General features: G+C 33.5%; 4 protein-coding genes across 5 annotated transcripts; 2 read left to right on the top strand and 2 right to left on the bottom strand.

The window, feature by feature from the left end:
- Positions 1-12,410: 12,410 nt before the first annotated feature.
- LOC131633174 (putative chloride channel-like protein CLC-g) lies at positions 12,411-16,493 on the top strand. The gene is made up of 7 exons (XM_058903891.1): positions 12,411-13,063; positions 13,168-13,368; positions 13,530-13,707; positions 14,171-14,433; positions 14,532-14,801; positions 14,893-16,021; positions 16,249-16,493. Exons 1-7 carry the CDS (start codon positions 12,906-12,908, stop codon positions 16,390-16,392), a joined length of 2,343 nt encoding a protein of 780 aa, XP_058759874.1. The 5' UTR covers positions 12,411-12,905; the 3' UTR covers positions 16,393-16,493.
- Positions 16,494-21,102: 4,609 nt separating this feature from the next.
- Positions 21,103-25,545, bottom strand: LOC131633181 (calmodulin-binding receptor-like cytoplasmic kinase 3). Of its 2 annotated transcripts, XM_058903898.1 has the most exons (8): positions 24,707-25,545; positions 24,411-24,626; positions 24,291-24,320; positions 23,606-23,865; positions 23,238-23,403; positions 23,065-23,154; positions 22,403-22,701; positions 21,103-21,375 (listed from the first exon to the last, which is right to left on the bottom strand). In XM_058903898.1, the coding sequence occupies exons 1-8, from the start codon at positions 24,990-24,992 to the stop codon at positions 21,154-21,156; spliced, it is 1,569 nt and encodes a 522-aa protein (XP_058759881.1). In that variant the 5' UTR covers positions 24,993-25,545; the 3' UTR covers positions 21,103-21,153. The 2 variants fall into 2 exon arrangements, with proteins under 2 accessions (XP_058759881.1, XP_058759888.1); XM_058903905.1 differs by lacking the exon at positions 24,291-24,320.
- Positions 25,546-52,581: 27,036 nt separating this feature from the next.
- On the top strand, positions 52,582-61,208 carry LOC131633156 (synaptotagmin-5-like). The gene is made up of 12 exons (XM_058903878.1): positions 52,582-53,069; positions 53,155-53,203; positions 53,279-53,399; positions 54,210-54,331; positions 54,858-54,959; positions 55,133-55,207; positions 56,120-56,199; positions 57,719-57,869; positions 57,979-58,209; positions 60,047-60,343; positions 60,573-60,686; positions 60,894-61,208. The coding sequence occupies exons 1-12, from the start codon at positions 52,858-52,860 to the stop codon at positions 61,038-61,040; spliced, it is 1,701 nt and encodes a 566-aa protein (XP_058759861.1). The 5' UTR covers positions 52,582-52,857; the 3' UTR covers positions 61,041-61,208.
- Positions 61,209-61,863: 655 nt separating this feature from the next.
- Positions 61,864-66,650, bottom strand: LOC131633167 (bifunctional purple acid phosphatase 26). The gene is made up of 10 exons (XM_058903885.1): positions 66,436-66,650; positions 66,127-66,354; positions 65,853-66,053; positions 65,535-65,646; positions 65,130-65,356; positions 64,395-64,533; positions 63,573-63,793; positions 63,294-63,415; positions 62,906-63,067; positions 61,864-62,192 (listed from the first exon to the last, which is right to left on the bottom strand). Exons 2-10 carry the CDS (start codon positions 66,292-66,294, stop codon positions 62,120-62,122), a joined length of 1,425 nt encoding a protein of 474 aa, XP_058759868.1. The 5' UTR covers positions 66,295-66,354; positions 66,436-66,650; the 3' UTR covers positions 61,864-62,119.
- Between the last annotated feature and the right edge of the window lie 5,439 nt (positions 66,651-72,089).

Raw genomic sequence — 72,089 nt, 5'->3', positions numbered from 1 at the left:
ATACCATACCGGTACCCGTACAAACACACGGATATTTCACTAGAATACTATATTCTAATGCCAATTAATTTTCTATACTTTATTAATCAATAACTTCAACTATTGATCAAGACAAGTTTTTTGGCAAATGACTTATAATTTGAGACGGAGGGAGAAGTTAAAAAAACTTATGAAACAAGATCAATGATACTATTGATCTAAATATTAAATAATGAAAATTTATCAACTATTTTTTTCAAATATGTAAAAAAGATTAAAGAATTTTATTAAATAATATTGAGTAGAAATTTTAAAATTGTATTAGGTCTTATAAAACAATTGCTTTAAAGTTGTTTTATTTAATTTTTATATTCTCTCAACATTAACGTCTAAGAATGGGTACCCATGCGAACGCTTATAATTTTGCTACTACAAGATATATATATATATATATATATATATATATATATATATATATATATATATATATATATATATATATATATATATATATATATATATATATATATATATATATATATATATATATATATATATATATATATATATATATATATATATATATATATATATTATTCTTTATCAATTTCATTTTTAATTTTATTATGTATCTTTACTGAACGAAATGCATCATAATAATAATATAATAAATTTCTTTTTTCAATAAAAAAAGTACAAAATTAAACAAAATAAATGTGCCTGAACGGGTACCCGTATGAATGCACGGGTATCACGCTGGTTTCTTAGTATAAAAACATGTTCCAATCTCATATTTTACACGTTTGCACCACTTAAAATTCAATACATTTAAAACATATAAGTAATCACATTTTATTGAGCAAATATCATATATTAGCATTTAGGGACATATTTACTTCATAAGTAATCACATAATAAGACATATGGGTAATACTTATTTAGTTATTAACAACATAAATGCACACCATAATGCAGATATGCTCAGACACCCGTGTTCTAAGAATAAGTCATAAGACATTCGGACACTTCACAAAATATGGTAAACATATAATGCAATTTTAAGCTCTTTCATAAAACATTTTTTCACACTTGTTACTATATATCTCTAAGCAACAAGAGGGGTTAGTGGGTGAGATTGATCTATGGGAGGATAGTGTTATAGTTTGAGATTTGAGGTGTATGAGATTTTTTTAGAATGAACTGGAGTGTTTGTAGCCGGTGATAACTTGTAACGCTTCGAGAATAATAAGAAGTACTTTGTAATGCATGTTTTCATCGAAAGAGTTGAGTTATTGGGAGTCATTAAAGCTAGACGAATACCTCCGATGTTCATGTGCTTGATAGTGTCGTCATTATCATCGGGTTTCTCGACAGCCAAAACATGCTCGAATGTGGCATTTAGCCAAAGTTGGAACAACCAGAAAGGTCCAACAAGTAGATAATTAGACCTGGGCTTCAATTTGTCGATACTCAACACTTCTTCTCCTAGGGATTCATAGAGAGAACCTAGAATTAACTGACTCAAGCAGATATCTCCATCCTCATGTAGTTGATTGGCTAGGGTAATGAACCTTTTGGCTACTTTCAAGGATCTACAGTAGAAAATGTATTTCAACAACTAAAATGCCAGGAAAGCAACATGCTCCGAGTCAGATACTTTGGTAGTGGTTTTTTCGTGGTAACGTTTCATGTATTCCGTAAATCCGGCATAGTCTTTATATAAATTAATTGTGTTCTCATCATTGTTCGTTGGGTCAAAAACTTTGCCTGTTGGAAAAAGGCCAGTAATGGCCACTATGTCAAAAATGGTGGGGTGAACATTCCATAAGGGAATTGGAAGGTATTAGTCGAACCCTCATAGAAATAAAGGGAAGTGACCAACATGTTTTGGAAATATGGAGGGCCAACCCTAGACAACTGAATCAGATAAAAGATTCCTCTGTCTTTTCAAGTTTGACCCATTTTCTTTTCGACCTTGTCTAAACATGCAACATAATCTGCATTAACCAAATGAGCAGAACGAAAGACCCTAGAAGTGTGAAACATACATGCTAAGTCTATGGGTTCTTTTTCACTAACCTTAGGTTTAGTATGATGGTACGCATGAAAGAATTCTTTAATCCTATCAAGGTCTCTAGAAGGATCGAGGATTGGATCCATGAAAGCATGGACATTTTTAGCAATAGTAAATGGAGGAAGTACCTAGGTGTCATACCCCAATTTTGACCCTAAGATCCCACTTCATCTGCATTGGATTCAAAAGAGTTTTTTTGAGATACTTGTCCCTTGAAAGATTAATGTATTATCATCATCATTCATCATCTCATTAAGACATCCTCATGCATCATTTCATATCACTAACCTCAAGATACAAAATATATGTGTTTGTTTGTTTGCTCCTTGTTTGGATCAAGGAGCTCAAGTGATTAATTTAATCAGGGTGTTGTGGATTTCAGAATGATTCAAGCTTCTAATATGATTAAGTGATTCCTCTCGTCAATATTCAACTTCAAGTGTGCATCAATTTAAGATCATCAACCTCCAATTCATCTGGTGCACCAAATTTGGGTTATGACCAAGATCATTGGAGTGTTGACTTTTTGACCAAAGCATGATATAATGGTTTGAAACATGATTCAAAGTTCTTATATGCTTCCTCATAGCCTACTCATATGTCTCAATTGGCTAAAGAAGCTTGATCCATTGATATTGGAAGGTTTATAATTCATCTAATGAAAAGTCAACTGCTCAAAGTCAAGCTTTGACTTTTGAGATTTTTGGTCAACCATGGACTTCTCAAGTCAAGAATCATGAAAATATGGTTGATATATTCTTTTGATAAAGCTAAATAAAGAAAATAAAGAAAAATAATCAAAGGATGAAAATTAGGGGTTTGAAATTTTTTCTAAGTTATGAAATCTCATGTTCAAGTATCCAACTTTGCAAGCTTGTAACTTCTTCCTCAAGCAATCATTTTTCATGCCCAAAGGATATACTTATATATGGAATTTCATACTTCAATATTATGGAAACAATGAATCAAAAATCTCACAAGAATTTGAAGTTATGTGTGATCTAGTTGGTGTCTCAAAGTTGTTAAAATGTCATAAACTTATAAATTTTTCTAAGTGTCAAACAACTTTTCCATTCTTGATGGCTAGTTTACTCTAAGATGCAAGTTGTAGTATGTGATATCATATTTCCAAAGACAGCTCCAAGTTTTAAAGGAATAAAGATGGCACCTTAGAGCTGATCTTGAGGTTCATTGTCCTGTCACAAACCATGCCATAACCTATGCAATATGAAAAATATTAGATTATAGGTCCTTGATTGCTTTTAAACTCGGCAAAATGAGAGTTTTAAACAAGAATTTGATGCATTACACAAATGGTTTGAGCATTGTCCAAAGTTTCATGCCATATTTGGAAGATAGGTGTCATTGCCACTTTGAAAAGGTTTACTTTAATCACCAGTTGAACTTAAGCATTACTTGGAAACTTGTAAAAGGGATTTGCATCTGCAAACACTCACCTTAAGCTTGATTACACTCCCCATATCCCTCTTCAACCATCCTAAAAAGCTTGAAGTTATGCCATAGAAGCATAATGCACCATGCACTTCCATTTGAAATCCAACCAAACCAAACTCAACCAAACCTTGATCAAACTTCTTGCTTCTGATCACACACTCATCCAAGATCTTCTATAAATAGAGGGCCCTCTCAGAAGTCAAACATACTAGAATTCACCCATAAATTCTCTAAAAAGATCCATTGTTGCTCCCAAAATCAATTTTTTGAATCTTGCTTCCCTTTTAATTTTTTGTTGAAATAACCATTCAAACATCATCACCACACCACAAATGAACTTATGTATGCATTAGATTGCATATGTAGCCACTAAATCACTCCATCCAAATATCCCATTTTGACCATTGCAAGTTGAGTTGGTTTGAGCAATTCAGATAGTTTCAGACCAAAGTGAGGATTACAACACATTCTTGGAGGTTCAAGGAAGCTAAAGGTATCACTTTGCACCTCCGAAATTGCTTGAATCACCATATCTATCTCCAAAAACAAGGTACGGTTTGCTCAACTTGGAACTCCATATTTTGAGCATCATTTTAATAATTTATTAATACCATTATGTTTTCTTTGACATGGTGAATGAAAGCCATAAGCTATTTGGTATTGATTGATCATGTATATAATTTAATTTCATTTTTAAATGTTAGGGTTCATACGGATTTCACATGATTTTGAATTATTCTTTGAATTTTAATTAAATAAAGGCCATATTTGAATTCGTTGTGAAATTTTGCTTCAGATGATATACTCATATGTCATGTTTGTTTGAGAAATGTTGAAGCTCCATTGATGAATTTTTGAAGTTCTTCGTGAAGAAGATGATCAGAGCTTCGCACAAAATTTGAATTTAAAATGCATTTTGTACTATATATTTGTGGTTGTATTTTAATAAATAGATGTAATAGTCAACCCAGTGGTAAGCACACATGTTTGTGAGTGTACAACATGGGGTTCGAATTCCCCTCGCCTCAGACCTTTTGTTTGTTTTATTTTTCAAAATCATTTGGCACTTTGTTTCTCTTTTAAATTTGTGAAGGCATTCCACTATCACTATGCAACGCATGACCAAGTGGTTATTGTTTTGGGATGTGACCTTAAGGTCAGGAATTCAACACCCCCTTGACCCCATTCTATTTTTTTATCACTTATTTGTTTCCTTTTTCTTGCTATCTTTTAATTTTCTTTAATTTTTCTTTTCTCATTTATTTTTTATTAAAATTTCTTTTATCTTGATTTTATTCTTCTCCTAAGAATACCTTTTGACCTAAAAATATTTTGTATTTTATTTTGACTTTATCATATGTGTTTATTTATACCTTAAAAAAAATCAAAATACTTAATTTAATTTAGTTTAAATTTAGGGTTCTTTAAATTAAAATTAATAAAAACATTAGAATTTATTTTTCTTATCATACAAAAATGCCCCAAAAAATATTTTGATATTTCTTTAATACCTTTATTTAATTATCTTATTACTTAAAAATACATTTGTCTTTGACCATTTCCTTTTGGTTATTTGTACCAATTTTCTTGATGGATACTTGAGCCATGTTGTACCATACTCTTGATGCCTTGATCCTTGTACGCATACCATGAGTTGTTTGAAACCTGAAGTTATTGAAACATGATTTGAATATAAACTTCATTTTGAAACCCTAATTTCACCAAAACCCTAATCCATGTAAACCTTAATACTTTGTTGATTTGAACTGGATACCATGCTTTGATGCTTGTACTTGTTGATCTTTGTGTTTATGCATGATGATCCTTTTAGGTTTTCTCCTTTGATTTTGCCACATTTATGTGATTTCTCTTGTATGCTTAAGGTGTGGTCTTGAGTTTACCATGTTCATATGATTCACCTTGTCTTGTTGTATGGTCTTATGACATGTTATTTGATCTTGATACTTATGCTTGATATACTTTGATGTTGATCATGATCTCATATGACATATCCCTTTGTATGATCCTAATGATGCTTGATATTGTTTGAGATAATTTATCATGATATTTCTTGAGATATTCACTTGCTTGATTCCTCATTGATATTGCTTGTGCCTCTAATCCAAAGGAATGAGATGGTATTGACTAAAATTGTCAAGGTACTCACCTCTTTCTTGTATTTACTTATGCTTTGTATTTCTAAAACTTAGAACCCAAAACTTTTCTTTGCATTTCTAAAGCTTAGCCTTTTAAAACTTGCATTGCATTTCTAAAGCTTAGCCCTTCAAACCTTGCTTTGCATTTCTAAAGCTTAGCCCTTTTAAAACTTTGCTTTGCATTTATAAAGCTCAGCAAATCAAAACCATGCTTTGTACTTCTAAAACTTAGCATCCAAAAACATTATTGCAACTTTGGATTTTATCTTTTAAAAAAACTTTTTAAGGGAACTACAAATGCTCTGACTACCCTATTGCATAAAAAAGGTATGTAGGCACAAGATGCAATGTCTTGCCGAACATACAAAATAAAAACAATTCTTTTTTCACCTCCCCACTCTTTTTACAAACAAAACAACAACAATAAACTTTAAACCAAATACACATATAAACAAGAGGTTCATATAGAGTACTATAAATACATGGGGTGCTAATATCTTCCCTTTGTATAATCAACCCCTGAACCTAGAACTCTGTTTTGTTTTATTAATTTTGTTTTAAAAACTTCTTTGGGTTTTATTTCGCTCTTTTTCCCATTTCTTTTGGAAACAATAAAGTGCGGTGGCGACTTTCACTAAAATACGAGTTAAGTCGATCAATGGGTTAGTCTCAATTTTTCACCTCTACACTGGGATTTGAAGATTCAGAGTTTTTCTTCCTTCAATGGTGGTTCAAGAACATATTCTTGATTTCCAAACACCATGGGAGCACTGAACTTGGCAACGAGAGGCATAACATCTTTAGATTTCTTTTGATTTTTTGTTTTTCAAAGATGAAGTTAATGAGCTCGAGGGTGTAAAGTTTTCAAAGAAAAAGGTTTGAGCTTGCAAGTGATAAAAACCGGGAAGAAGAAGAATAAAAATGGGAAAAGGTTATTTATAATGATGAGAAAAACCTTCAGTTTTGTAATTTAGACAATTGACGCCAAATTTTAGGGCATGTGGCGAGTGCTGGGTGGGTGGAGGTAAACAACTTGATTTTGTGGACCACGTTATCCTAGGAAGGTGGAGCTAGTAAGTAGGGTAGTGGTGGCTGTACGTCTTCAAAATGACAGTTGATGGGAATGCCATGATGTTACTGACGTTAGCGCACTACATCAAATAGTGTGAAAGAAAAGTAGAAAACGCTTCCATCTCCCTCTAGTCGAAAGAGATATTTTAAGGGGAAATTTGTTAGCTAGAATTTTTTCGACAAGCCTCAAATTCTAGCTTAGCTAAGGGGAAGATGAGGAAACTTCAAACAAATGTTTTGGTGATGTTCAAGAGCGTGGTCGACATGCATACTAGCGACATGTCGATGTGAAAGTGGTGAATTAAGGTTTCGAAGTCTAGCCTAGAGAAAGGGTTATGGACTTAGAATTTTTCAAGTAAACCAGTATAGACATTTCGGCCAATGCAATTGATTTGATCAAAATAGTTAAAGGGTACAAACATGGTTGAATAACCATGTATTGGCCTTATCTACATTAAAAGGACGCGTGGAAGCGATTTATTAAAGCAAGAGATATGCGTTGGAGAACGTGACGCTCAGTAGAGAAAAGCCCGCCCATAACATTTATTTGTATTTTAGTATAAATAGTAGTTCCAATAAGAGAATTGGGATGTCAAATTTACTACCAAACTCACAAAACTCAGAGTACCAAGCAAAGAGAGAAATGAGTTCCAAGAGTGAAATGTATGTTTGATCACCAATTTCCATTTATGTAAAGCTTTACTTTCAAATTTACTTTACGTTTATGTGTTTTTCATGGCCGAACCCTTTAATTTTTTTATCAAAATTTCACTTTAACTTGCTTCTATTTTTATAACGTAATTTCGATCATTGTCGAAACCACTCACATTTTTACTATTTTCACATTATTTGGAAAATTTCACGCACATTATTTTGAGAATCCCTAGTCGGTCTCGCTGGTAACTTTTAACAAGAGACCAGGAGTGTTTACTAGTTTTTAGGGTAAACATGTGATTAGTCGACATGTCTCGTTGAAGTGCCCATGACGAGATAAATGTGTCTCTCAATAGCGATACAAGCATGTGGATGAAAAAGTTTCCACTTGAGGGGGAGCATAGTGGATGGACTCACACTTGAGGGTGAGATTATTGAGAAACAAGTGTAAGTTGTGTTGAGAAACAAGTGTGAGTTCTAAATCCCACATTGCTTAGAAAAAAAGGAGGTTGAACACTTTATGAGTGAGAGAGTCCATACACCTATCACCTTAAGGTTTTGGGTGAATATGTGTTGTCTCTCTAATTTGTTTGGGTGAGTCTTTGACCTTTAGGTGAGTCTTTGACCCAATGTGAATGCTTCCTCTTCATGATGACCCAACATATAGTTGACCCATAAGAGGTTTCATGTCTTGTCTGAATGGGGTTTGTTGAATTAATATCTCATCTTTTCGATACTGGTGAGGTGACTTCATTTGTATGGTATAAATTTTCCAAGTGGTTGAGCTGGTTAATGATTCTCTAAGTAATCCTTGGTCTATTTTTCATCTTTTTATCTCTATTGGAGGTAGGAAGGGAGCTAGTAATGGTTTTGCTATGATATGCCATTTGTTGTTCGGTTGATCTGGATTTTCCAAAATAATATACTTTTCTAATTCATCAACAAATGTGGAAGAAAATAGCATTTTTTAGTTTAGAAATGATATCTTGATAGGTTTATGCCTAACTCTTGTATTTTTTAACTAGAGAACCCTATCGTATGTTTGGACTAAAAACGGGTTGAGAGTCTTTAATCTTGTTCTTGTTCACATGGTATATTGTTCTTGTGATTTTTGGAGCATTTTGTTTCAGTTAATTGATGGTTTAGCTGGATTGAGATCTAACCCATATCTCCTTGTAGGTATTCGGCCTTTTGGTGGTTATGTGTTTTTTTGTTGTTGTTAATCACTAAAGTGGTCAAATTCATTGAAGTTTATAATTTTAAATTGTGCAAATTGAACTTTGATTTGGATTTTATGTGAATTATTTATGCTTGGTGAAATTTATTATTATAAGACATATAAAGATCAATTGGAAATGAATCACGACTTATGACTTTTGAACTCTAAGTCTAATGTAGTTATTGAATGTTGTGAAATTCATTGAAAAAAATATCATGAAAGATAAGAAATTCGAGATTCCCACAAATGAAGAACCTCGTGAGGAAGGTTGTCAACAAATTATTTAAACACAAACCGAAAGTTCGTCAATGATTGTTAAAAAATAACTCGAACTTAGAATAAGCAGAAAGTCTGAAAGGCTAAGGATTTATGACCGAATACAATTGATTGTTGACATATTTCTTTTATCTAGTAGAAGAAAATAGTGAGAATTTTGTTCTTCATATTCCTATTATTCTTCAAGTGGAAGATGATCCTAAGAATTACAATGAAGAAGTAACTTCAAGGGACTTCTATTGAAATAATGTTATCCAAGACGAAATGGATTCAATAATGTCAAACCATACTTGGTAACTTATTGATCTACCTAAAGGATCAAGATCCATTGGATGGAAGTGAGTGTTTAGAAGGAAATATCATAGTGATGGTATACTACACACCTACAAGGGTAGATTAATGACCAATGGTTTGGACAAAAGGAAGGTGTTAATAATTTTGACCCATGTACTCTAGTAGCAAACACAACAAAAATTAGAGTTTCATTTGCATTAATTTCTTTGCATGACCTTATTGTTCATCAAAAGGATGTCAAAATGACATTCCTAAATGGATATCTCAATGAGGAGATTTACATGGAGAAATCAGAAAGTTATGTGCTTCATGGTAATGGACAAAAGGTGTGGAAGCTTGTCAAAGCTTTGTATGGATTAAAACAAGCACCGAAACAATGACATCAAAATTTTGACTTTGTCATTGCAAATTCACAAATTCGAGGGAGACACACAACTTGGAGGGAGACCTTTCAATCTTATCAAAACCAAAAATCAAGAGTTTGTTATCATAAAAAATGGGGAGATTGTGAAGAATAGATTTTATATCTAGTTTTGATGAAGACAAAGATTATCAAAGAAGAAAAGGATCAAAAGTGTCATGCACATCAATGATGAAGTTGATCAAGAAGTTTTAGCATAAAAATTCAAGTGAAAAATTTGAGAGAAGTGAACATAACTAAGGTACTCATTGCAATTTATTCTACTATTTTAAATTGCTCATAATTTCATCTTTCACTTAATCTAAAAACCTTCTTGTATCATCATGCATGATTATCTAAAAATTGTTCTTTATCTAATTCTTATGACAAGTGTTTGTACACAAAGTCGTGTGAGAATATTGTGATATTCCTTTGTCTCCATGTTGATTATATGATTGATCACTGGCAACAAAATGAATGGAATTTTAGAAACAAAGAGGTTTCTAACTTCCACATTCAAGATGAAAGATATTGGATTACTTGACACAATTTTAGAGATCAAGCTAAAGCAAAATAGTGGGGGTTATTAACTTAGTCAAACACGGTATATTGAGAAAATGTTTGATAAGTTCAAACACTTACGCTTTAAGGAAGTAAATACTCCATTTGATCCTAGTGTCGAATATCGAAGAATGATGGAAGAGTTGTAACTCAATTGAAATATACAATTATATTTGGTTTTCTAAAGCAATTGATGCAATGTACTAGACCCGACATAACATTTGCAGTTAGTAAATGAGTAGATTTACTAGCAATCAAAATGGTGAGCATTGGAAGGCCATCACAAGGCTTTTCAATTATGTTTTAAAAACTAAAATCTTGACCTCCATTATGGTAGGTGTCATATTAGAAGGATATGCCAATGCGAGTTGGATATCAAGTGTCAGAGATCATACATTTACAATTAAGTGGATAATTACACTAGATGGAAGTGTAATATCTTGAAAGAGCAAGAAACAAACACGTATGAATGTTTTGACCATGGGACCATATTTTGTGTCTCTCATTTTCGTGGGTCAAGAAGCTGAATGATTGAGGGACTTTCCGTTAAAAGTTCCATTAGCTAAAGAAAATGTTTCAAGGGTGCTGATACATTGTGGTAGTTTAGCCACTTTAGCTAGAGCATGCAAAAAGGTGTATAATAGAAAGTATATGCAAGTTAGGACTTAGACATTCTTTCGTGTGAAAATGGATTGATAATGAAATTATTTCATTCACATATATACGGTCGATCTATAATTTGAATGATTCATTTACTAAACTATTGGCCAAAGATTTAGTAAAGACAACCTCGAGAGGTGTGAGGTTGAAACTCCTTGAATAAGTGTTCCGACAATGATAGCAGCTTAATCTAAAGTTAATACATCTTAACCTAAGATTCAATGGGTAACAACAAATCATTGATTTGGAAGTTGGTTCAACATTTTGTGGCAATGTTGACTATTACATAATTGAGGGTTGGGTTTTTAAAAAAAACTCTTAATGAAGTTCTATATCGAGGAGGATATGTATCTCAAGAAATAGATATAAATTGAACTTCACCTATATGAATTTCAAGATGGTGTCGTCTTAATGTGAGAGTTGGAGTTTCTCTCATAAAAAAATCATGAAAACAGTAAAAGCACATGGCCATAAATAGTGCTAGGCGAGATATGTAGGCTAAGAACCGTTAAAGGGTGTGTGTATAGTAACGCCAGTCTGATCACATGGGATAACGGTTCTAAGCATAGCTACATAACGTTCCGATTAGGCTTTGCGTTCTCTTTACTAAGTGACTTATATAAACCTCATTCTAGATTCAAAATTTCATAACAAAAATGTACATCCTCTTCACCAAAATTTCCAAACACTCTTCGCTACATTCGAGTTTTCGTTGGTCTTGAGCAAACTCGACATAGGCTGAATTATCCTGGGTATTCCCGCGTAGAAACTCTAAGACAATTTGAGAGTGCTTGAAATACTATAAGGAAAGTGATTCGCTCACGATTCTAGCCTTGATCCATTTTGATTTAAATTGATTTTCTAACACTCTCTCATAATTCATATGGAACAAAGAAAAATCAAAACGAAATTAAGTAAGGAGAAGTGTAACACGTACCGTGGGTGATGCGACGACGAGGATGATAGAGGGCAGTGTTGGTGGCTTTCGTGAGTGGCAAAGGGAGGCTCTCGACCGATTTTGGCGGTTGAGTATGGTGTAACAACATCGATCGAACAAATTTAGTATCTTATCACCACATATCCAAATGACCCACAACTTTGGGTGTTTGATTTTTTTGAGTAGTTATTGAAGTTCATTGACATCTTCACAAAATCGTTTGCGTGGAGAATGAGGAAGGACAAGAATGATGAAGGAGATAAATGACGAAAGAGAAGAAAAACCTTGCACTACAACGTGAAAATGGAGTATGAGAATAATAAAATCATAAAACTTTAATATAATGCAATATGCTTAGTCACAAATGCTAAAAAAAAACTTTATTGTCATGTCAGATTATCCAATTTATCGCTTTTACACTCAAATTAACAGAATGAATCAACCTGAATAACAAAAATTTTGTTAAAGAACTTGGTTGTAACGTTTATTAATAAAATTAAGTTATTGAAGTTAAGGCTAAATAAAACCAAAAAAAACATGTTGCGGTTATACATCATATCTTCATTCATTATTTGGTAACCAATGTGACACTGAATAGTTCTTTGTTAAAATTGAGATTAAAAGATATCATTAAGACAAAAGCTTACTATCTTTTCTTCAAAGAGAAGATTTAAATTCATCTTAAACTTTACTCTTACTTAAATGCAATCTATGTTTGGAGTCTTTGGATCCTTTCAATCTCTGTCTCTTCATTTTTATCTATGTGTTTAAGGCCAACATCTTTGTGTCTCTTCAATTTTATCTAATTTCATTCTACAAGCATCTTCTCTCTTCACCTATCATTATTTATCTAATTGAAGGGAATAGATCCATTTAGATTTCAATATACGCATGTGTAAACTGTCGAACAAAAGTTGCTTCAACCATGTTTCACGCCACAAACAACGTTGTTGTTGGAAATTTCCTCTTTTAACCTTATTCACTAACACAACAACACTTTAACTCTTTTTCGTTTCTTGTCTTCTCTCGCTGACTGGTTGGTTATATCATATCTATCTACCATGTTTTTTCTGTAACCGTCAATCTCTCACGTGCCTGAAACTCTGAAACCACACAGACACAAACACACTCACATCTGTTACTGTTACTACTCTCTCTGTCATGTAACTATGTCGAATAATCATAATCATAATCATCTTCCTAATGGAGAATCCGAACCCCTCATTCGTCAACCCTTGTTATCTTCTCAAAGATCCATTATCAACTCTACTTCTCAAGTTGCCATCGTTGGGGCCAATGTCTGCCCTATTGAAAGCCTTGATTACGAGTCTGTTTTCTTTTTTCTTTTCATCTGGGTGTTCTTGTTTTGTTCAAAGATTGAATCTTTTCGCTGACCCTTTTCTCAATTGTTTCCTTTTGTGTATCATGCAGGATTTTTGAAAACGAATTCTTCAAACAGGATTGGAGGAGTAGAGGGGTTGTTCAGATTTTTCAGTACATATGTATGAAGTGGCTGCTGTGTTTAATGATTGGTATTATTGTTGGTTTTATTGGGTTTTGCAACAATCTTGCTGTTGAAAATCTTGCTGGGATCAAGTTTGTTATCACATCAAATATGATGTTGGAAAGGAGGTACTATGGATTTATTTTATGTTTTTCCTTTTATGTCATTGTTACTTTCTTGATTTTGTAGGGTCAATTGATTTCATAAATTTCCTAGTTTGGAAATTTGGTGATCTGTAATGAGTTGAATTATTTTATGTTGCTGATAACGCTTACATAATTTATTGCAGGTTTCCGTTGGCCTTTGTTATATTTTTTGCTTCAAATTTGATTCTCACTCTTTTTGCATGTATAATTACGGCTTTTATAGCGCCTACTGCCGCCGGTTCAGGTATATCAGAGGTGAAGGCTTACTTAAATGGTGTTGATGCACCTGGAATCTTTACTGTACCAACTCTGTTTGTTAAGGTATGCATCATACAATGCTTCTTTAAATGTTGAGGTTTTTCCTTGATAGGGTGACATAGGTAACCATTGGATCTTGTTAATGTTAGATGGAAATGTTACACAGACATTGATTTATTCTGACATTCTGTAATACTATGATTCACATTTCCAAAGTTCTTATGTAGTTCTTGAGCCAGATAAGTAAACTAGATTATATAATGCTAAAATTGTTAGGTATTGTGTTATTAGCACGGCGCTCTAACCAACTGAGATAATGGTTAGGTATTGTATGGAGGACACTGGTAAAATTAAGACTTGTTTAATAGTTATAATTGGAAAAGGGGATTACCGATATTCGGTCAGTTAATAGTAATTTGTCTATCGTTGGTTCGGTTGTTCTGGTTTCCTTTATTAGACACAGTCAGACAAGAACCGTTGTTTTTCCAGAAGAAGAGATTTACTTTCTTGTTGCTTCTGGTTACAGATTATTGGAAGCATTACGGCAGTTTCATCATCTCTTCTTGTTGGGAAAGCAGGGCCTATGGTGCATACAGGCGCATGTGTGGCATCATTGTTGGGTCAGGGAGGTTCCAAAAGGTATGGAATAACATGGAGATGGTTACGGTTTTTTAAGAACGACCGTGATCGACGTGATCTCATAGTATGTGGATCAGCAGCTGGGATTGCTGCTGCTTTCCGTGCTCCTGTTGGCGGCGTCTTGTTTGCTCTTGAAGAGATGGCATCTTGGTAAATTCTGTTAATTCTTCACAGTGCTTTGTTGAGGATCGGAATCGTTTTTTGGTCTTATGAATGAATCTTATGAGTATTGTTGCAATGATCTACAGGTGGAGAACTGCCCTTCTATGGAGAGCTTTCTTTACAACAGCAACAGTTGCAATTTTCCTTCGAGCTATGATTGATGTATGTCTAAGTGGAAAATGCGGGCTATTCGGTAAAGGGGGACTGATAATGTTTGATGCTTATTCGTCTAGTATTTCGTACCATCTGGCAGATGTTCCTCTTGTGTTTATTCTTGCTGTTATAGGAGGGTTACTCGGAAGCCTATTTAATTTTATGACGAATAAAGTTCTTCGCATGTACAATGTTATTAACGAGTAAGCTTCTCTTTTCGTTATACATCGGGATTACAAAATTAAACATTTCATAACATTGTTACTCATTCTTCCAAATTATTTACTTTTGCAGGAAAGGCATCATTTGCAAACTTTTGCTTGCTAGTTTAATCTCCATCTTTACATCTTGTATTCTTTTTGGATTGCCGTTCTTTGCATCTTGCCGACCTTGTCCTGCCGATGCAGTTGAGCCTTGTCCAACAATAGGTCGATCCGGTATCTACAAGAAATTCCAATGTCCTCCCCATCACTATAATGGCCTTGCCAGCCTCGTTTTTAACACAAATGACGATGCTATCAAAAACCTATTTAGCATGAAAACTGACAATGAGTTTGAGTTATCATCGATGTTAATATTTTTCATCATATGTCTCTTTTTAAGTATCATAAGCTGTGGAATTGTTGCCCCGGTTGGTATGTTCGTGCCAATTATCGTGACTGGTGCATCGTATGGACGCATGGTTGGAATATTGGTTGGAAAACGGACCAATCTTTGCGACGGCCTTTACGCTGTACTGGGTGCCGCTTCTCTTCTTGGTGGATCTATGAGGACGACGGTTTCTCTGTGCGTAATTATGCTAGAACTGACGAATAACTTGTTATTGCTACCCTTAATAATGATGGTGCTTTTGGTGTCTAAGAGTGTAGCAAATGTTTTCAATGCAAATGTATATGACCTTATAATGAAAGCCAAAGGTTTGCCTTATTTAGAAACTCATGCCGAACCGTATATGAGGCAGTTAACAGTAGGCGATGTAGTCACAGGCCCGCTTCAGGTATTTAACGGTATCGAGAAGGTTCGCAATATAATGTTCATCCTTAGAACAACAACACACAACGGATTTCCTGTCATTGACGAGCCTCCACGTTTGGAAGCTCCGGTTTTATTTGGCATAATCCTTCGCGACCATCTTATCACATTGTTGAAGAAGAAAGCCTTCTTGCCTACACCTGCGGCGAATAATTACGAAGTATTGAGACAGTTTTCATCAGATGATTTTGCAAAGAAGGGTTCGACCAAACGCATGAAGATCGAGGATATACACTTAACTGAGGAAGAGATGGGCATGTACATTGATCTACATCCATTTACCAATGCTTCGCCTTACACTGTTGTCGAAACAATGTCATTGGCAAAGGCGCTTATACTTTTTCGAGAAGTCGGTTTAAGACACTTGCTTGTTATACCCAAGATCCCCGGTGTAAGTAATTTTCTTATACCATGTTTTGCAATAGATTTATATAGACCGAAATCCTTGCAATCTTGCAGCTTGGTCTAGTCTAATATCGGTCGCTAGTTTAGTCCAACGGATGAGAGAATGCCACTCTTAACTGTTAGATTAATCCAACGGCCGATGTTTGGCAGAACCAAGCTGCATTTACTTGCAGTTCACTCAACTAAGTTTTAATTTGTTCATGGTGACTGCAGCGATCGCCAGTGGTAGGTATACTGACGCGGCATGATTTCACGCCAGAACATATATTGGGAATGCATCCTTTTCTGGTAAGAAGCAGATGGAAAAGATTAAGATTTTGGCAAACTTTTCTAGAAAAAATTCTTTCTGGCCTGTAAGCAAGGCCATTAAGCTTAGTTAAGCTTTACACATTCATGAGATGAGACCAACCAGTGATTTGATTGAATCCATTATCTATAGGTTCTGAGTTATTATTATATTTTAATTTTACATAGGATAATCAAATTATTACCCAATGTGCTATTAGTCTTGTAAATTATTGCTGCACATTGTTAAGCTCTTTATACCAAAAATATATCTATGGAAAACAAATTGAATGAAATTAAAAAGTAGGTCTTTGATCAAGTGTGCCATGTTTGCACAATTAATTAAGTAGCAAGTTTTTTTTTTTTTTGGAAAAGCAAAAAAAAGATAGATTAATAAAATAAGCTCTAGCACAAGAAATGCTAGAAGAAGTTTATCAGTACAATACCAGGTTGCTTCCAAATTGACAGAGGCCATAACACACAGGACACCGAATCCCAATAGCGTCACGGACACTGAAACCCGACTTGACTGGAAGCGGGAAAATGAGCAAATACGGACAACACAAAACGAAAAATGTACCACAGCTTAGAACAACAACAATACATCTAACGTCGCGGCTGGTTAAAGACGCAAAAGCATATCTGATATAGATGCTCCGAGTTACTTCGGCAACTCGGTCATGCCCTCTGCATTGCAAAACTGCCAGCTTAACAGGTTTGACTTCTTTTTCCTTATTTATTCAACTCTCACTCTCTCAAAAGCTCTTTCCACAATCTGGAATCGCTTGTCCTCCTTAAAATGGGCCAGCCGTTTCCTATGCTTCTCCACATCCTGGATTAGGTTAGCCTCAATTTTCGGAGACTCATAATTCTCTTCTCTTTCTCCATAAGCTCTAATGTGCAGTTTGAAAGTTCTTTCTCTAGACATGAAATAGATTCCTGATTTTCTGAAAGAATTTTAGTAGTTTCCTCAATCTGAGCAACCTTATATCTTACTTTTTCCCGGGAAACACACCAAAGCGACATCTGGCTCACCAGAATACAACTGAGACGAAAATTATAACCTCCGCAAACATGCCAAAGTCGACATTGCAGCGACTGAACCAGAACACCAGAGCACCTACTTCTACTCCCGCTGAAAGAGAATAACCAAAACCAAGCGAGAAAATCCCAAAAGAAATCCACTGAAACAATAGGATTTGTTCTACTGTCCCATACCTGCTGTTTAAGGCAGGCACCCACAGCACCAAATACGAAGATGGAAAACCAACGCGGCTACCCTGGAAACTGCACAAACAGCAGAACAGCGAATCGAACACACGAGAACTACAGCAACTGATTAAGAATCCAAGGGTGTGAGAGAAAGTATAAGGGTGGAAAAAGAAATTGTCTATTTAATTTTCATGTTAATTAATTTTGTAGACAACCACCTCCATGAGTATTCTTTTACATCCTCAAATAGCTTTTCAAAATCTAGCTCCTTGTTGCGAAACAGTTTGTCATTCCTAGCTTTCTATATCCTCCAAACACACGCAAACCAGATCAAGCCGACTTTTAACGACATTGTCCTTCCACCTCCAACTAACCCTTCAAATTGAGATATGTGAAGGATTGAAGTTAGTTTTTGAAAGTGGACACCACAAAGTTGAACTTCACATAGACAACATGATTACTTACCAAGCAATCATTAGAAATGACATGAAGGAGTATCCTTGGAAGTCTACTCTTCAAAAGACCAGGAACGCGTTGAACCAAGATAGGGAGGTGCACTTAGATCGTGGATGGGTTGGTCAAAATGAGCCTTAATCACGAGATAGGAGTCAATCTCTACGAAGATTGCCCCCCAGGAGTTTATCATATTTTCAATGTTGATCGCATTGGAAAGACTAGTGCTTGTCTTATGTTAGTTTAGTTTCGTCTTTTGGGCTTTTAGCCCTCTCTTGTACCCCAAAAAAGCCAAGTGAAGTCCACACACATAGCATTTATTGTGCTTATATATAAAACATCACAAAATGACTTAAGACATATAAACATACCACTCCTAAGATACAAGTGTGAATTCATATATTTGAGACTTACATAACTCACATAAATGGAGTTATCACACCCTCAAACTTGAACCATTACCTATGTTTAGGTAGTGATGACACTAAGGTTGCATAGAAATCCGTTGACTTGGTGATAGAATTATAATGATAACAACACATTCTAAGAGTAAAATTTCAAAATTCAGATTGTATTAAAAAATTGGTACAACTTGCAATAAACATATGGTATTCAGTAAGTGTGTTTGTATGCATGTAATCCATGACACCCAATGTCACTTCTCCAGACTTCTTTGAAGAAGCATAACATAATTTTTTTAATTGGGTTAAATAAGTTTTTGGTCCCTATAAATATTGCAGTTTTCATTTTTAGTCCCTCTCTGCTTTTAGGCAACGGTTTTTACAAAAAAAAAAAAACGGTTGTCAAAATCAGCTAAAACCGTTGCCAAAACCCAGAAGAGACTAAAAATAAAACTGCAATATTTATAGGGACCAAAAATTTATTTAACCCTTTTTAATTTGTTTTGACATTTCATTGGTCCAATCCAAAGTTTGAATCTAAGCTTCAGAAAGATCAGGGATTTACATCTTTTGGAACTTAGGCTTTTGATTTCATTATCTTGGAGGGATTTCTACTTGATTTTTTCTCTAGGTGCTCTACCTTCAATGTCCTTACATGCATCATCCTTTAAAGTCTTATTATAAAAATTGTTAATTGTGTTGTGTAAGCCTTTAAAGTCTTATTATAAAAATTGTTAATTGTGTTGTGTAAGCCTTTAAAGTCTTATTATAGAAATTATCAATTGTCTTTTGTGTAAGTGTAGTGACTCATCTTTTGAACACATCCTTACATTTTATCTCCCTTTGACTTTTCCTTTTCACTTGAATCAGCAACATTAAGATTTACATTAAATCCTTCAATGTAAAATACATTTGACTTTTTTTGAGACTTTGTATTTGTGCAAGTAATAAACAACATCCACTGATGCTTTCTTGAGATCCCCATGAACAACTTTCCAAGACCTAGCATATCTGCTGGTTCCGGCCAAATGATACTCCAAAAGATAAACCCTTCTACAAATACTCAGACAAAATTTACATCCACTACTGGCAGAAGCAGAAGCGAAAGATCCACTACTAGGAGTTGCTTGGACATAAAACAAACTAAAACATGTTGAATAAAGTTACTACCAACCCCTCCTCATCGCAGTTGCGTATGAGACATTAAATTGTGATCCTCCCTACCAAATTCAGTATCAATTATCCCTGAACCAATCAACGTTTGGTATAATAATTTAGTATTTTAAAATAACAAATAATTTATGATAGCAATATTTCAAATATGAGATCTACAATAATGAGATCTATAAATAATGATTCCTTCTAAATTAAAAGGAACATGATCATAATCCAAACCAAATCATTGATTCAACTTTACACGCTGATAAGCCCGCGTCATGCAAATTATAATTAATGAGCTCAATGATTGGTATAATAAAGTGAAGACAAAGTTGCTCACTCGAATTCATAGTATTGAAAATTTGCAATTGACATGGTTTCTCTCTAATAGTGTGTGGAAAAAAATATTAAATGTCAGATGAGGTTTAAGGGTTGGATGCCACATGGTACTAATAAAAAATCCTAACAGTATGTTAACCACATTATTTGTTAATAAAAAATCCTAACAATAATAGTTATTAATATAATAGGAATAATTGAATCTAAAATAATGAGAAGAATGCGACTCAATTGGGGATGCGGGTTATCATGTTTGGAAGGATTGGTTCATGGCTCAAAATTTTCATGATATGAATAATACGGACAACCAACATCAGACCACCTGGCAGTTTTCGAAAGTTGAGTAACTCAAATACAATGTGGATGCAGAGTTCAATAATCATTTAGGTACAATTAACTGAGGTTAGTGCTACGGAGAATGTTCTGATCGGTTTATTTTGACATGTACTTCGTGGGATGTTGGCACCCCTACACAGTCGTGGAAGCAGAGTGCAAAGCAGAGGTCTTGACACTGAAGGAAGCGGATTAAGGAGTTGTACAAATGCAAATAGAACAAATTACCTTTGAAAGTGATTCTTTGAAAATCATTCTCAAATGGTGGTACATGCTATTAACATTAATTGCATGGGTAGCTTTGAGTTTTGTGTTCTAATTTCTAGTGTTAAGCATCTTTTAGAGTTACACCCCAACTTTAATGTAAAGTTTGCTACACGCCAAACGAATTCGGTAGCTCATTTGTCAGTTAGGGCGGCCAATTCATGATCTAAGTGTAGGGTTCTACATTCGATACCTCTTTTTATTGAACATCAATTACATAATGAAATGATTTGAATTTGTTTTAGTCGACCAAAAAAAATATTGACACAAGTTGACAAGAAGATAATTAGAGGATCAAACAACATGTTTTATATAAACTAAAACCTATTCAAGACATGACTTTATTTTTTGATGGAGGAACTTTCATGAACCAAAATCCATAATAAACTTTACAAGGAAAATACTCCTATTGAGGGTAAAGATAAACACTGGTGGAATAAAGTCAACATGTTAAGTAATAAAGAATCTTTCACAATCTAAACTACAAAATGAATCCTACAGTTTATGGTTGAATTAACAAATCCATCTAGATTATAAAACCTTAAATGAAAATTAACATGTCATAATGCCTGAAACACTTTCTAAGGCATGATAAAGATTTTTTATTTTTTTAAAATAAAAATAAAATAAAGCATCAACTTCAGATTATCATCATATGGTGATATTTTACTGATCATTCTCTCCTTGCAGTTTCACTACTGCTCTTGAGGTAATCTGCTCTTATTGCCCATAATTGTTCGCAAACTGCTTTCATGTCAGGTCTATCTGATCTTACTGGTGCTGCACAGCTAAATGCCAAATCTAACATCTTCATAACAATGTCTGTTTTTACAGCTTCTTGCATTAAAGGATCAAGCAGTTCCACCATATTTCCTTCATTATATTTCCTGAAGGCCTGCAAAAATATAAGAAGAATTGCATAGTTTAATTTGAGTGCTTAAAAATGAAGATGAACAATCAAGTTTTTCATCTATTACTATTACTATTACAATGATTACTAAACAGCAAGAAGATTAACATCCTCTCATGATTACTAGTTCATTAGAAGATCTTGCATAATGCTTTTCAGTACTATAATCTTGCCCGTGTTACTAAAGCCTATAAAATGCCCAAAAAGAACAAGCTGCAACTAAACTCTTATAACTTATAAGGTTTGGACATCATTGCTTTACAAGCTAGTTGTTGTAGAGGGTTGAGTTAGATCCTAAACTCAAATTCTAAAATAGTATCAAAGCATACCATAGATGTTTTTTAGGTCAAAATATCTGCTATTCCATCCGCAATTGTCCATACTTCAGGTGTCTGATCCTAGAGATATGAAGTAGTGTTTATAAGACTTGGACAGTCTTCGTTTTACAAGTCAGTTTTGTGGGGGAATGAGTTAGGCACTAATCCCTAATTGTATGAAGTTTGGTCAAACTGTAAGCTTTTATACCTAATGGGAAATAGTAACATACTCAGTTTCATTGTGACAGCAATATTGGATTAAAACATGAGGGTATGATAATGCTGAAACCGGGTCAACAGCATAAAATTCAGAGATGACTCGAGGTAAACTCCTGAAGCAGCATCTGTGATGAGACAGTGCAGCAGTGGTAGATAAGATCTATAGCATCCATTTCCATTGCATATATTTCTCTCATCAATTGATACAATTCCTTTTGGATTGAATAACTCTGCAACTCATCAAATATCCCCACTGAGAATATGACAAAAATGATAAATTTCTCTGAAGTGACCGCAGAAGTTATATTCCTAAAGAGGTTCCTAAAGAGGTTCCTAACTTACAGGATCACTTGGCTGGATGCAAGCCTATAATGGTATATCATCTTTTCAAAGTGGCAACATTTAAATGGACAGTTAATTGCTGTAAAGAAAATATATGTACAGAAAATCAAAGTAAGAACAAATTGTGAGCATACCCATCTTAATGTAACTCGCTCTTCAGGAGTCTTTTTCATTTCCACAGGACGGCGGCCAGTCAGAATTTCTAAAAGCAAAATTCCAAATGAGTAAACATCACTTTTGGGAGTGAGATGGTAGGTTTTCATATACTCAGGATCCAGATAACCAACTGTTCCCTTCACTTTGGTAGAAATGTGTGTATGGTCATTGCTTACAGGACCAAGCTTTGCAAATCCAAAATCAGCGACTTTAGCTCGCATCCTTTCAGTCAGAAGAATGTTGGATGATTTCACATCTCGATGGATAATTTGTTTTTCTGGTTTAAGACAAAGGTTAGGCATCAATTGGAAGATCTATAAATATTATTAGACTATATAGGAAAATTATGATGCATCAATATGCCTAAATAAGTCACAAACTTACAGCCTAATAAATAAGCCAAAAGGGCGAAAGTAGGAAGTGCTTAAAAAGGTATCGATGATCACTACTTTAGCATTGTATAGAGAATAAACTGTGATTGAATAAATAAACAACATATAATTTCGGTTGAAGTTGTTTTCTTAAAACATCTGTTTACAGTATCTAAGATGCAGTCTGCATTTTATATTTGGTTTGTATGCAACGAAAAATGTAGAATGTGAACAGATTTTGCATAATAAAGAATGAAGGGATCACTGACCGGCATACAGATGCAAATAGGTCAATCCATGAGCAACATCGATTGCGATTTCAAGACGCTGATTGAAATCCAGGATTTTTCCAAACAAACCTACCAGCAATATCAAAACGATAATCAGCATTACTTTCCATATTTGAATACAAATACTAGCTAAGAACATTCCACAGCCTTACCATCTAAATGTTCTCGAAGAGTACCATTTGGCACAAACTCTGTAATAAGGATACGTTCGTTTCCTTTGTCAATATAACCAAGTAGTTTCACCAGGTTTCGATGATCAATTTTGGCCAGAAGTTCAACTTCACTGCTGAATTCTGTTCTCAAACTCTCAAAATGTTCCTATATGGTTCAGTCATGTCAATATATCATCACTAAAGTAAGAAAGTATTTCTACCAATTTTAGTGGTACAGAATAGTCAAAACAGTTGATAATATAGTACTAAATCATATGAATAAAAAAATTTGATAAAAAGAATCCAGAACTTTAGCACTCTAAAATTGGCTGCAGATTTATAACGTATAGACATCAAGAGATACTTACCCTTTTTGCGCGTTTTACAGCCACGACCAGGCCATCATCTAAATTTGCCCTGTAGACAGTTCCAAAACCTCCTTCTCCTATTTGTAATGTTTCTGAAAAATTACGGGTAGCTTTAGAAACCTGACTGAGGTTGAGATGTAATGATTGAAGTCTACTGAGTTTCGGAGACATTGAGAATCTTGATGGACTTTGTGGCACCCGAAGTGGACTAGATGGGATCTTATCAGAAACAGATGGTTCAAAGGAAGAAGCTAAATCCACTGAAAAAGCAAAAGCGTTCATCACTTTACTTGTCATTCAAAAGTAACAAGAAGCACAATCTTGAAAAATGAAGAAAAACAAGTATACCATAACAATGGTAACTGAAAACTAAGATGATAAATGACACATTCCTCCCTTCGTTCCAAAATAAGTATCATTTTATTTTTTCAATACAACATGAATTACATTATCTCAATTTTACCCAAAATTAATACTACGAGCATTTCAGTTTTACTTCATTTCATTATAGCATACTATGCATTTATAACAATTGTTTATAAACCGATAGTTAATAAGGGCACTTTTGAAGCATTGTTACATTTATTCATTCATTCAATGTTTTTCTTAATATATGAAAAACCTAAACAATACTCATTTTGGAACGGAAGGAGTATTTATCGAACCATAAAGTTTAGAATCATACCCTTCTTTTCTTCCGAATTCATAGCATGTCCTAAGTGCACATGTTTGGATACAAAGTTATCAAAGATAATTTGGAAAAAAAACAACTGGTAAAAGTAAGTATATATAAACATCAACTCACTTGAATTTGAGTCCTTTTCCAGAACAGTATGAGCAGTTGCCTTCCTTCTCTTAGCATAGAAACAAGGACAAACAATAGCACAACATGCCAATAAAGCTCCACCGGCAAAAATCCCAACTTGGTAACTTGACACAGGCTTAGAATCTCCTTGTGTTGTGGAATTATCGTTCAAATCTTTCTGCAAAAGTTTCCTTCCTCCCTTTGAAGGCAAATTCACTGCAAGCAATAGATTAACACAAATAAAAAATTGCAACAAAAATGCATCATAAACTAACACTATATTTCACAAACCATACCAAAAGAAACATCCAAATCCAAATCCAGAACACAGTGATTGCTCTCAAAGTATTCATTCACATCACAACCGTTCGCACTATACAATTTCAGAGCTTTACAGAAACCATCTTTGTTCACAACATTCCCATTTATGTAAAACAATTCCTCACCATGACTCGAATACGAATTCGCTACCACCCGATTATAACCACAATCCTTAGTCTGTAAAACAACTTCAGACCCAAAAATTGTTGAAAATTGCAACAATTGCAACAATATCACCAAGTACAAAACAGTATAATCCATTCTGAACTAAACAGTACCGTACAGTCCAATTGCAGATTTATGCCTAATACATAATGACTTATGATTCCACTAAGAAAATAGAACTTATCTGAAAAGCAGCAACTAATCAAAAGATATATAGGTCACCAATTTACCAAATTAGGAAACAACCATGAATTGATGAGGAAACTAAAATTATGAAGTGATGAAAAAGGAAAGTTGAAATTCCAAAACCTGGAACAGAAAATCAGAGAGAGAATCACAAGAAAAGAGCTAGGTTAGAATTTGAAGAGATGAGAAATCAAGCAAAAGAGAAAATCTGGTGAAAATGAAAGGGTTAGTTAGGATGTGAAGGAAATAAGAGGCGGCTATGATGAAAATAAAAATAGTAAAAAATAAAGAGAAGCGAAAATTGAGTTTGAATTTTTTGGAATTAAAGTGTTTTAAATTTGGTTGCAGATAAGAATAAATATAGTTCACTCGTTAATATCAAACATAGTTAGTTCATAGAGAATAGAGAGAGAAGGGAGAAGAAGAAGCAGCAGAAGCAATGTAAAGGTGGACTATGACGTAATTCTCAATTGCCGTCTATACGTAATATGATAATACTAGAGTAGTATTCAATGTGTAAATATATGTTTATTTATTTTTATTGTATAGTTATATTATTATGTATGTGTATTGATATTGTTTTTGGAAATATTATTGTATAGTTATATTATTATGTATGTGTATTGATATTGTTTTTGGAAATATGAAGATGCCGTGGTTGACTAATGTTGAGAGCTACTTGAGTTGAGATGAGTTGAATTACGCGGAAATTGCATTAAGAGGGTATATTTGGCATTCTCAAAATTATATCATGTTATGTCATGTCGGACCCATGAAGACCCAGGGAAAGGGGTTATCGATATTTATATCAACAAATGTTCAAGGTTACGGACAGCTACGGATAGGGATGTCAATAGAACATGAAATATTCGGAGTATGCTGCTTCTCAGCTCTTTATTTTGTCTTTAAATTTATTTTCTATCTTCATCTTCAATTTTCAATTTTCATTATGGAGAAATATTTTTTTCCATCTCCATTGTCAAGAATCTTAAAAGAATTTATATACTTTTAATCAAAATTATAACACTAATATTTTATTATTTTTTCTTTTTTTTTTTAAAAACATATATATTTTACATCTTAAAAATACATTTCGCATCAATAAAATACTAGTTTTATTAAACAAAATTATTATAGTGAGTAAATATGGTAGGGTGTGAGGTTGAATTTTATTAAACAAAACCACGATACTACTAAGTAAAAGAAAAAAGTAATGCTAACATGTGCCTTTATAACACATGTTAAGAGTTAAATGTAGAAATTTCTTCTTAAAAATTGTGCATTATTTTAATTAAAAGTTGATAATTAATGTGTTTATTATATTTTTCAAAATAAATTTTCTATTTTTAAGTTTCTTAACATTTGTCCTTGGAACACATGTTAGTTTTATCCTAAAAGTAATTGAGCAGATAACAAGCTACGCCGCTATATTTTTGAATGACAAAATCAATCAATCTTAAAAAATTATTATGCATAAGTCTTTAACTAACCACTTGATGTAATTTTAAAAATTGTCTGTCATACTATAAAATCTGTAATCCCCAATCTTAATGGAAAAATCTCTATCAAATCCACAAATAATATTTATTGAGTAACTAGGGATGTCAATTTACGTTTGTTAATGGGATCTTATGAGAATTACTTTTTCAGAATATTACATTTAGAAATTTTTTTCCTCCGCTGGAACGGAATGGAGAGAAAAGTTCTCCCAAAGATACTTTGGAGCGGGGATTAGAAAAGTACCCTCCGCCCCGAAAATTCTCTAACTCCGACTATATTATTTAACTTTTATGTTTTTTATGGTATACTAGCGTTCAGACGGGCACTCTCGTGCCCGTCTGTCCGCTTTTTTTTTAATGCGCACAGCAGAGAAAAATAAACAATGTATATATCTTTTAAGGCAAATTCTTTGATACCCATGAATTCAAATTGGGTACCGGTACCTTTAGTGTAAATTATTATAAAATTTTAATTAATTTTAAATTAAATTAAAATAAATAAGTGATGTGGCATGAAATTATATCATTTGATTGGTTGAAGGTACCGGTACCCAATTAAACTCAAGGGTACCGGAATTTTCACCATCTTTTAATGAGGTTTTTATTGTACGATTCCTTTGCTAAAATAATAGAGCTATGCTATTGTTACACCAATTTGATACACCGTAGACCATATACACCGTATAGGTATAATTATTACAGCATTGGACAAATTCAAAGTACATAAAAAAATTATTAAATAATTTGATAAGTACATATTTGGTGTATAAAATATGGTGTAGGTGTAGAATTGGGTGTACAAGTAGCATTTCTCAAAATAATATTAGTTAGACACCATTAGTAGAATTAAAATCAAGATGATAAATAAATATATTAGTTAAAATAGTTTCAGTGAGTTTACCTATATATAATAATTTTATTATTTTATGATATTAGACTAATAGAGTTTTATTGAGAAAGATTGTCTTTTTTAGGGTATGCTTGTTTTAATAGAAGTTGAGAAGAGAGAATTTGTGAAGAGAGAAGTTTAACAAATCTATGCAACTTCTCTTGTTTGGATGGAGGTGAAATAGAGAAGAGAGAGAAAGGAGTGGGACCCACTCAAATATTATTTCTCTCCAATGCTATAATTTGTTAATTTACTAATTTGGCCTTGTAAAACTCAAGCTGTTTTATTATTATAAATGTATCTAATAACGTTAAACATTATACTACAATAGGATGGAGAGATAAATTATAATTCAACTAAAATTTTATAAAGTTATTTAAAAGATTGTTGTGAGTTTTTTCTTCTATAAAAATATTTAATTATAATAATTAAGTGATATAAATTAAAAGTTAAATAATTTAAATTAATAATTTTAATTTAGGGTATTTAAGTAATTTTAAAAATAATTCATACTTCTCTCTTCTCTATTTCTTCTATCTTTCACTTATACCAATCAACATATCAAATCAACTCTATTTCTCACTTACTTCTCTCTCTTTACACTCTTTCTCACATCTTTCTCTCTTCACACTTTCTTCTCACAACCAAACACACCCTTAAAGAAGTTTGTGTTATATGTTCCATTCAAATAATATTATTTAAACATAATTAGACTTTTTATATGTCACATCACTTTTTATATAAGGTTAACACGAATATGTTTTTTATAAAAGTTTTCGATATAAGTCATGCCAAAAAATAATTTGTTCTTTGAAACAAAACATGTAGTTATTTTGTGATTGTATGATGATATCTCTCTCTTTTTCTCTCTCTAACTGTTTCCCTTTTTCCCTACCTCTCTCCTTCTCCATCACACCATCCCCTCTTTCTCTCTCCCTCTCACCTTCTCCCTCCCTCACCCTCCCCGCTTCTCTCTCACACACTCTCTCACACAAAATAATTTAAAAAACCATAAAAAATTTACAAAAAATATCTTTTTATCATGTATAAATTTTTGGAAACATTTTATTTTACAACTCTCTTCTTTCTTTTCTCATTGATAAAATTTCATTCTCTTATAACTTTAATTTTTTAATACTTTGCAATTTTATAATAAATTACCGTTTTTAAAGGTAATATTGCAAGAGTTTTCAATTATGAAATGTTTTCTCTTTCTTTCTCCCAACATAAATGAAGTTGTTGTGTTATTTAGACATATAAAGAAAACGAATATTTTTAAAATTTATTTTTAATTAATGAAGAAATTTTTTGTGATGATAGAATAGAAAATACAATACTTTTTGAAAGAAAATAAGATCAATTAAACATGTATATTTGAAAACATAAACAGAAACATTGAAAGAGATGATAAAAAAAATTAAATTACATAAACAATTTAAAATCTTTAAAATCACCCATTTGCTTTTGCGCATGACAATTTTTACTGTATTATGTATTCTCTACTTATTAACAGTCGAATAATAGCCTTAACGTATTATAGTGGTATTTTATTTTGAAAAAAAAATAGAGAAAATTAATATCAAATGAAAAATAAATATGTGAAAGAAGTTACTTATGAATTACAACAGTTGTATAAAAACTAAGGGAAACCATGATTTTTTTTGTCATGTGAAATGAACTATGATAGAGATTCAACAAAATAAAAGTATATCTATAAAGAAATAAAGTTGCGCCCTCACTAACAGCAATTGCTTTTAGCGCAGTGGTAAGCGCTTGATCCTAAAAAATACATAACAAATTTTAAAAGTATGAAAATGCAAAAACAATCGTATACATAATTTACCAATACTTTTCTATTATTTATGTGAATGTAATAATAGCATACTTTACTTCAATAAATGAAATAAAAATGGAAAGAATATTGAAATTGATTTCCCCGTACACCTCCTACAACAGTTGTTGTAAAATGAATGAAATGGAAATTTAATTTGAACATAAAGAAATAAAGAAAAAAACATAAATGATAAAAAAAACATAATATGGAAGAACATAATATGAAATGATAAATGATACAAAATCTTAAAAAACACAGTAAATAACCATTTTATTTATCGACAGAACAAAATGGAAGAAAGTAAAAAGGACTAATTGTCTTCCTATTTCTATAAATTATTACTAAAGAAAAACAATATGAAATAACATAATATAAAGAAAACTAAATATGAAATAAACTACTATGATGCTTACCGAAGGAATATTGCAGCCTCCATTACCATGTTTATCAGCCATTTTATTATCTTCTTCTGTTTCTAAGCATGTTGTTTTGTTTCTGATAACCATGCTGCTTCTCTTTCTTGCATAGTACATAAGTCCTTTTAGTAACCGTATTGTAAATAAAAACTGTATTATTAGGTGGATTGGAAGTTTTATTTTACACGACAGTGTTATGCTACAATCACAATTAATTATTTATTTATTTAACTTAAATATTAATTATTTAAGGGTAAATTTGGAATATAAAAAAGAGCCAGCCCAAAATGCTCTATCCTCTTTATATATAGTTATAGATTATAATATATATATATATATATATATATATATATATATATATATATATATATATATATATATATATATATATATATATATATATATATATATAATTTTACATAAAAATAGTAACTATTAGAAAATGAAGAGTCATTAGTGGATCATTTTATTATTATGTTTTATTATATAATATATTATTTCATTATTCAAGTACCAAACCCTAGAAAGTGCAACCAATACATAGAATATACACATTGTTTCCTCCTCTTATTTTCTCAACTATCTTTGTCTCCTTCATTCATCATCTGCTATGTTCTCTTCATTATCACAATAATCACTCTCCTTTCAGTGTATTTATGGTAATTACTCTTCAAATTCACTTTATTTTCATTAATAACATGTTATTCAATTAATAAATTAGTAGTTATAGATTTGTCACACTCACACATAATCAACCATTTGCGCTAGATGACAACAGTGTTGTGATAGTAAATTAGCAGAAACATGGTAGCAACAAGTTCTGTTAATATTTATTATTATTTTTACAGAAAAAATATTAGCAACAACAAGTGCTTTTGCTTCTTTTTTTTGTTAGACTATGTACAATGGTTCATAGATTCAACACCTTCATTTTTTACTTTTTGCACTCCACATCATCTTCTCTCTCTTCCACCTAATAATTCAACAATCATTCAATTTTTACTCACAACAATAATTTTGTTTAATAAAATTCAATACTCTACCCTACCACTTTTATTTTTCTCTCTTTTATTTAATAATTCAACAATTATTAATTATCAACTTTTAATTAAAATAATATATAATTTCTAAGAAATTTTTTCTACATTTAACACATGTGCCTTAAAAACGCATAGCATTATTCTTAATTTTATTATAAATCATATTTCCATTTATATATTTACGAGATTATTTTATTTTTCAAAAAGGTTTTTATGAGTTTATTTAATGTGAAAAGGGTTTACACATATAATGTGAAAAGGGTTTACACGTGTGATTGAAAATGGTAGCAAGTTTGTGTTGGTATGTAGAAAGTTCTGAATTGTGTAGCAAAATCAAAATTGACATTACTTGATTAATGATAGTTCAGTTATGTTGCCCAAGCTTGAAGGTTACGCTTGATGAAGTTCTTGAATTATTTAAAATATGATTAAGGGAGAGTTGTGGTTGGAGCAAGTGTATATTGAAATTTGCTAAGTCTACGATTGAGAGGCTTACTTTTTTTTAACATGGATAAAATAGACAAATGTTATCACCAACAAGAGTCCACATGAAATAATGGGTTTTTAACGCCGAAATACTGTTGTTGGATGTGCAATTTCGGGTTCCCACTCGGTCTTTAAAAAGTTTGTATTATTTAATTAAAATAAATAATAATAATAATTTTTGGTAAATGTTTTGTAGGAATGACTAAAGCATTTTTCAAGAGAATAATTTTCTTAAGCACATGGCAAAATTTTAAATTTGTCATCTGCTTCCATAGATGCATATTCAGAAGTATTTTTTTTTGTTAAAAATTTAATTTTTTTTGGAGGTACATCTACATAAATATTTTAAACTAATGTATGTTAGGAGGAATTGCAAATTAATTTAGTTCAGAAACTTTTCCGTAGGTTCATTTACGGAATAACTTAGCGCCAAAATATTTTATAGATGTATCTACGGAAGTATCAGATATAGTTTGAACCAACATGATCACTCCCTCATTGTTACATTTCTTCTTCAACACTCACTCTCACCACCCTAAAAAAAACATGCACCATCAATATCATTTTTCACTCTAAAGCTTCAACTTTTTGGTGCAACAAATTAAAGGGAACAAGAGAAGACAGAATTTCAGGTAAACATTCACCTTTATCTGTTGCATTGCTCACACTATCAATCAAATTTTTCTGTAAAAAATATAATGTTTCTTTCGTAAATACATCTACGGAACGTGTTGAAGATGAACATATTCCAGAGGTGCATCTACGAAACGTGTATGTGTTGTTTTTTTCTAGCATTCTTGTGATTTTGTGTTATTTGTGCTATTGTTTATAAATAGGTATGGTGCACCACGACAATATCTCAAGAGAATTAGTTCCTTCCGCAATTGTTTCTCCGAATGTTGAAGGGGTAGTCGTAAAGGCGATAGATGTCGACGGTGACTTTAATAACAAACAAGAGTTTGATGATCGTGAAAGCATGCTCATATTGATTCGTAGGAATGCAACTAACCTTGATTTTGGTGCGGTAATAGGAAGATGAGATAATGGTACGGTAAGAAGAAATGCTTTCGTAACAATGTTGTACGAAAAGAAATGGGAAATATCATCTTCCTCTAAGGAAGTTTAAAAGAGACGACACGGGTACTAGAAAATGCGAGTGTCCATTTAAAATTCGTGGTTACATGTTGGCTAGCTAGAAGTGGAGATTTAGTGATATTTGTGGTTTGCATAACCATGACTTGTGTGGAAAATGACAAGGTCATCCTAGTGTATGTCGGCTCAATCCGGGAGAGAAGACATGTATTAATGACATGTCCTTGAATTGTGTCCAACCGAAAAATATACTTAACACATTGAAGCGGAAGAAACCCGACAACGAATCAAATATAAGGCAGGTGTCTGGTACCGCAATAATAAGGCGATTAGGGGAGATAGAAGTGAGATGCAACAACTGTTAAAAATATTGGATGATAACAAATACGTGTCGCGGTACAGAACTTGCGACGATGGGTTTACGGTCCGAGATATTTTTTGGACTCATCCGGATTCGATAAAGTTGTTTAACACTTTCCCGACAGTGCTCCTTCTCGATTCTACCTACAAGACTAACAAGTATAGACTTCCATTATTTGAGATGGTCGGTGTTACATCCAACGAGAAGACATATGTTGTTGCTTTTGCTTTTTTGGAGTGTGAAAAAAGGATAATTTTAGGTGGGCATTAGAGGTGTGTCAGTCACTTTTGAAGGAACAAGTCGAGATGCCCAAGGCGATTGTTACGTACCGCGATACCGCTTTGATGAATGCGGTGACAAAGTTACTTCCTTCTTCTAATGCGTTACTTTCTCGATATCACATAACATGTAATGTGAGAAGTAAGGTTAAACCCGCGGTGGGATGAAACAAGTAGAGACCGAAGGTGGAAAATCAGTGAAGCCCGATGTGATTGTTGAACAAATAATGGATGCATGGACTCGTATTTTAAATTCTTCGACAAAAGAATGATACGCCAATTCCGTCATTCAATCTCGGAAAGTGTGTGAAAAGTATCCTGATTTATTGAAATATGTTGAAAGCACCATTCTAGATAAGGTGAAGGGGAAGTTTGTGTGTGCGTGGACAGATAATGTCTGACACCTTGGGAATACAACCACAAATAGAGTTGAGTCAACACATGCTAGTTTGAAAATTTGGTTGGCTAATAGCAAGGGTAGCTTGTGTCGAGATTGAGACACCGTAAATCTGATGATTAAAAACCAACACAATGAGATACGAACCATATTTGGTTGGAGCATTACGGTGTTGGAACATCGATTTAGGGACAATATTCTTTATTCTCAATTGATCAGTAATATGTCTCGGGCCGGATTGAACTATATTTTTCACGAGGCCAAACGAGGTGAAACTGTCGGTTCCGATAGCGCAAAGTGTGGTTGCACTAGGGGTATTCGCGGTGTAGTTTCGACGAAAAAAATCATCCGAACCAAAAGAGAAAAAATCGCGCGATTTGGTTTAGTTCGGTTGACTTTTAGAAAAAACAAACTAAACCAAACCAATGTGGTTTGGTTCGGTTCGATTAATTTGGTTTTTTATAGATATTTTATTGAGCCATACATACACATACAGATGACAACATAACTTTGTATTTAAACATTCATACACTATCAAATAACAACAAAACTCGTCATATTTTGACAACAACTTTCCATTTAATATGTAAAAATTAAATTAGACAAAAGTGGAATAATAAACATAAAATAATAGCATAAAAAAATATAAAAATTATTATAATGAAAAAAAATAGAAGAGACAAGAGATTAGTGAAGATGAAAAAGAAAAAACAAAAGAATTGAGAGATTAGAGAAAAACATGTGCGATAAAAACGAAATTGAAATAGGGAACATTTGCACAAAAATGAGAAGGTGAAAAAGAAAGAATATAAGAGAGTAAATATTAGAGAAGAAGAGGGAAGATGTATGTGGCAAAGAAGACGCGATAATGCTATTAGAGATTTGAGAAGATCGGGGCTGAAATCATATGTGTAAGGATGAGAAAATTGTTCGTAATCATAAGGCTAAGGTATAATAGGTTTAAGTTTGGGTTGGGTATGAGTTAAGAAAATTTTAGGTTGTAACATAATGCATTTGATTCGGTTTACAAAATACAAACCGCAAACAGAACTGTGCGATTTTGTTAAAAAATGACCCAAATAAATCCGAACAAAATGTGGTTTTTTGCGGTTTCGGTTTGATTTGGTTTTGTTTGGTTTGGTTTGTGGTTTTCTGTTGGGTTGGTTTGGTTTTGAACACCCCTAGATTGCACTATTACTATAACATATGGTCTCCCGTGTGCTTGTTTTATTGCTAAAAAGTTCAGACTAGGTGAGTCAATAAGAATGGACGAAGTTATCCCTCATTGGAAAAGACATAGTTTTGATGATAATGGTTTCATCGAAGGAGAAAAATCGAATATCTCTATTACTTCCGAATTGAAAGCGATACAAGAGAGGTTTTTGAAGGCCAATGACAACATGAAACTTTACATTAAAGAAAAATTGCAGAAGATTGGATATCCCGAAACAACCGACATGAAACCGCATTCTCAACTTGTAACATCCTATTTTTATTAGATTTAATTAATTAGGATTATTTGATAATTGATAATTGTTTATGTGTTTTATTTAATTATTGTTTGCGCGATAATTATTTAATTGGGTGACAATATGTTATTTAGCTAATTAATAAATGGTAGAATTTTATTTGAAATTAGTTAAATGGGCTTAGTTGAGTGAGAAAGAGTATTAGGTGGGTTAAGCCCAATGAGATAATGAGAGTTGGGAGAGAATTCTATGAGTTAACCTAAATTAGATAGAAAGATAGAAAGAAAAGTAGAGAAGAGAAAAGAGGCAAAAGAGTAGAAGAGAGAAGAGGAGAGGATTGTAGATTCTTGAAGTTAGAAGGAGAAATTCAAGAGGTAAGGGTTTGAATACAAATTCTTGTAGAATCTATGATTGGGTAATGTTGTATGTGTTAAAACATGGGATTTCACTTTGGGTATTTTCATAATCTATGAGATTTGTGTTGTTTGATGTTGTTTATGCTTGGAATGGGTAGAAATAACATGTAACTCATGATTCTTTACTTGATTCTATGGGTGGGTTTTGATTTATAACATGTTGGATGAAAAGAATGTAAAAACCTAACTTTGGGATTTGGGTGAAATTCATGGATTTGCATGATTAATGAAACTTTGATGAATCTAAGGATACATATGGGTTATGTGTATATTATGTATGTGAAATTCGTGTGCAAATAATGAACTGAACTGTGAATTGAGTAATGAAATGAAAAAGAGGGAACTGTGCTGAGTTTACACAGAAAATTCATTTTTCGCTGTGTTCGCGACGCGAACGAGAGGTGGCGGCGCGAACTGAATGAATTCTGAAATGATTTGGTTCTGCCTTGTACTTCGCGGCGCGCACATGTGGATGCGGCGCGAACTGAATGCATTTTTGAGATACCTTGTTTCTGTCTGTTACTTCGCGGCGCGACCAAGGGTTGGCGGCGCGAACTATATTCAAAAATATTTTCTTGTTTGTTTAAGACTTGGCTTGCATACCTATTACTTCTATATGTTCGATATGTGTTATTAATTGATTAAATAACATGTGTGAGGCGTAATTGAATGTATTATGTAAGGGAATGTTAAATGATAATTGTGTTGAGATTGGATTGAATTGCATGTTGTGTAATGTTGTGCAAGGTTGGAAAGATGTGATTGTGTAGTTTAAGAGATAGAGAGATCGTCTTAAATGCATGAGTCTTGTTTTGTTGCACACGTACACAAGCATGAGTCTTTGAAAGTGGCAATGTTGGGTAATCTCGCGAAGGTTATTTACTTATCCCAAACCTAACGAGTACGGGGTTTGAAAGCTTAACGAGTATGGGGCTTTGAGGTGGTTATCTAGTCTAGAGAGAATGACAATCGGCATGACCGGAAATTATAACGGAGGGATCCACATGCATATCGCATAAAGTCACACTTGAGTTGCACGTGTCGGTGTGAAATGTTGTTATGTGTGATTATGTGGTATGAATGTGTGGATGCGAATTTGATTGATATGCATGTATGTGGAATGATGAATCATTTTATATGAATTAGAGAATGTGATGAGAATGAGATATATGTGATTAATACATATTTGATGTGAAATGTGAAATATATATGTATGAGTGATATATGTGTATATATGTAAATTGGCAATATATGAGGTTGTGAACTAATTGTGATGATTAATTGAGTTGAACATGTTAACTTTATATTGGAGATAAATACATGTTTTGTAAAGAGTGATGAATTCTCGAAATGTATGCTTACTTATGTTGCATTTCTCATTATTATATTTTCTATTTAGAATTTGAATTCTCACCCTTCTGTTTGAATGTTATCCTTCGTTGATAACGTGCAGGTTCCGACGAGTAGTAGCTTGTCCGAGGATTTAGCCGAGGAGCTCCTGAGTTTGTTATTGGATTAGGTAGCGAGTCATATGCTCTGATCATGTAACACTTGGGGGGATTTTATTTAGACTTATGCTTATGTTTGGATATTGCTATTTCCTATGTTTTGTTGGATATTCGGATGTATTTATTTGAGATTCCGGATATGTTGTTTGAGGCTATGTGGCCAAGATTGTGGATTTAAATGTTAATTCGATATTGGTAGATGAATATAGTATGAGATATATTCATTGAAATTTTAATAGCAATTCTATTGTTTTCCGCAAGCGTTTATGCATAATGTATGAAAGCATGAGATTTACATTGTGTTACAAATATGATCTTTGCATATTAAGAATGTTGGATGTTTTGCTTTAGGTTTTCATTGTGATGAAAATAACATGTGACTCCCTTTTCCTTATGCATGATTACTCTGTGTGATTGTATGATATATTTGGGGTTAGAAAAGGGGTGTTACATTAGTGGTATCAGAGCATGGTCGACCAGTTGGTCAGAGTCGTTAATGTCTTTAATTCCGTTGTATTAGATTTGTGTATCTGACACGATCGATACTGTTTTGTTTGTTTTGGGTTGTTGGTTGTCGTAGGACGATGGTGGCTGGAAGGAATGATGATGCCATTGCTGATGCATTGAGGATGTTGGCTGGATCTCTTGGCCAAATGCCTCAAGCTAATGCTGGAAATCGGAATGGTGATGATGATGAGTACCGTGCTTTAGGGAAGTTCCAGAGGAACAATCCTCCTATCTTTGAGGGTGAGCATGAACCGGATAAAGCTCAAGCTTGGTTGAAGGCGATTGAGAAGATTTTTCGAGTCATGAATTGTACCGATGCTCAGAAAGTGCAGTTTGGTACTCACATGCTGGAAAAGGAAGCTGAGGATTGGTGGGGCAATATGGCTCAAAGATTTGATGAGGAAGGTATTCAAGTTACTTGGGATCGTTTCCGCGATGCATTTTTGGAAAACTATTTTCCGGAAGATTGTCGTGGAAAGAAAGAAGTGGAATTCCTTGAGTTGAAGCAAGGAAATGGTACTGTGGCGGAGTATTCTGCTAGATTTCAAGAGCTTATCAAGTATTGTCCTCACTACAATACTATGAATGCGGAGAGGTCAAAGTGTTTGAAGTTTGTCAATGGTTTGAGACCGGATATCAAGAAGGCGATTGGTTACCAACAGATTACCCGTTTTGCTGAGTTGATCAATAAGAGTCGGATTTATGATGAGGATAGTGGGGAGAGTGCTTCTCACTACAAGGCGATGAATGATAAGAAAGGTCAATTCCGTGGAAAACCATACGACAATAAGAAGAAAGCTGGTTTTGGCGGAAAGCCAAATGGGGGAGGAACTAGTGCTCCGATTAAGTGTTTTAAATGTGGAGTTGAGGGACATCGTGCTGTTAATTGTCCCAAAGTCGAGGTAACATGTTTCAAGTGTGGCAAGAGTGGTCACAAAGCAAACGAGTGTAAAGGTGGTTCGAAGGTGACTTGCTACAATTGTGGAGAGCAAGGTCACATTAGCACCAAATGTGATAAGCCAAAGAAGGAACAAGCGAAAGGGAAAGTGTTTGCATTGTCTGGTGCGGAGGCTTCTACCGATGATAGGCTAATCCAAGGTACGTGCTTCATTAATGGTACACCTTTGATTGCTATTATTGATACCGGTGCGACACATTCTTTCATTTCTTTGGATTGTGCTAAGAGATTGAACCTTGTGTTATCGGATATGCGTAGGAGTATGGTTATTGATACACCTGCTATGGGTTCTGTTTCTACTTCTTTTATGTGTTTGAATTGTTCTTTGAGTATTTTTGGTAGAAATTTTGGGATTGATTTGGTCTGTCTTCCGTTAGAGCAACTTGATGTGATTTTGGGTATGAATTGGTTAGAATTTAATCGTGTGTATATCAACTGTTTTGATAAGACTATCATTTTTCCTGAGATTGGTGTTAAGGAAGATTTGTTTTTGTCTGCGAAGCAAGTTGGTGAATCTGTTCAAGATGGGGCTGAATTGTTTATGTTATTGGCAACCTTAGATGTGCATGAGAAGAGAACTATTAAGGAATTTCCAATAGTTTGTGATTTTGCGGAGGTATTCCTTGAGGATGTAAGTGATTTAACGCCTGAACGTGAAGTTGAGTTTTCGATTGATTTAGTTCCTGGAACTAGTCCTGTATCGATGGCTCCATATAGGATGTCTGCTTCTGAGTTGAAAGAGTTGAAGAGTCAACTTGAGGATTTGTTGGAGAAGAAGTTTATTCGTCCTAGTGTATCGCCATGGGGTGCACCTGTTTTGTTGGTTAAGAAGAAGGAAGGTTCTATGAGGCTTTGTGTTTATTATAGGCAATTGAACAAAGTGACAATTAAGAACAAGTATCCACTTCCAAGGATTGATGATTTGATGGATCAGTTGGTTGGAGCTTGTGTGTTTAGCAAGATTGATTTGAGGCCTGGGTATCATCAGATTCGTGTGAAGGCGGAGGATATTCAGAAGACTGCTTTTAGGACGAGGTATGGTCACTATGAGTATTCTGTTATGCCGTTTGGTGTGACCAATGCACCTGGTGTATTCATGGAGTATATGAATAGGATTTTTCATGATTATCTGGATAAGTTTGTGGTTGTGTTCATTGACGATATTTTGATCTACTCCAAGGATGAAGATGATCATGCTGAGCATTTAAGGATTGTGTTATCGGTGTTGAAGGAGAAAAGGTTGTTTGCTAAGCTTTCGAAGTGTGAATTTTGGCTAAAGGAAGTGAGTTTTCTTGGCCATGTGATCTCTAGTGGAGGTATTTCTGTTGACCCGTCGAAGATTGAAGCTATATCTCAATGGGAAGCTCCTAAGTCTGTTTCTGAGATTAGAAGTTTTCTTGGTTTGGCTGGTTATTATAGGAAGTTCATTGAAGGATTTTCTAAGTTATCTTTGCCATTGACGTTGTTGACTAGGAAAGGACAAGCTTTCATTTGGACTTCGCAATGTGAATCGAATTTTCAAGAGCTTAAGAGAAGATTGACTTCTGCTCCTATTTTGATTTTGCCAGATCCGTTTGAACCGTTTGTGGTGTATTGTGATGCTTCATTGTTGGGTTTGGGAGGCGTTTTGATTCAAAAAGGGCAAGTGGTAGCTTATGCTTCAAGGCAACTTAAAGTTCATGAGAGGAATTATCCGACACATGATTTAGAGTTGGCCTCCGTTGTGTTTGTGTTGAAACTTTTGAGGCATTATTTGTTTGGATCAAGGTTTGACGTTTTCAGTGATCACAAGAGTTTAAAGTATTTGTTTGATCAGAAAGAGTTGAATATGAGGCAACGAAGATGGTTGGAATTCTTGAAGGATTATGACTTTAGTTTGAACTACCATCCTGGAAAAGCGAATGTTGTAGCCGATGCATTGAGTAGGAAATCATTGCATATGTCTATGTTGATGATTCGAGATTTGGAATTGTTGGAACAATTTAAAGATTTGAGTTTGGTTTGTGAAACGACGTCTTCGTGTGTTAAGCTTGGTATGTTGAAGCTTACTAGTGATATTTTGGATGAGATTAGAGAAGGCCAGAAATCGGATTTAAAATTGGTTGACATTATTACATTGATTAACCAAGGTAAAGGTGGTGATTTTCGGATTGACGAGAATGGCATTGTGAGATGTCGTGATCGAGTTTGTATTCCGGATGTTATGGATTTGAGAAAGAGAATTCTTGAGGAAGGGCATAGAAGTGGTTTGAGTATTCATCCCGGTGCTACTAAAATGTATCAAGACTTGAGGAAAATGTTTTAGTGGCAAGGTATGAAGAAGGATATAGCGGAGTTTGTTTATTCGTATTTGACTTGTCAAAAGTCAAAGATTGAACATCAAAAGTCGTCTGGTTTGATGCAACCGTTATCTATTCCCGAGTGGAAGTGGGATAGTATCTCTATGGATTTTGTTTCGGGTTTGCCAAGGACATTGAGTAATTGCGAGGCAATTTGGGTCGTTGTAGATAGATTGACGAAATGTGCTCATTTTATTCCGATGAGGATGGACTATTCGATGGAAAGACTTGCTAAGTTATACATTGAGAAGATTGTGTGTTTACATGGTATTCCGTCAAGTATCGTTTCAGATAGAGATCCAAGGTTCACTTCTAGATTTTGGGAGGGTTTGCAAAGTGCTTTGGGTACGAAGTTGCGTTTGAGTTCGGCGTATCATCCGCAAACTGATGGTCAATCGGAGAGAACTATTCAGTCGCTTGAAGATCTTTTGAGGTCTTGTGTTTTGGAGCAAGGAGGAAATTGGGATAGTTTCTTACCTTTGGTTGAGTTTACGTATAACAATAGTTTCCATTCGAGTATTGGAATGACACCTTTTGAGGCTCTTTATGGTAGAAGGTGTAGGACTCCTTTGTGTTGGTATGAATCGGGGGAGAGTGCTGTGGTTGGACCCGAGTTAATTCAGGAGACTACAGATAAGATTAAGATGATTCAAGAGAAGATGAAGGCTTCTCAAAGTCGTCAGAAGAGTTACCATGATAAGAGGAGGAAGGCTCTTGAGTTTGAGAAGGATGATCATGTGTTTCTTCGAGTTACGCCAATAACGGGTGTTGGTAGAGCATTGAAGTCGCGTAAGTTGACGCCGCGTTTCATTGGTCCTTATCGGATTTCGGAGAGGGTAGGTGAAGTGGCATATCGGATTGCATTGCCACCGTCTCTTTCTAATCTTCACGATGTGTTCCATGTGTCTCAATTGAGAAGGTATATTGCGGATCCATCGCATGTTGTTCAATTAGATGATGTTCAAGTGAGGGATAATTTGACGGTTGATACATCACCTATGCGAATTGAAGATCGAGAGGTGAAGAAGCTTCGTGGTAAGGAGATTGCTTTGGTGAAAGTGATATGGGGTGGAGTGGCCGATGGTAATATCACTTGGGAACTCGAGGATAAGATGAAAGAATCGTATCCGGAGTTGTTTGTTTGAGGTAATTTTCGAGGCCGAAAATCTTTTAAGTGGGGGAGAGTTGTAACATCCTATTTTTATTAGATTTAATTAATTAGGATTATTTGATAATTGATAATTGTTTATGTGTTTTATTTAATTATTGTTTGCGCGATAATTATTTAATTGGGTGACAATATGTTATTTAGCTAATTAATAAATGGTAGAATTTTATTTGAAATTAGTTAAATGGGTTTAGTTGAGTGAGAAAGAGTATTAGGTGGGTTAAGCCCAATGAGATAATGAGAGTTGGGAGAGAATTCTATGAGTTAACCTAAATTAGATAGAAAGATAGAAAGAAAAGTAGAGAAGAGAAAAGAGGCAAAAGAGTAGAAGAGAGAAGAAGAGAGGATTGTAGATTCTTGAAGTTAGAAGGAGAAGTTCAAGAGGTAAGGGTTTGAATACAAATTCTTGTAGAATCTATGATTGGGTAATGTTGTATGTGTTAAAACATGGGATTTCACTTTGGGTATTTTCGTAATCTATGAGATTTGTGTTGTTTGATGTTGTTTATGCTTGGAATGGGTAGAAATAACATGTAATTCATGATTCTTTACTTGATTCTATGGGTGGGTTTTGATTTATAACATGTTGGATGAAAAGAATGTAAAAACCTAACTTTGGGATTTGGGTGAAATTCATGGATTTGCATGATTAATGAAACTTTGATGAATCTAAGGATACATATGGGTTATGTGTATATTATGTATGTGAAATTCGTGTGCAAATAATGAACTGAACTGTGAATTGAGTAATGAAATGAAAAAGAGGGAAATGTGCTGAGTTTACACAAAAAATTCATTTTTCGATGTGTTCGCGACGCGAACGAGAGGTGGCGGCGCGAACTGAATGAATTCTGAAATGATTTGGTTCTGCCTTGTACTTCGCGGCGCGCACATGTGGATGCGGCGCGAACTGAATGCATTTTTGAGATACCTTGTTTCTGTCTGTTACTTCGCGGCGCGACCAAGGGTTGGCGGCGCGAACTATATTCAAAAATATTTTCTTGTTTGTTTAAGACTTGGCTTGCATACCTATTACTTCTATATGTTCGATATGTGTTATTAATTGATTAAATAACATGTGTGAGGCGTAATTGAATGTATTATGTAAGGGAATGCTAAATGATAATTGTGTTGAGATTGGATTGAATTGCATGTTGTGTAATGTTGTGCAAGGTTGGAAAGATGTGATTGTGTAGTTTAAGAGATAGAGAGATCGTCTTAAATGAATGAGTCTTGTTTTGTTGCACACGTACACAAGCATGAGTCTTTGAAAGTGGCAATGTTGGGTAATCTCGCGAAGGTTATTTACTTATCCCAAACCTAACGAGTACGGGGTTTGAAAGCTTAACGAGTATGGGGCTTTGAGGTGGTTATCTAGTCTAGAGAGAATGACAATCGGCATGACCGAAAATGATAACGGAGGGATCCACATGCATATCGCATAGAGTCACACTTGAGTCGCATGTGTCGGTGTGAAATGTTGTTATGTGTGATTATGTGGTATGAATGTGTGGATGCGAATTTGATTGATATGCATGTATGTGGAATGATGAATCATTTTATCTGAATCAGAGAATGTGATGAGAATGAGATATATGTGATTAATACATATTTGATGTGAAATGTGAAATATATATGTATGAGTGATATATGTGTATATATGTAAATTGGCAATATATGAGGTTGTGAACTAATTGTGATGATTAATTGAGTTGAACATGTTAACTTTATATTAGAGATAAATACATGTTTTGTGAAGAGTGATGAATTCTCGAAATGTATGCTTACTTATGTTGCATTTCCCATTATTATATTTTCTATTTAGAATTTGAATTCTCACCCTTCTGTTTGAATGTTATCCTTCGTTGATAACGTGCAGGTTCCGACGAGTAGTAGCTTGTCCGAGGATTTAGCCGAGGAGCTCCTGAGTTTGTTATTGGATTAGGTAGCGAGTCATATGCTCTGATCATGTAACACTTGGGGGGGTTTTATTTAGACTTATGCTTATGTTTGGATATTGCTATTTCCTATGTTTTGTTGGATATTCGGATGTATTTGTTTGAGATTCCGGATATGTTGTTTGAGGCTATGTGGCCAAGATTGTGGATTTAAATGTTAATTCGATATTGGTAGATGAATATAGTATGGGATATATTCATTGAAATTTTAATAGCAATTCTATTGTTTTCCGCAAGCGTTTATGCATAATGTATGAAAGCATGAGATTTACATTGTGTTACAAATATGATCTTTGCATATTAAGAATGTTGGATGTTTTGCTTTAGGTTTTCATTATGATGAAAATAACATGTGACTCCCTTTTCCTTATGCATGATTACTCTGTGTGATCGTATGATATATTTGGGGTTAGAAAAGGGGTGTTACACAACTCGTTAAGACAAAGGATGCTCCGAAGAAATTGAAGACTACACCGAATGAAAACTCGATGACATAGGTTCCTTCTTATTGTGAGCACGTCGATACTTTTTCCCAACTGAACGACTCCAAAATCTCAAAAATCACAAACAAGTTCAAACCAAGGAGCTCTCATAAGCAAACCGCCTCTGACACTATTCCGCCGAAAAATTCCAATCATCGAAGAGATGTCTATTACACCGAAAATTCCATTCATCGACGAGATATAGGTTTTTATGCACCCTTACATCGAGCGGATTGTCAATTTTGGGGGACGGTAATTGCGGTTACCAGGCCGAAGATGTCGAGAAGTTGCCGGATCTTTTTGTTGATAGGATGCACAAATTCGAAAGATTGAACAACATCGAAAAGGAATCGGATAAGAAAAATTCAAAATTGGAACCACCAATAGATTTAGCCGGCGAAAGTTTTTTTAATGTATTTTCTAGTTTCAAAGTGTAATATATGCACTCTTTAACATTGCGATATAATTAATTTTTGTCAATTATAACATTGTGCTCTTTATTTTGTATTTCCTTTCCCTATGGCTACTGCTATTTAATTCTGTTCTGTTAAGGAACTAATAGAGAAACTTCCGTAGATATATCTACGAAAGGCTATTAGTTGGAAATTTATGGGTTTTTTCCGTAGATACATCTACGGAAGCAAAATATCTAACATTCTTCCGTGGATATACCTGCGGAGCATGCTGTGACAGAAAATGGGTGGTCCATATTCACCTAGGTCTTCTATAAAATTGAGGTTTCTAATATTGTATTACACACAAACACAAAAATGTATCAATATGAGTAAAATATTCGTTGGTATGTCGTAATTCGTAAGTATTTCCTACTCCGACGACAGAACACCCGGGCAGACGTTCAAACCCTGCGAATACACCTCGCTCGACAATATCATTGACGAAATCCGCTACCGCCTACCTTACAGTGACAAACAGAAGGTTGTGAAGCTAGAGTATCATTCACCTTCATTTAACAATGGTGGGAACGTTGTTTACAACAACTTTGAGCTCAAGACTCGAGAGGATGTTTTGGCGATGTGGCGAGCGTATTACAGTTTCGAAGAGAAAATCCCGCTCGAGTTCGTGGTGATGGTGCAAAGAACGGTCGAGCAAATCTTAGATATGTGCAAGCGTCCACCGGGATATTGAAACGTAATATTTAATGTGTTGTTGAAATTATCGATGTAATGCCGATTTTAATCTATGAATGTTTTTTTATCGTTGCAAATGTTGTTTTTCTGAGTTTGGGTTATTTCGGGGATATACCTACGGAAGTCTTCCGTATGTGCATCTACATAACGTTTTAACGCAAATGTCAAAAAAGGTACTTCTAGAGATGAATCTACGAAAATAGATGGACATTTTTGGCAACTCACATGGTGCTTAAAAAGCCCATGGGGTGCAGTAAGAGTTTATCTTTTTCAATACATTATGCAAATGATTTTTCAAAATATTATATTTATTTAAAATATAACATAATGGTACATAGAATATGTTTATATTTTGTTATCGTGTAAATATGATTGAGTTTGATTGATTTTATCTTATTTTTTTGTAGGTATTAAAGAAAATATATTTAGTCATTTTAATATAGAGCATTGAATAAGCTTTCCAACACTTCTAACCGTGCGTAAATCAAAGTTACGGTTCAAAAGTTATGGCGAAAACAAATGTTGGATTTTTTTCGAGATATCAAATTTCGCGCTGAGCGGGCTAAGCGGGAACTGCGGCTTTGAAACTTGTATAAATAGGTTTAGATCAAATTTTTAGGTTATGGTTTGGGTATATTTTATGCCCAACTCCATTAACTTCATTTCTTGGGAGATAGGCTTAGAAAACAAGATTTGGGCTTGCATCTTGATGATTCGGAGCCGGATTCTCTCATCAATCGTCTTGACACTGAGATAAATTTTTCATTCTTATTCCTTCTTCTCTTTGTAATCTCATTTGTTGGGATTTGTATGTAAGTTTACTCTTATTGTATGTATATTTGTTGATCATGGTGTTGTATAAACTCTCTTTTACAAATCTTTATTGATGTTGTTCTTGTTTACTTGCTTTATGTTTGGATTTGAGTTGTTATAGACATATACTCTTCAAATATGGATAAAGGATTAATATCTATTATGTTCTAAACTCCATATATAGATTTATATCTAATGTCCACAAGTGGGCATCAAGTCTTAATTCTTCTTGTTGTTTAATGGGTTGAGAGATCGTTGATTAAGCAATAAGGTAGATTCTCATAGGTGTTGTAAACATGGGTACTAATGTGAGGGATACATGATGATATTGATGAGTATTTTAGGTAGCTTACATCTGATTGATAGATTTAAGTCTTTGACGGATATATTACATCCAAAACTTGATAAGTTCTCTATTCTATAAGGAGTGTATTTATTTTCTTGTTCATAATTTTACTTTTCTTACTTTACAATTTTAAACCCATTCAAAACCAAGCTCAGAAATGCGGAAACTGTTGAACAACATTCTTTCCCTCACACCGATCCTTGTGGAGACAATAAAACCAGGAATACTTCCAATTTTTTGCTTGTCGCTTTAATTCTTCAACACAATGGAACATTTGTCGGGGATTAGTGTTTAGATATTGAATTGTATGCAAAAGTTTCTATATTTTCGAGCTTTGTACATATAGTGTATATTTGTACATGTTTCGATACTTGTCCATAGTGTATATTTTTACATGTTTTGCGTACTTGTGAATATCATATATATATATTTATTTCTCTTCACGTTTGCTAATGTGTTTGGTTAGGAATAGGTGTCGCTGAAAACTAATCGTGCAAAGAGGTAACTTGGAGGAATGTGCAAAAATACAGGCGTCAAGCTAACGACGTAAAACAAGCGATTGTTGGAAGGCACCCAAACATTTGTGAATTCTGTATATTTGTGTTTTTGAGGTATTGTAGGTGTGGTGGATGAAAGGCGTGGAATTTTAGATGCAAATATGATTTTTTTTCTGCACACACGTGCTCGCGTTGAGTGCAGTCTTTGCGTGCTTAGCGCACCTTGCTTTCCTTCATGCGCATAGCATGGTCCGAGAGCGCTTAGCATGCCCTGTTGTGCGCCAGTGAAGTTTTTGTTTGGCTTGGTCCATTTTTCCCACTTTCACCAAGGCTATTTAGAGTAGTAAATAATAGTAGTGTTTTATAATGTTTTTGTTTGTTGTCTGGACTCAAATCTTGGTCGATTGGTTTGAAGTTGCATGTAATGATTTTCAAAGTTTGATTATTTCAACTTGCGAATGTATAGTAATGATATTGTTTGAAGTTGGTACTTTGCAAGGTATTTGTTTATCGCTTTCTAGAACATAGCATGATTAGGATACTTTTCTTCTGTACAAAATTTCATGTCATTCATTCTTTTGCCATACTTGTTCAATTTTTAATCACTTTAGAACAAAACCCTTTTTGTGAGGAGCTTCCATTGTTTACTATATGCAGGAGACCAACATTCTTGTTAACTCGATTTTATTTTGTTTAATCTTATATTTGTATTGATGTGTATGAAAGCATGAAAATGATCGAGGCAGTTTTTGAATTTGAGCGTAACCACCCAGCCAAAAGTAATTTTCCCTGTGAACCTTTATGTCATGATCCATATTGGTATAGAAAAATGTTGAACTTGTAAATAACTAACTATTTCCTCATTGAATTTTTGTATGGATTCTAAATTTGTTTAAACACTTGATCCTTCAACCATATAAATTGTGGTTTGATTTTGTTTTCCTTGCCTTAGAAAGTTGAGAGCATTCACATTACATGTTCGGTTGTATTCAAGTTGGGGAAAGCACTTTTTGGTTGCTCATGTGTTGACTACTTTGTGGTTGAAAAGAAATAAGTGGTTGGAAAAAGAAAAGAAAGAAAAAAAATGTGAAGAAGGAAAAGAAAAATAAAAAGAAAAAGAAAAGAGAAATAAAAGGAAAAAAGTGTGAATAAAATCAAGGTTGTAGCAAATGAGCAAAGTGAGAGGGTGAATAAAACTTTTTGATTGCTTGGATGTGTGTGATTCTATTGCTCTCGCAGGTTTAGGCGATTTCGTTTCATTAGCTTTAGAAATGATCCTTCTTTGTTACCCAAGTCCAATTACAACCCTTGAAAGCTCTTGTGATTCTTACTTTCATACTGTTCAATATGAGTTTTTTCTTGATGAATGAATAATTTAACTAGTTGTTAACTTGATTGTTGGGTGAGAATTAAATCTTTCGTGTTTTTTGTTATTCATCTACCGATGAATTGTGTGCTTGAACTATGTATTGTTTTATAATTTTTGACATGTGTTTTATATTTAGGAGTTGTTTTGTTTTAATGTTATCATTGTAGTTTAGTGGTAAGTTTTGCCTTGCTTGTACGTTTTTGATTTGAACCATACATTTGTTTTTCGTTTTCCAAATCTGTTGATTCATGATTCTTTTATTGTTACTTTTGTTTCTTTGGGTTGTTTGATGACAAACAATGTTTTAAGTTGGGGAGAGTTAATAAGTGGCAAATTGTAATTATATTTGTATATATATATTTGTGGCACTTATCGACTTATTTTGTTTGAATATAGTAAATAACCCTTAACTTGTATGTAAATATGTTTATATTTTGTTATTGTGTAAATATTGTGTATAGTTGCATTATCGTGTAAATATCATTGAGTTTGATTGATTTTTATCTCATTCTTGTAGGTATTAAAGCAATGATATTTAGCCATTTTAATATAAATCATTGAATAAGCTTCCCAACGCCTCTGACCGTGCATAAATTGGAGATACGGTTCAAAAGCTATGGCGAAAATAAGTGCTAAATTTTTCTCGAGACATCAGATTTCACGCTAAGCGGCCTCTGAGCGGGCTAAGCGGGCATTGCGGCTTTGAAACTTATATAAATAGGTTTAGATCAGATTTTAAGGTTATGGTTTGAGTATTTTTTTTCTCCCAACTCCATCAACTTCATTTGTTGGTAGATAGGCTTAGAAAACAACATTTGGGCTAGCATCTTGATGATTCGGAGTAGGATTCTCTCATCAATCGTCTTGACACCGCGAGAAATGTTTGGTTCTTCTTCCTTCTTCTCTTTGTAATCTCATTTATTTAGGTTCGTATGTAAGTTTACTCTTATTGTATGTATATTTGTTGATCATAGTGTTGTATAAACTCTCTTTTACAAATCTTTATCGATGTTGTTCTTGTTTACTTGCTTTATGTTTGAATTTGAGTTGCTATAGACATATATTCTTCAAATCTGGATCTAGGATGAACATCTATTGGATTCTAAACTCTAAATATAGATTCAGATCTAATACCCAGAAGTGAGTTGCTATAGACATATATACTTCTAATCTTTTACTTGTCGATTTGCTACTTCAACAATAATTTTTTTTAATAAATGAGTAAAAAATAAATAACATAAAGACAATAATTTTTTTGTCATTTAACCATTAAAATTTCAATTAAAATCTTGTATAATTCTTCAAAACTTGCACATGATAGTTTAGAAAATGAATGTGAAAATTTATGAAAATAAAAATGAAAATATGAGGGCGAAAAAAAACAAACATATCTTGTTAAAAAAGGTTCACAATATTATTGTTCATGTACAATTTTAGTATCGTCAAACTATTTTCTACCATATAAGTCATTTCAAAAGAGTAATTTACAATTATGACGTCAAAGATTAAAAGAAAATGAATAAAAATATAAAACGTAAATAAAATAATATTTTTTACCATTTAAAAATTAAAATTTCAATAAATTTTTTGTATATATCTTCAAGACTTGTACATAATAGTTAGAAAATGAATGAGAAAGTTTATGAAAATGAAAATGAAAACATGAGGAAAATGAATGTGATTGGTGTGACTACTTATTTAAACAAAAAAAGTTGAAAAAATTATAATGTTAAATGATAATAGGTGCTATAAAGGTAGTAGATTAATAGTGATATAAATTATAAAAACTTAATGACAAATTCTTTTAACTATTTTATTTGGACCAAATTAATTTTAAAGTTACATTTGAAAGAAGAAATATAGAATTGTATAAAATATTAAAAATAATATAATTTATAATAAAAATTGACAAACTAATAAGATAATTTGTTATTAAAAAACATAATCACATATGCATAAAAGTTCAAACAAAAAATATTTAGAAACCAAAAGACCTCTATTCTTATGAATTTTTATTTTATTAACTTATAAACTTTAAATTTTCTAAAAGATATAAATGCATTCATATTAAAATAGATGTCCACTAATATGATTTATTTATGAGTTTTTTATTTTACTAATTTGTATATTTTTTTAATATTATAAAAGAAATAAATATATTAATATAAAAATTAGTGTCCATTTATATGATTAATAGAATAACCATCAAACAATAATAATATACTTAAGGGAAATAATTTTGATAAAATTACATTATTATATTTAAGTATAGAAGTTTAAAATAATAAATAGTTATTTTATATATTAAAGTGTGATATTTAAAGTGAGAAAACTACTTCTTACCAAAAAAAAAATTATGTTAAAGGAGGTAGAATTTAGAAAGATGAAAATTAAAATGATAAGTTACATTTTAAAAATATAGTAAGAAGTTACGAGCATTGATAGGATGATTTGCTATTAGGGTGTTTAGATCCAAAATAATTTAAATAAAATCGTAAATTGATCCCAAAAAATGAAATTTGTGAAAAAAATAAAATTTATTAAATGTGATTGGATGTTATTTTGTGAAAATTGCTCGGTTCGAATCACATTTCAGATTGAGTTTTCAAAACTGATCTAAATCAAAACAAACTGAACCATATGTATATATTTTAATACATATTTATTTTTTTATTAGTATGATATGTGACGTGAATTTATTAACTTGATTTTATCTATTTTCTTAATAATATTTATTAACTAGATTTAATCTATTTATTTTTATTATTGAAAACATAATCGGTCACTCTCATTTTGTAATATTAATTTTTAATACACTATATGTTATATATTATATGAAACCTATGATTTATTAGTATTTTTGTAATAGTAATAAAAATATAATTTTTAATTTTGATATTAAAAAACTGATCTAAATTAAATCTCATTAAATTGGATCAGATCAGATCAATTTTTTTTAATATATCATCCAAAACCGAACCGAACCACAAATAAATTTATCTTTGAATTGGATAAGCTTTATCTTTAAAACCAATCCAAACTGAACCGCGAATATATATATAATGTATGTATTTATAATAAAATATCATGATTGAATCATATTTAATATTTCATTAAACAAACAAAATATTCTTAGAATTTTATTATTTTGAAACAATAATAAAGAAATGACTTATGTTATAATAGACTTAAATAGTCCATTGATCCGGTAAGTTGATGTATTTTTTATTTTTTGGAAATAATATACGAATGTTAAAATTCTTTTGATTTTAGTCCTAAATTTAAAATCCTCAGGAAACTTGCAGAAATACAATATACAAGGACGAAAAACAAAAATACGCTAATCTATAGGGATTGATTGGCTATTTAAGCGAAATCAATAATATGATATACTCTAAATTCAAATATAAACATAAAATATTAACTATTTACATCATCTATAAATACCTCATTTTCTTTTGAGAAATTGAGATAATCATTATGTAAAACATCAAAGTTAAGAATCGTACAAATCGTTAGTTGGTATAGTGATGATTGACGTTAGATTTAGTAGGGAAATTACGATTCAATCCTCCACAATTGTAATCGAGAGGAGATTAGAACTACTTGATACTAAAAATAACTCTTAAATTAGGTTAGATGGTTCAGTACATCAAATACTAGAGGTAAAAACTAAAATACAAGTTAAAAACCGTGTACATGTCAAGCAAATCACTCTTTAAAAATGTAGCTCGTACATAATTGAGTTTGACATTGTTTTATTTTATGTTTATTTACTATTGATAGAAGACTAATTTTTTTTAACTTTAAAAATTATTATTTTTAAATATTTTTTATAAATTTTTTTAGAATAATAAAAATGATCATAAATTCATAATTTCAAAAAAATATATTTTAAAATTAATTTTTATGAAAAATTATTCAAAATAGTTTCAGGTTTAAATAATTGTTTGAAATTTTGATATCTAAAAAGTAATAATAAAATAATAAAATAGTTAAATATTAATCGCAACCATTGCTAAATTGATGCCAGAACTCGCTCCCGAACCGGACTAAACCGGTGGTATAAAGCCAAAAAAAATAAATTCATCATCATAAATAGTTAAATATTAATCGCAATGAAATTTTGAGACCCATAGTAAAATTAATCGAATTCATCGATAAAAAACGACCTTATCTTAAAATACTATATTTATGATGATGATTGATCGATTTAATTAGCGGGACGGCATAAACACGGAAAAAAATAAGAAAAAAAGCCGAAGAAGATAGCGTGACTTCGTTCCAACACTTGAAAAAGCCGCAAACAATTCCCACCAACACTCTCTCTCTCAACTGATTCAACTTCCATCATTACTACTAATCATTTTTCATTTCACTCTTCTCGTAAACTGTAACTATTTTTACTACACTTCACTTTATCAAACTCACACTATACACACTTTCAAGTTTCAACCCCCAATCCCTCGATTTCTCCGGGAAAGGGGAAACGCGATTCTCGCAGAATGGGTTTCATCGTCGGCGTGGTGCTCGGAATCCTAGTCGGCCTCGCCATCATTGTCGCCTTCGTCCGCGCCGAGAATTCCCGCTCCGCCCGACGATCCCAGCTCGCAACCACCATCGCCGCTTTTGCAAGAATGTCGGTCGATGATTCTAGAAAACTCTTACCTGCTCAGTTCTACCCTTCTTGGGTCGTTTTCTCCTCCAGACAAAAGTTTAGTCCTCTAATCTTCTTCAATTTCTGTATTAATTAATAATCAGTAATTATAATCCTCATTAACACACTCTTCGAATTTTCAGTTAGATTGGCTTAATTCGCATCTTACCAAGATCTGGCCCTATGTCAATGAGGTACCAACTTTATCTTCTCTTCTACATTTATTGCTAATTTTATTTTATTTATTATTTTTTTTTCTGTTTTGTTAGGCTGCTTCTGAGCTTATTAAGACTTCGGTGGAACCGATTCTTGAAGAATACAGACCTACGGTTTTGTCTGCTCTCAAATTTTCCAAGTTTACCCTTGGTACTGTTGCACCACAGTTTACAGGTTTGTTCAATTCGATTCTTATTCGTTTCTTTTGTTACTTGTATATATGTTTGTTGAAAATTGAGAATAGTAAAACTTGTTATAGTCTCGTTTTGATTGATTTATTTGAGTATATATGCCGACCTAAACACTAGTTTGTTTTGATTGATTTATTTGAGTTTATCTGCCAACATAAACACTCATGAGACTGTTTGGGAGAGCTTATGAAAACAATTTGATTTTATTTTATCTTTTGTTATAGAAATTGTTTATACACAAGCACTTAAGTGTTAGTTTATGCTACAAGCGCTTAATTAAGTTGTTTAGTCAAACGATGCCAAATCCAGTAGTAGTACTATCTTGAAAAGCTTAAGCTGATATTAGTAATGACTATATTAATTTTTTCAAATTTTAATAATTCTTTATATAATTTGCCAAATGGTGGGCAATTAGTTTCCCGTTTTCACTCCAACCCTATAAGTTTTGGTCTCTGCTTCTATCTATGGTGTCGAGAATGATTTCCCAAACTAAATCCCCTAGGCCAACCATCAATGAGTGAAAATCAAATAAACTTTCATGCTCTTCATTTTTAAACTCATATCATATATAATTGAATTGCAGCCTGGTAGGATTATATAATTATATGGTTATTTGTTGATTCCTACCTTTTGATTTTGATTAAGTGACCTTGTGCAAAACATAAGGTCTAGTTGCTACTTTTGTGTAAGAAGACGAGAGTTTTGGTTGTCATGTTTGTTAAGGTTAGTTTAATGTATAAGCGATGCGCTGCACTTCTTTGAAGCTTCTAATTTGTTCATTTTTCTTCTTTAGGGGTGACTATAATTGAAGATGATGGAGATGGTGTTACAATGGAGTTAGAAATGCAGTGGGATGGTAATCCCAGTATTATACTTGATATTAAAACTCTCATTGGTGTTGCTCTGCCCGTGCAGGTAGTTTTCTCAGCATTTTTACAGCCATTGCACATCTGATTAGTACTTTTCCCTAGTAGCTGGTTTGATGACTTCAAATGGTCCATTTTTTTTATAAGCAGAAAATTTATAACAACCTTCAAATGGTCGAGTTACTTAGGTTATCGAAAGTTTTCTTCCTTTCCCTATTTTTAAGGACTAATGCCGAATATTATCTTTTTATTTTCACTCAAACAAACTATTTTAACGCCGGAACTCTTATAATGCACTTAACCAGATGTAATCCAACAAACTGAATGCAGTCTTAGAGTTATTGGATTTTATATAATACATTAAGGACACTCCATTTATATGAGGATAGAACTCCTCCTCCTTCCTTTGTCATGATTGCTAACATCCTTAAAGAATTATATGGATGGTTTTTACTACAATTTTCTGATTGTTTGATGTTAGTCATTTGACCACAAGCACTGATATTAAGTTGCCGAAGGTTGTTCCTTAAAAGTGTTATTGTTTGTTTTGTGATCTTACGCTCTCCATTTTTCAGGTTAAAAATATAGGATTTACAGGTGTCTTCAGGTTGATTTTTAAGCCGCTGGTTGAAGAATTTCCAGGCTTTGGAGCTATTTGCTATTCACTAAGACAAAAGGTATGATATATTCCCAAAACTCATTCATCTCCTATTTATTTTACTGCACGAAGATTAATATTTCAAAGGATTTTATCATCTTTTTTGTCGTACAATGGAGCCAAAGTACTCTATTGTGAAGCTGATGCACATATGTGTAATATATTTAATCATTTCTGAAAATTTACTTACAGAAAAAGCTCGATTTTACACTAAAAGTCATTGGTGGTGACATATCAACAATACCTGGATTATACGATGCAATTGAGGTTTGAACTACAACTAATTGTTAATGATGTCCCTTTGCAGTTTTTCATAATTATTTTGCCTACCTTAACATCTCGCAATGATGAATATGTCATGTCCATGATCATAGAGCACATGATGTTATTTGATAGCCCTTCAAATCTTGACGCAGAAACTTGTAACTTTAAATCTATTGCATCTTCAGAGTAGTCACTATGTTTAAGGGTACACTGTTAATTTCTTTTTTTTTAAAAGTAACGACTCATGCACCATTTTTTTTTGAAAGGCCATATACTCCAATGTTGTTTAAAGAACGAGTTCTATCAACTCAAATAGATTTCTTGATTCATATTTTATTTTTCTGATCTGCCATTTATTTGGTTTTCACTACACTATTATTTTATATGCAATGGCAATATTTTAATATTATACTTCGGTAATTGAAAAGCAAATTGTTCTCGAGTGACTTGTCAGAATTGAGTTCTATCTTTTCTCACCGACTATCTATACTATTAACGAAGAGAATAGAAGGTGGACTTTGATTTTCACCTGTTGTCAAAAAAACGTTCAAAAGTTACTTGTGTATTAGTTTTTTTGTTAAATAAACTAATGAAAGGTTTAGAATTATAAATAAATGCCATTTTGAAATATTAAACAATTATTTTTATATTTATATCTTACTTCCTCACCATGTAATTTAGATTTTAGAGTGTCTTAGTATGTGTGTGTGCATAGCGGTGGTATTGGTAATAAAATCTATATTTTTGTATATACCTACAATTGCGATATTTCATTAACAGATTAGTTCGTTGTGCTTATTATTTTTTCTATTAACTTCTCTTGTATTTCTTTCTTTCCCCATCTCTCCTATTAGATGAATTAGTTGGGTGTCTGATTTCCTAATGTTTGTTAATAATTTTGCCTGTAAATAACAGGGGGCAATTCGGGATGCCGTTGAAGATTCTATTACTTGGCCCGTGAGAAAAATTGTACCCATCTTGCCTGGAGATTATAGGTAATAAATTAAATTAAGAAAGGATCACTCAAGCACACTTCAATTTTACTATTGTTGCTTATCTATTTGTCAATATCGATCTTTTAAGTTATTCATCTTTTGGTATATTTTCAAGCTTCTATTCCAGTTTAGTAGAATGTGTTCTTAGGTTCTATTTAGAATACTTGACGGTATTTTAGATGAAGTGAAACCATCAGAAGATGGTACGTATTAATTTTAGCTAGATTTTAGGAAGGTACTCATTCTTTTTCAAAGCTTCATTAGGAATATGTAAATAAATCTATTATTTCCTCAAATTAAGTTGATCCAAATATGCATGTGATCTGTAATAGTATAAGTGATGATTGAATTATAAATGAGATTCTAGAATTAGTTCGGTGATACAGGTTATAATTATACCAAATTATCTTTTTTAAAGTATGTTGTGAAAACGAATAAGATCAAACACACCAAGAAATATGATATGTGGGACAAAGAACAATGACAACCAAATTGAAATAAGAACAATGAAAATAAATAAGATCAAACACACCAAAGAATAAGAACAGGGACAACTAATATTAAATAGTCTCAAACAATGATAGCATATGAACTAATGTGAAAGCAAAACCATAATAAGAATAAGATAAAGGACAAAAATCAACACACAAAAATTGTTTACCAAGCAACTTTCCTGTCCACTACCAATCAAGAGGATCAACAAGAGATTCTAAATGAGTTACAAGAAATTAGCTCAACAAGTTCATACGAACCCTTCTTAATTTCTATCCATTTGTAATTCGATCTCTCCTCTCAATATATGAATCGCCCAATCCCATGGTGTTTGGAAGTGTTTTCCAATGCTTAGATAACCTCGTAAGATTACCAAACTCTTAGAACAGTAAATCCTATAGAGTTTTCTCTTTGTCTCTCTCTCTCTCCCGCTCTCTAGAAATCACCTCTTACTACAAAAATACCAGAAGAAACCTTAAAACTAGTCGTGCCCTCATCCAAACGCGAGCAGATTCAAAATCCTTCAAAAATGGTTTCTCGGAATGTCTCATGTTCCATTCTAAACGCCTCATCTTTGTGGCAGAATAGAATGGGACAAATTTCTGATTTTTTGATTTTTCTTGAATCGCACTCCACAAAGTACACTAGGGTGACCAGACAGATTTTGTAGTGCAGTTCACATGGCTGTATAAATCGCAGAAAATCTTATTTGTTTAACGTATGTTGAAATTAGAGGGTTTACGGTTTAGGTATAGAGACCTAGGTTAATGACTGATACTAGATTGGTGTTTGTCATACAAAATATAAAGCACACCGACCCTTATCTATATTAGTACTAAACTCCTTTTTTTTTGTTGATACTAAACTCCTATTCTAACTTAGACTTACTAATTATGAAATATAATGATTTTCAGTTTTTTTCTCTATATTTTTACAAGTTGTTTATCACTGAATTACTTTCACTATGATATCGACGGATTACATCACAGATTTGTCATTTCAAACCTTTCTTTATTTTCTTGTTCAGTGATCTGGAGTTGAAGCCTGTGGGGATATTAGAAGTCAAGCTTGTGCAAGCAAAGGAATTAACAAACAAGGATATCATTGGAAAATCAGATCCATATGCTGTATTGTACATACGACCTTTACGCAACAGAACGAAAAAAAGCAAGACAATTGTAAGTTAGTTTCCCTTTCCTTGCCGCCTCTGTCTCTCGCTCTTTCTTTCTCAAGCATTTTTTGGTTCCTCATTCCTAGGAGTAACTTTAATTTGTTTTCCCTCTTCAGAACAATGATTTGAATCCAATATGGAATGAACACTTTGAATTTATAGTTGAAGATGCATCCACTCAGCACTTATTTGTTAAAGTGTATGATAATGAGGGCTTACAGGCATCGGAATTAATTGGATGTGCTGACGTAAAGCTTAGTGAACTTCAACCTGGTAAAGTAAAAGATGTGTGGTTGAAGTTGGTCAAGGATTTGGAGATCCAAAGAGATAACAAGAACAGAGGACAGGTAAGAAACCTTATCTTACATATATGGCTTGCTAGATTAAAATTATTAATTGTCAGGAAGGTTCCTGGTTTAGTTAAATTTTCTACGACTCCAGCGTTTACCTTTTTCATCCCCACACTAATGGGTTAGTGAATGCAATCAATTTGGAAGATAGAGTGAAATGATTAAATATAGTGAAAGTAGTTAAATTTGCTTATAATTGAAGCAATTACTTTTTTTTGCTTATATTCGAGACCAGATAGAGTATACTTGTTACCAAAACACTTAATAATTTGTACATAAAAGTTAACGAAAAGGCTTTCAGATTTCCCGATAAATAGTTGATATTTGGGTATTTCAAAATCAATTGGAATCCCCAAATCCTAATGTCAAAAGTATGGGTAAACAAGCAGGTCCTACCTCGACCATAAATCTGGCCAGTAATCTCAGCCATTCAGCCATACAAAATCATCAAGGTCAAGGACATATACTAACAAAAGTAATAAAACACTTCCAAGTTACCGACCAATGCAATCACTGTAATTTGTGTTGTGTCCATATGTGCAAACTTTATATATAGCTTAAAAACTTATAACACATAATATAATATTTTGTATTTTGCAGTTGGAGTCAAAGTCCCATATACTCAAAGAATGAGAAGGACTTGTGGTCTTACTAATTATTAAAACTATTCTGAGGTTCTCAATCAGTAATTAGGAGTAAATAGTTCTTTTTTTTTTTTCCGGCTATAAGTGTTAAAAAAGTTACTTTCAATCATATGTCAAATAATGTAAAAGTAACTCATTGACAATTTTAAACTATGTCAATACACCGATATGTCTTAACTAGGGCAGTAATATAAAAGGTTCTAGCTGAGTTGTTTCTTTTCACATATTTTGAACTTTAATAATTGTGCCACACACATAAAAAGTATGAATATATTAACTAAAAAATATATGAAGAGGGTTTAAAGTAAATTTATTTCTAAACTGAGTATATAAGATTTATAATATAATTTATCGTACATCATATATCTATTGAAATTTGGATATAAATATATTTATATTTTTTGAAAATATAGAACACTCATATTGGTGTTTCACAATGTACAAGATTTATGAATGTTAGAAAACAACATTAGGTTGCATTCTGAAGAGTGAGGACCTTAAACCACAAGTTCTATCCTTTGTGGATTGTCACAACTCACATGGTCTATAAGCATTTTCGTACAGAATATAAGAAAATGGTTGTGCCATGGATAGATTGGTTTGTACAAGCTACGTTATAATTATCTTGGTTGCTCCATGTGAAAATAGTATGTAGTTAAGCAATTAAAAATTCATTCTGTGCAAATCACATACTTACATGCAGTTTGTGGGTTGTAAGCACAGGTGTCCATGCGCAAGTTCAAATCGGTTCACAAGCCTCAGGCACCTTTTGTTTTCCGGAAATTTGTAGAAGCATATTCAAAAGAAAGTATCTAAGAAGTGACTAGTTTTATCTATTTTGGTATTACAATATTAATAAATAAATAAAATTAACTCTTGAAACATTTTTCGAATTTTTAAGTTGTTAGACTGTTGTGGTGTTGTCAGGAGCTTCATATTTCTTACTAGTCAATATGGATTTATATTCATTTCTTAGCTTGTAAGCAATTGTCAAAACTACTTTCTGTTGTGTCATGTTTGTCTGACATAATAAATGTATTTGTTTCTTTGTTAAATGTGCTTTGATTAACTTATTTTGTGCTTGAAACAACACAATAGAAATCTTACCAAGAGCTTATGAAATGAAAAGTAATTTCACCTGATAGTTAAGTAAAGTCAGACATGCTATAACTATTACTCTTTCTGTTTAGGTACATTTGGAGCTTTTGTATTGTCCTTATGGCACAGAGAATAGCTTTACCAACCCATTTTCTCCCAGCTACTCAATGACATCCTTGGAAAAGGTTATTAAAAGTTCAACAAATGGAGTGGAGTCTAATGGAAATGAAAATGAAGCTGCACAGAAGAAAAAAGAGGTTATTATTAGAGGAGTCCTTTCTATTACTGTGATATCAGCCGAAGACTTGCCTGCCGTGGATTTCATGGGGAAATCTGATCCTTTTGTTGTTCTTACATTAAAGAAAGCAGAAACAAAGAACAAAACCAGGGTAAGATTTTGATGGACCAAGAACCACAAATTGCATTAACTTTTGAAACCATTTTGAGAATGAGAGATCAGCTTTCAACTGTTATTGGTGATGAACTTTATTATCCATGTTAAGATGTTTTTTCTTTATTCAGTGTTGGGGAAAGATATCTACAATGGACATCCCTTTCGAATTTTGTGGCATTATTTATCAACATAATAACTTGACAGAAAGTTTGTTAATTTCTCAGGTTGTGAACAACAGCTTGAATCCTGTTTGGAATCAAACATTTGACTTTGTCGTAGAGGATGGGTTACATGATATGCTACTTGTTGAAGTTTATGACCATGACACCTTTGGAAAGGTAATAAATTTTGCACCTTGAATTGGTTACGAAGATTGCCTTTTTTTATTACATTATCCGTTCAAAAATAACTGTGCACTCATTACTAAACAAGTGTTAAATTTAAACACATGCCATAAGTGCAAATAAACTATACTATTAGTCATGGTGGATTCTTTAAGTTTGTAATTTTGTTCACTTGTTAAGTTGTATCCTTAATTGATGCAGGACTACATGGGCAGAGTGATATTGACGCTTACCAGAGTGATACTGGAAGGAGAATACAAAGAACGTTTTGAGCTAGATGGTGCAAAATCTGGCTATTTGAATTTGCATCTCAAGTGGATGCCACAATCAATTTACCGTGATTCTTAAATTTGCCTTCATACCTTCTGATCAATTTATAGAGGACTGTAGTATGTGGATATATTGTTGTGCACATTGTATCTTGATACACTTACAGCAAGCAATGTAAATTTTTGTATCACTAGACCTAGTAAAGACATACATACATTTTTCTATATCAGATTATCCTTTCCATTATGGAACCTAAGTAGTTTTTAACATGACTTTAATATTCATAGGTATAGAAAACAAAGTACAATTATTCATGTGCAACTTTGGAAATGGTAATGATAATGATCAAACAGTTTTTGTGATCAAATGGTTAATGATTAATCGATAGTTTAATGATAGTTTATATTAATTAAATCATTTTTATGTCGCGGTAAGTCAATTTAGTTTAGATATGTAAAGACATTATTTTGCAAGATGCAGTTTTTTGCAATATCTCACTTTATTCATTTTGAAGTTTGAAGAGGTGAAATTATGACCAATAGACTTAGACAAAATAAATCCTTTTAATATACTCTACAATAATAAATGTTTTATAAAAGGTAATTATTAATCCGACTCTTAACTGTATTTTTTTAATGTAACAAATCTTAAAGTAAACCCACTGTCTATATATCTAGTGATAATGGATTCTTAATGAAAGTATAATTTGGAACCACTAATTTCAGAAGTTCGTTCTTTAGTTGCATGCATGCATTATGCCTCTTGTTTGTGATTTTATATTCAAAAGCCTTTGATTGTTATAACGTAAATGCCCGAGGAGATTGGAATACCAAGTTCATTTTCCATTCCTCCTCATCTCCTAACTTTTCTTTAAATTGCAAAGCAGTTGATTATAATAAGATTGAACAAGCAACTTGGCCATCATTATCCTTAATAATAAGGAATATCTTGGTCTGAAGCATTTTTCTCCCAATACATACATATCAGTTCAATATTTTATTAGCACTGAACGATACATAGATAAAAGCCAGTACATGGAAACATTTCTGACAACCAACATTTCACTCACTCGAAGACTATTGAGCAGCATATATTTATGAGGAGGCACGTTTTAATTCTTTGCAGAACGTCAAATACGAGATTGCTTTGAATTCTTATTAACTGCTGGCAACTTCTTCAATAACTTTCAATAGAAAATGCTTTAGCTTTCTTCTTCTCCTATTGTTTCTCCTGCATAACCAGAATTCAGGAAATTATCCTTTGAATGAACATAATTACTAATTTATAATACACACCAAACATCTAACAAGAAATCAGATTATTGATTTAATCCTCCGCTAAACTGGGCCATTTACTTTAGACAATACAGTAAATAATCTCAACTTCTGTTTAAAAATAAAAAACGAGCCATGTTACGTGCACATAAATGATAGATTGTGACTATATTAGAATATCAACTGTTGAGTTCTGGACCTAACACTTTTCCTCATTGATGGTTGGGATGTCTTATGTGTGTTGATTTATATATCACTTAATATATCATCAACAGCCAAAAAGGGTTTCCTGCAAAGTGCAAGTGCAAACAATTATTTGTCAGGTTAGCCTTTAACAGGGTTCCATGCCTTTGTCTGTTTTATTTCTCTCTCTTTACTTACTTAGATAATGACTATTTTCCTAGTGCTACACAAGTTCCAGATTTTGGAATTTTCATGTAAGTCTTCTAATAATCTATAGAGAGATGTGTTTGGGTTGTGCAACAGAGAAATCAATATGTAAAGAGAAAAATGTCACAAAAACACATTGTCGGTTTATACCAGAGTGTAGGCTGTAATGATTTTAAACTCAATTCAATCATGTAATTCATCACAACAGCGAGACAATGACAGACTTTTCCCTGCTACTATCAGTGATAGCTAAGCCAAGAAAATGGTTAGTCAACCTACCAATATTGGTTATGCAATACAAATGAATCAGTTGCAACTTTCTTGCCATCATCATTGCGGTTCCAGTGGTAGATAGCATGGGTTCTGTTTTTTATCTCCAATGTGGAGTGTCCATAGCTTGCTTCACGATATGCAGAGTATTCTGGCTGAGGATCCCAAAACCTTCAGGACCAATAACAAAATTAAAACATGTGAAATATGTTTAATAAATGGTAACCAAGGACATAAACCTTTTAAGAGAATCAAATCTTATACACAGGGCTTTCTTTAAATAAAAATTCAAAAAAATAAAAATAAATGAATAAAATAAAACAAATATGTTGCTAGATTACCCTTTTTAAAGGAGATAAAATGCCTTATACATGACAAAGTGACTTGTTTAAGTTACCTAGAAGCAAGACCTTCTTGATTTCCTCCATCTCCAACTGTTATGTACACAGGAGCTGATTTGTCAGCTACTGGATACCGGGCACCACTTGTTATGTTGTAATCGACATTGGAGATTCGATACTGAAAGCAGGACAGAAACAATGGACACATAAGAATCCAATGTGACATCACATGACTAAAGAACCATATTGCCTAAGCTAACAGCAGCAAAACAACATGCAACTTCATGTATGGTGCAAGGACCAAAATATAACATGAGCAGGGATGAAAAACATACCGATCTTTCATAAGCATGGACGTGGCCAGCAAAGATCACGTCAACCTTATACTTGATGAACCAGCTCTCGAAAACCACCCGCATGCTTTCACCTTCCATATAGTGAGCTTCATTAGAGTTGTAGATCGGCACATGCATGAGAACAATGAGCCAAGGTGTCTTTTCCCTATCAACCCGAGTCAGCTCTTCAGCGAGCCATTTATATTGTGGTGTATACTTCACTGTAATGAAAAATCAATGTGTTGTAAATGTTAAAAACAAAGCAAACAAGACTTTCAAAAGAAGACTAGGTATACTTCTAAGACCTACAAACATAAATAAGGTGGCAGTTGACAAAAACATAAATAGCTCTCAAATAATGTCTATATTCTTAAGACCTACAAACATAAGAACGTAGGTCATCGTCATTCTTAATGACAAACTACCTACAACCTAGCACTAAGCTTAGCCGTTTTGCTTCTTGGAAGGGGACAGTTTTGCTTTTATTTAGGGAACTTTATTTTTTGTTTCTTTAATAGTGATCAATATTCGAAAGCACATGTTTGCCATGAAGAATAAACGGCTAAGCTTAGTGGTTTACTATGTCGTTAATCTCAGAAAGCACCGAACCTTACTATCACTATTCTGCTATTGCGCGCTATTGACAACATAGGTGCTTTAAGATGAGAAACAAATATTATAATAGCCAACTAAAACTTTTAAGGTGGAGCATACAATTTTTTTACGCCTATGAAATGCTAAGAGCCTAATTTTGCAAAGGAATATAATTGTCAAACAACATGTAAGAAATATTAATAATTAGAGAAAGAGGAGATTAGTTACCATATGGTGAATAGCTTGATAGTACAATTATATGAGCAGATGCGCGCCTGATTGCGTACCACATGGGGCTGCTGCTATTGGACGCCAAATAAGGAGTAGTATATCGTTGAAGATAGGACTTGAAAGGAACAACTTCTCCCTGGTCAAGCAGATTTACTTCAAAATATTAGAGTTAAGTTTGTAATCTACATAAAGGTCAACATGGACAACAGGAGAAAATTGGAGTTTTATACTAAAAGAAGCTACACAAAGGTCAAGTTAATACAGTCAATCTGAGTAACATTTACTTCAGCATATCATACGAAGAGGGACTCAAATGTAATAGGAAATCGCTCTTTATTTACAAAATAAGTTTTTTTGTCACTTGACATGTGGGATATCTTAAGCTGCTTGCTTACTTCCAAAATTCCAATGGAATGGAAAAGTTTTCTCCAACACAATAGGAACAGAAAGGATGGCATAGTCTAGAAGATCTATAATGCAATCCATCGTATAAGTCTCCAGTCAGCTAAATCAAATTTGGTAAATATGAATACAACAATTAGGCTTTTCCATGGGCAACAACTAACTAGGACACAATACTGGGAGACTTAAAAGTATGCTGACATGAGCAAAGATCATGCATACCACTGAGAAAAGGAACAAACCAGTCCAGACATTGTAGTTAAAAAGAAAACATGTACATGTCTCAGTCCAGAAAATAAATATAAAGTTAAAACTTCTTTAGTACTCTACCATGTAGGGAAAGTACTCTATTTCATGGTTTCCAGTATTCCATATCCATGGCTGATAAGCTGTACTCTTTTCAACGAATCGGCCCCATGTATCCCACCGTAAACCAACATCACTGTACTTATACCTATCTGCATAAGACAGATCTCCAACAAATAGAACAGTCTGTGCTTTACTCTCTATATAGTGGTCAAGAGTGGAAAGAGAATTAAATGTTTGCCCCAAATCACCTGAAATGAAGATATAATTATTCATTTTGGAGAACAGCAAAATTAAAACTATGAGAAAAATTAAAGCAAAATGAAATACTGATAGATAATAGTTTATGAAGTAGAAACAATCTGCAATTAAGGATGCAAAAGACTATATTCTAGAAGAAGAGTATTGGTGGGAAGACAGAAAACGTACCAATGATCCCAAATTTGTAAGGGGCATCTGGTTCAACTTTGGGAGGTGTTTCAAACCAAAATTCTCGAGAAGAATCACCACTTCCAATTCTGTAGTAATATTTGGTATCATGCTGAAATATAGAAATAGCTGAATCAAGTGAATTAATGCATTCAACACATGAAAAATAAGAACCATATACATATGCAATTATTCGAAAATGAAAACATATGTTGTGCTCTTAGTTAGACTCCATTTTCCAATTTATTTCACTTTTGACATTCAAAATAAAATAACATGGATGATGATAATTCTAGTCTCGTAATTTGAAACAAGTACCTCAAGGCCTTCAACAAGACAATGATGAATGTAACCAGACTTGTATTCGCCGAGAGTGTAATTTGAAACAGTGCCTTTTGCACTAGTTTGAAACTCTTTCTCTGATGTGCCATATTGTACATGGCTGGACCCTGGTTCATCTGGGGTCACCCATGAGACTATTACCGCTCTTCCTTCATAATCCCCTTGAGTAATATGCACCTAACAAATAGATAAACACAAATAGATCAACCAAAATTCAAAAGAGATCCCCTTGATGTATTGTAAGACATACTTGTTGAGGTGCATTATAACCCTTTGGAACTGCAAATGCTTCATGATCAAGTGGGATATCAACAGATGGCCACTCTGACCTAACAAAAGAGCTAGTGATCCCTTTCCTTGCAGACCCATCTCTGATAGAGGCGAAGAACACAAAAGAAACAAGAACAAAATGAAGCATCTTTGAATATCCGTGAACACGCAGGGTTTCCTGGTTATCAACCTACGGAGTGTAAACTACCTGCATCAATTTGGATCCAATCAATTTGAAACGATTAGCGAGTAATAGAATCGGAGAATGAATGTAGAGAGAGAAAGTTACCGTTCGTTGAAGCATTTGCAGAAGGAGTGAGTGAAGTAATGATTGAGGGAAACGTGGATTATAAGGTTGATATATAGAGATATTGATGTGGTATGGTGCATATACACGTAGAAACATAGAAACACATGGAAGTTGGATCGGCACGTGTCACCAATGATTTGGTCCGAATTTTCCGATTTGCTCCGTCTTGAGTCTTGATGTTGTCTGTAAACATCGCCGATTAATGCTCAAGTATGCAGTAAAATGATTACCTACTCTCAAGACTTATTAAATACTAATGTTACTCTAAACATGTGAATTTTATTTAATACAGTATATCTTAAAAAGTGTGTTTAAAAATGTCTGAACTTTTAATAGTTTAACGAGATATGGTTTATTTTTATGTGATCCTGTTAATTTTAAACTATATCTTTGTTCTAAATAGTTTCAGAATTTAAATCACTTAAGTTTTTATAGATAAAAATGTCTTTAAAAGAAAGTTAATGGGACAAAATGATAGTATACTCTTAAAGAAACTCTCAATTCTCCTTTGGGTCTTTAATGCACCATGCGCGTTGTTAAAAATAACTTCTGCTTCCGTAGATTTATTTCCAGAAATATATTTTTTTGGCAAAATTCATTTGTTCTGTAGGTACATCTACAAAATTCTTCCTGTTATGCATCTACAGAACAATTTGATGTTAAACTCGCGTCAGACTCTTCTCCTCCCTCATTCTTTTCTTTTCATCTTCTTTACTCTCTCAATCTCTCTCAATCTAAAATTATCAAACTTCCAACAAACTTCATGGTTTTCTCTCGAATCCGGCAATAAACATTAACAACAACGGTAAACACATTCCAACTCGTTCAAAAATCAATTTAATCGGTAAGTTTTTGAGTTTTTGAGTTATTTTCAAGTATTTCTCGTAGTTTCATTTGAATACACTTTTAGGTGTAGAAATCATTAGGTAGTTTTAGAAACATATTTTAGAGACAATGTAGGTATTTTTTTGATGTGTAAAACGGACGAGTTAGCCACCAAAAATAGGTTTTTAGAATGATGGAACAGTAATAGACGCCATTGATGCGTATTTGGAGCTTCAAAATGTTCCGTAGGTGCATCTACGAAACAAATGAAACGTTAGCTAGTTTCGTAGATGCAGCTATGAAATAAACCTAGTTTTTTAAAATGTTGGGTGCTTCTGTAGATGTATCTACGAAAGATTTCCATATTTGCACCTACGGAATTAGAATTATTATTTTTTTTCTTTTGTTTTTATAAGTTAATTATATTCAATCCGACTTTATTTGTAATACAATGCAGACGCTATGGCAGACCAGTCAGACCGACTAATACGTGAGAGGATTACACAACATGCCTTTGTGCGACGTGCACGAATGCAGGTAGTCTCACAGGTGACAGATGGATTCTCCGTTACAGCAGATGTACTAACACCTCCGTTCCAACAGAGGTGACAGATGGGGCCACTACGCAGATTCACCCGGAGCATACTTGACAAGGGCCTTCAACATCTACTTCTTCATCCTGGAGGCGTCAGGATGATGGTGAGGGTTCCTCACAGACGCCATCCACCCGCCGACGCCATCGGGATACTTCTACTACTCTTGTGCCACCTCCGGCCGATGTTGGATCTCCCGTGCCACCTCCTGATAGTGTTGACCCGTTGCACGAGGAGGCTGATGCGCCTGAGGCGCCTGTGGGCTACTCAGGGGTCCTTTAGATTTATCCTTATTAACAGGGTATGCAGATCATACAGCCAGACGTCAGCCCCGCGCCCGCTAAAAAGCGAGTTGGACAGGCAAGTCCGCAAAGTAAAATGAACATAAAAATCATGTTCGCCCCGCCAAGGTGGCGAGTTGACGGGCGGCAGACATGCCCGCCTATTTTTTATTTATTTTCTTTCTTTTTTTGATAGATTAATAGTATTTTTTTACCTTTCTATTAAATTTTTTCACTTATTTTTTAGAATAATTTTTTATAAAGTATCTTTTAAACAATTTTACCAAAAAAATATTGCATATATTGACAAATAAAAGTATAAAATAAAACAATCAAAAATTTGAATTACTAGAATTAATTAAAAAAGGGTGGGCTTAAGGCGAGACGAGTTTAACGAATAGGTGAGACGGGCTTTAGCGGGCGACAGGCTTTGGCGGGGCGAGCTTAGGCGAGGCGGGCTTTGATGGGCGGTGGGCCCAAAATCCAACTCAACCCGCCATTTTTGGCAGGTGCGCAGGCCAGCTTGGCGGGCCACGTTCGTTTTTCCACCCTTAGTTATAACAATGTTTTCTTCAGAAATTTTTAGGAAAGGGCTTCCCAAAAGTTGTACAACCACAGACATAATATTTTATCTCTGCAGAAGCCTACAAAGTCGTGGTTCCAGGATGTCCTCACAACTTCTGGGCTGAAGGACCTCTGTCAAATCGAGTACTCCACTATACACAACGAGATGCTGATGGCATTTGCAGAGAGGTGGCACCCAGAGACGTCGTCATTCCATCTGCCTCATGGTGAGGTTATCATCACTTTGGACGATACCACATGCCTTCTGCATACACCTATTCGGGATACCCTCCTTTGTCACGGTAGGATGACGAAGGAGGAAGCGATGGAGGCTCTGATTGAGGAGCTCAGGGCTGATCTAGAGGATGCGCTTGAGGAGGTGGAGAGGAGTCGCGACGCGCACGTGAGGTTTTCCTTCTTGATGCAGAAATTTGATTTCGAGCTACTTGCGGCACAGGAGGCTGTTGTTGACCCAGTTGAGGTGGAGATACATAGACAGCGAGTGCTTAGGTGTTACTTCTTATTTTTTATCGACACTCAGCTGTTTGTGGACACGAGCTCCTCCAATACATATGTCGCTTACCTGAGGTACTTTTTGGATCTCGCACGAATCCATGAGTACAACTTGGGAGAGGCCGTACTGGCGTACAACTATTTGAGACTCGGAGAGGATGCCTGTGGAAGGCAGTGACTGTGGTAGGAAGTTGTTCACTCTTAGTGGTTACAATCTTATATCCTTATACTTTTTCTCAAAATCGTTCATTCTATTGTCGTAGTAATGTTTGATCCCCGTGTTTTTATTTTCATTTCAGGGATGGATATTACAACACTTCCCTATGATCATTGGCTGGGGAGAGGTGGCTGGGTACACTGAGGTCATTCCGCGTGCTAGTGTCTTTGTCTCCCTCAGAGGGAACCATGTGTCAGATTCGTACATAAACTATTTAGACCGCATGGCTGCCGAGGACATCTGCTATGACTGCTACATTGATCACCATGAGACGGTTCTATAGGATGACGTTACACTATATTCTGGATGGTTGGCATGCAGTTTGACCATCACTGTTCACTATCTTCCGGAGTGCTTCATGCGGCAGTTCGAGAACTATTAGACGATCCCTCGCCACCCTTCTATCTTCGTTCCTATCGAGATGAGCCGTTGGAAGATAAATGAGGCCTTTGCAAAATTTGAGCATCACGTGGTTCCGGACGAGTACATCACTTGGCACTTCACCGTGTAACACCTCTACATGATCTCCACTGCAGAGGGATCACCGCCCAGGCCAGCTCTTAAGGAGATATTGCAGACTCATCAGTCTCAGTTGGACCACACACAGGATGTTCTTCCTCGCTATCGTAAGATACATGAGATGGCGCGGGCAGGCATTGACGGTGGTTTCTTTCCTGAGGGGTTTGATCACAAGTGTATACTGGATGATATAATGAAGGTGGAAGATTGGGCATTTTTGTATTGTAGACATCGTGTCAGGACAGATGGGGTACTTGACGGTAGAGGCAAAATATTCGGAAGACTGCATGGTGGACACAGAGGCGGGGCCAGAGACAGAGGAGAGGATGAGGATGTTATCTAGCATACATAGTAGTGATCGTGCTGATTATTTTGACGACTATATTTTTATTACATTTATGTACATTATTTTGATTACATATGACACTATTTGGATGATTTAAACGATGTATTATTTTTGTATACTGTATTACATTGCCTTTTAATTACACTATTTGATATATACAAAAAATTAGAGTTTGGATTGAAATGTAGTTGATTTAAAATATAACAGAATGTTTCGTAGGTTCATCAACGAAACACTCTATTTTAAGACCTTGCGTTGATATATCTACGGAAGATTTCTTGAACTCAATTAATTTGATTTTTCCCAATGTTCACTAATTTTTAATGCTTCCGTAGATGCACATCCAGAATAAACCAAATTTTGTTAAAAAAGATGTTTCATGATGTGCATCTCCGAACCAGGGAGCATAATTGGAATTTTGCCATGTGACTAAGAGTATCAAAGGGTGGATTGAGATATTCTCATACTTTTATTGAATGAATTAAGATAAAGCTATTTTATATTTTTAATTTAAAAAAAAAATTATAAATGAGTGTATGTTTATAAATATTTAAGACTAAATAATTTTTATCAATTTTGATATAGTGCATAAACATTAAGTCCGTCTAATTTTGTCTGTCATTTTTTTCTCTGTGTCCTCCCCCTTTTAACTAATCGACTCTCTGTATCCTTATTGTAACTACTAATTGTTGATATGGATAAGTCATTGATAGCAGGCTTGTACCCGTTCATGTTTTCGTGCTGAACTCGCCCTCCACCAGCCAGGGCCGGTCCAATCAATCTAGAGGCCCTGTTCTAATTTATAAAATAAGAATAAATTAAAAGAAAATACAATTTTAAAAATTAGAATTTTACACTTGATTTTAAAAGACCAGATATAAAATGATAGATTGTTGAAAACAAATATGATTTTATACTTGATTTTAGAAAAACAAAATCTATTACTTTTATATTTAAAAATAATAATTAAACTCCACTAAATTAATTTGAGGTATATTTTATTTAAAATGATGATAAATAGACAAATTAAATCTATTTATTTTTTAAAAATTAACGTATTATTAAATTAGAGTGAAACTGAAATCAAAAAAATTGTTTTACTATTGCGTTTTGAAATATAATAAAACTTTGTCCTATATAATGATTAAGACTTAAAAAAAGTGTAAGCTAAAAAAATTACAATATATATTTGTCTTTTCTATATAAATTATTTTACGTTGAAGAGATAATATCTCACATTAAAACTTTAGAGTTTAAAAAATACCTATTAATTAATATATATTTATTTCACTCAAAAAATACTAACTTATTTTTTGTCACTAAATCAAGCTAAATTATATTTACACTTTGTTATGAAACAATTGATTTTAACTTTTTCGAAAGATTGAATATTCAATATTTAATATAAATTTTATGTATTTAATTCATTATGATGGCACAAAACAAACATTTAGCATCCTTTATTATACACACCTCCATAATCTGGGGCCCAGTGCTACAGCCCATGCTGCACCTGGGGATGGCCGGCCCTGCCACCAGCTTCCTGGCTATCTCTTTCTTTTCCCTACCAGACCTTTAGACCTTTATCTATGTATCTCGAAGCTCAACCATCACAAATGGATTAATAGAAGTCGGAATAAACATATCGATACATAGTCCTTCAAGTACAAAGTCTATAAGGGTGAAGTGCTTTGACTCAAAAAGAAATTGGACACATAAAAGCAAATTTAAACATGTTAATCCATATTCCCCCAAGCACGAAGTCTGCAAGGATG

The sequence above is a fragment of the Vicia villosa genome, linkage group LG1 (assembly GCF_029867415.1).
Source record: "Vicia villosa cultivar HV-30 ecotype Madison, WI linkage group LG1, Vvil1.0, whole genome shotgun sequence".
Classification (NCBI taxonomy): Eukaryota; Viridiplantae; Streptophyta; class Magnoliopsida; order Fabales; family Fabaceae; genus Vicia; species Vicia villosa.
Note: the sequence above shows the minus strand (reverse complement) of the source record. Positions and strands in the feature narration are given on the sequence as shown.

Excerpts from the sequence above, each read along its gene's own strand:
- LOC131633174 (XM_058903891.1), top strand. The coding sequence starts at position 12,906 with ATGTCGAATAATCATAATCATAATCATCTTCCTAATGGAGAATCCGAA. Across the intron at positions 13,369-13,529 it reads AATATGATGTTGGAAAGGAG|GTTTCCGTTGGCCTTTGTTA; the intron begins GTACTATGGATT and ends AATTTATTGCAG. Across the intron at positions 14,434-14,531 it reads CTTGAAGAGATGGCATCTTG|GTGGAGAACTGCCCTTCTAT; the intron begins GTAAATTCTGTT and ends AATGATCTACAG.
- LOC131633181 (XM_058903898.1), bottom strand. The coding sequence starts at position 24,992 with ATGGATTATACTGTTTTGTACTTGGTGATATTGTTGCAATTGTTGCAA. Across the intron at positions 23,866-24,290 it reads GAATTCGGAAGAAAAGAAGG|TGGATTTAGCTTCTTCCTTT; the intron begins GTATGATTCTAA and ends TTGCTTTTTCAG. Across the intron at positions 23,404-23,605 it reads CTGTAAAACGCGCAAAAAGG|GAACATTTTGAGAGTTTGAG; the intron begins GTAAGTATCTCT and ends TGAACCATATAG.
- LOC131633156 (XM_058903878.1), top strand. The coding sequence starts at position 52,858 with ATGGGTTTCATCGTCGGCGTGGTGCTCGGAATCCTAGTCGGCCTCGCC. Across the intron at positions 53,070-53,154 it reads TTCTCCTCCAGACAAAAGTT|AGATTGGCTTAATTCGCATC; the intron begins TAGTCCTCTAAT and ends GAATTTTCAGTT. Across the intron at positions 54,960-55,132 it reads GCTATTCACTAAGACAAAAG|AAAAAGCTCGATTTTACACT; the intron begins GTATGATATATT and ends ATTTACTTACAG.
- LOC131633167 (XM_058903885.1), bottom strand. The coding sequence starts at position 66,294 with ATGCTTCATTTTGTTCTTGTTTCTTTTGTGTTCTTCGCCTCTATCAGA. Across the intron at positions 64,534-65,129 it reads TAGAGTACTTTCCCTACATG|GGAGAAGTTGTTCCTTTCAA; the intron begins GTAGAGTACTAA and ends CTGCTTGACCAG. Across the intron at positions 62,193-62,905 it reads GTATTGCATAACCAATATTG|GAGAAACAATAGGAGAAGAA; the intron begins GTAGGTTGACTA and ends CTGGTTATGCAG.